Source organism: Caloenas nicobarica, chromosome 2 (assembly GCF_036013445.1).
Source record: "Caloenas nicobarica isolate bCalNic1 chromosome 2, bCalNic1.hap1, whole genome shotgun sequence".
NCBI lineage: Eukaryota > Metazoa > Chordata > Aves > Columbiformes > Columbidae > Caloenas > Caloenas nicobarica.
Window position 1 is genome coordinate 96,098,053 of NC_088246.1, and position 72,089 is coordinate 96,170,141.

Below are 72,089 nucleotides of genomic sequence, written 5' to 3' on the forward strand. Positions count from 1 at the left end.
GCGGTTTAAGAACTTGGAGTCTCTCAGCCCTGTGTGAAAAGGAACATTTCTCCCCACCCCTCCACTCCAGTAGTGATTTTGCCACCTCTTGAGCCCCAGCTGAAAGACCAGCAACATGCCATGTTTTGTGTTTCTCTACCTTAATCCTGCCAGTGTTTTTCCAGCTCTGATATTCAGCAAAGCATGCCCCAGCTAGTGACCCAACAGATGACTGGCAATCTGTAACAGTGGTCTGTAACTTTAAGCTGGAGAAAACCCTCTGGCCTTTTTTGAAGAAATTAAATGGTTTTTCTTTAGTTGTTTTTTTTTTTTTATGAGGTGGATTCACTTTATTAGCAACCAAATGTGTCCTTTAATTGGCATACTGCCCCATGCCTCCTAAATGACTGATGTGACTACAAATTGCTCAGACTCTGTGATTTATTTTTCATCTTATTTATTGCAGGCATGAATACAGGAACAGGTAAACAGCTGAGCCGTAAAAGTTTCTCTCTCGGCATGTTTTCAACAAAATGCCGTCATACACTGTCTGATGATACACGCTGCTACTCAGATGAAACAAAATGGTGTGAGCAATCTTCCTTTAAAGCTGCTACCCACCAATCAAAGCTGCAGCTGCCAAAGAAGCCTTCTCCTCCACTTACTCTCTCCCTTCCCTCCTTCTCCATGTCATCTACAGGTTCTTTTACGGCACTTAACTTTACAAAACACAGTTGTGAGACTGACCTTACATGCAATTACAGATCAGCCTCAGTATATTTATTGCAAACTCCTTGAACATCAGAACATCAAAAAAATTAAAAAAAAAAAAAGAAAGAAACAATATCCCATTGCATAATTACCAGTAGGTTTTTGTAGCCAATGAACCAAAAATGTATTCGAGGGAAAAAGAAAAAAAAAAGGATATTTGTAAACGGTTCAAACAAAACATGATGCTGCCTCCAATGAAACATTTCACTGCATTGCCAGCTGTTTCAAATGGGCACGTAGGCATCCTGTTGCAACAGAGTTGTGAAGCCATGAACTGAAACTTTGGAGGAGGAGTTAATTTTCAAACATTGCACTTTCAGGGTCTAAGTATGTTTGAAACATGAAAAAACTGCACACACTGTGGGATCTGATAGAGAAGTGGGATCTCAAACAACACTTCTAAAGAAAAACCGGTTAGTCCTTTTAAAACAGTGAAAACAGCTGAATCACACAAAAACAACACAGAATTGGTTGGCTTCCATAAGAGACTGCAATATGAGAAAATATTTAACTCCTTGCATAGCTATTTAAATGGCCAATAAGTTTTGCTGGAATCACCCAAACATGACAACATTGCATTCTGCCACTTAGAGACTTCACGCTGAAAAGCTGGGATCTCCTGACCAGGTCAGAGCATCACCTGGGGCACTGCTAAAAGCTGGGGTTTCACCAACCAGCTACTCCCAGACTGGGCACAACTCCAATGATGCTTCTGTGCTTATGCCACTGTAAGTTACTCCAGCTCTCTGTACTCCCCATGAGGGATAAAAGCTTTTCCTACAACAGGGTGTTTCTGGTAGTGTATTTACACCTAACGTGCAAGGCTTTTGCTGGCAGAGCTGCATCAATCACAAATCATACCTCAAAGCACCCCTGGATGGTGTAGCCATGTCGGCAAGGGTTTGCAAGGTAGACCTGACCAGAGGGATGGACAGCAGGATTCATCTCACTTAAATTTAAGCAATATAAAGGTAGACATTTAAGTCAGAGGCACCTCCAGAAGGCAGTTCCTTTGATCTCTCATCAAGTGAGAGTTGAGCATATTAACATTAGTTGAGATGAACTCTCTCTCAGGAGAGCCGAAGAGATGAACTCCTTTCAGCCCCCCTTTTCTGTCACCAGCTCTGGAGACCATGCTTTAGAAGGCTGCTGTTCAAATGCATTATCTTTACACGTGTCAATGTACATGATAATGATAGCCTGCGCTGGGCTTCATGCTGCCACAACTACATATGCAAGCTCATTAAAGCTAGCTCAGATACTTCTGCGCTATTATATAGACATACCCTTGGGCAGAGTATCCTGTAACACCTGTAAAGTTGAAGTCTAGAGGCAAATCTAGACTGTCTGCCCCTCAGCATATGTTCCTGTTGACATTGTCTTGGTTATAGTAGCTTTGGGCGACAGGTGTCCTAACACTGTAATTCCGAACCAGAGGTGAGGCAGGAGTGTTTATTCAGAGGATGTGAAAACTGAGACGCTTAAGCACGGCTGAAGGAAGTACATAGTAAGAAAGAACAAGGTGATGACATTCCACAGCTGAAAGTTTAGCTTGATATCAGTAAAACAGTTTTAATAAAGCTCCATTAGACTGCAGAATAGCGAATGGTGGCAGCCAGTGGAGAAGACACTAAAACAAGACAAGGCAACATACTTGGAGTTGTTCTGTGGAAAACGTCCCACGAGAACTAAGCAGCCACGTGAGCCTTTCCCTCTTCTCCTGGTGGGATCCAAGGAGGGAGGAGTCCCTGCTCTTTCTCAGCTATGCCAGAGCACGCCTCAGCTGTAGAGACCTGACCACTGTGAAGTAACCTTTGTTCCCATTTCTCGTTTTCCAGTTCTGAATATTTCAGCTGAAGAATTTTTATACAACAGGAGCAAAACTTTGTATTTAAAATAATGAACTAATAGCTTGTTTACGAGCCAGAACATCTGATGGGCTGGTCTGAGTCAGGCATTCTGTTTTGCTAAAGGCTTTTGCATATGTGACCAGACTGCCCTAACGAGGGGAATTGGATTTGTTTGTCCCCAAACCTGAAAGTATATTGCAGGGTTCTCAAAGTCCACTCCATGGCAATCAGTACGACTGAGGTGTATGTTCAGATCTGATTTTTCTGGTTTTCCTTGGCAATGACTTGGTGAAACTGCCGCCAGTCCGCACACAACTGAGGGTTCCCTAACAGCAGGCAGACCAGATTCAACTAGTCATTGCTGCACTGTTCCCAGCCTAACTTAGCTTTCATCTACCAAAATAGCACCTCTAATTACAATTTTCTTTTATTCGCTCTTCAGAATGCTCACTTTTATTTGAGTGCAGACGAAATGTGCTGCCACTGCTCCCTTCCCCAGAACCTTCTGGGAAGTGATGAGGAAAGAGTAACAGGACATGAAAGATGCAGCCTTTTGCGTCTGTTGCATTTTCCCCTCCTTTCTGATTTCTTCAGAGGGATTTAATGTTCCTAATCCATTTTTAATAACCTTGGATTGATGGAGTGGCCTGTTAAACTGTAAGGAACACAAGTGTCCTGGCACTGTAAGTAGAAGGTGGACAGTGTACAAGTAGTATCTGATTACCCAGCAAAGTCACCTGAGTGCTCTGAAATCTGCAATCTAGGTGTGTTTCTGTGGCTCTTTGTGCCCATTGCTCATGTCGATCTACTTCACTGCATTTTGTATTGTGAGTTTCTAACAAATGTGCTATTTATTTTGCCCCATTTTATGGCAACCAGAAAGGTTTGGGTTTGGTGGATTTAACTGGGGACCTTAATGCTGATTTGTCCCAGTAAATATAAAACAGAGAAGTCATTTTATATGTCCATATTACAACCCCCAGTCCTACAACGCTCTCAAAACTTCCCATTTCAGGAAAGAGCACAAGCTAACTCTGAAGGAAACCCAGCCTCACAGCAATCACTTCCTAGCCTCCACACAAACTGCTTAAGCTGAGATAAAGCCATCGTAATCAGTATCAAATTAAGGGCAATATTTTATCTTAATACAAACAAGAGAACATAGTGTACAGAGTAACAGCAAAATATACATCTTCAGCCATACAAAACGCACAAAAGCTTTCCTGTTGGAAGAGTACCTTGTAGCTGACAGTCAGTTGTTATTGGTAGCTTTCTAGATGACCCTGCACTACTGAACAGGGGGAAAAGGAGAACTTCTTTCTTCTTTTTTTTTTTTTTTTTCCTAGGAAATAGTTGGTAGCGTTACCTGTATACCATAAACACCCTCCCTGGGGCTGCGATTCTTCTAGCGCTGGACCACCCACGCCACCTGATGCCTGAGATAGTTCCACTGAATGTAGAAGCTGCTCCTGTGCTGGAGGTGAACGGGATGTATGGCCAGCTGGACCCTCCACAGGTTTGCCATTACACACGTGCTGATTAGTAGAGTGAAAAAATTGGTATAGACACAGCTATGCCATAAACTATCCTTGTTATTATTCTTTAAAGTGATCAATCAATTCACATCAGTCAGGATGGTGGTTTATCTACCCAGGAAGGAAAAGATTCTCCCAACGTAAGCTACGTCCACATTGCAACCTTCAATGCTGGGGCAGAAGCTGTCCGAGCGTGGGCGAGCGCTACTGCCTAGGCAACCCGGAGAAGGTAAAACTTCTCACTGAGATAAAAAAGTCAGTATCAAGCTAGAAAGTCAGTAGCAAATTACTTTAAACAACTGATTTTTTTCATTAATGGAATACAGTAAGATTTAGCTGAAGGTTTAGGTCAAGATGACAAACTATAGGGAGCGTTGAGTGCGTATACCTGTATCATGGGGTGTCTTTCCCCCTTGCAGCTATTTATATCTCTGAGTAAAGGTTAAGGTTAGGAATTTAATAAGACAGCCGTTTATTTTTCTGTGGAGACTAACAGTCCTGGGGTTAGAATGTAATAATCATTCTTCTGCTTTAAAAATTGTTCTTTAACAAATAGCAGTAGCTCATTGCAATTTTCAGTTGTACAAAATGACTTATTTTCTATGTTACTATCAAAATATTCTGCATAACATTAATTTCTGTGCACTTATTAACATATGTACAGAACAGTGTTTCCCCATAGAAATCAGTATGCTCCTTGCTGATCCTTTTTGCCCTAGATTTACCAAATCCAAACCTGAAATTAATTGTGTTAATAGTATAAAATCCCAGGAGAGAGAAAGGATTGAAGGTTTATTTCCCAGCAGCAAATGAATAAAGGAACTCCTTCAAGATAAAGTCTAGCCCAGACTTCATTTTAACCAACCGTGGTGAATCCAGGCGAGCCAGGAATATCACACATTTTCCCGATGCATTATGTTGAGTACACAGAAGCAGAGGAATGTAAACAGACAGAAGGCACATGAGAGGCCCCAATCCATTCTCCATCTGACGGAAGTGCGGATTTCATAATTCTGTCATCAAGAGTCTTTTCATCATTTTCTCTCTCTCAAGTTCACGCCTCAGAGTCTCCGCACTGTGTAATTAATGCACAAACAGCCAATTATGGGAACAACAACAAGTCTCAGATTTCAATTTAAAATAATTAACATTTTCAAAATACCAAAGGAGAGGGAAAAAGGTCAGGCTCAATTCAATGAAAAGGCTGATAACTGATGGCTGATTCAAAAACAAGTACCACTTGATATTTCTGAAGAGCAAACAGAAGCGAGAAAAAAGACATAAAAAGACCCACATGGCAAAACAGTTTATGACTTAATCTTACACCCATTAAAGGCTACTGATTCCAAAGGAATCATAGAATTGGATGGGAAGCTGGACTAAGACTCTAAAAATGAAACAGTTACAGTAAATGCCATTGCAAAAGACTGGTATTAAAGCCTTTTGCTCCTCAGCATGGTTTGATATTGGGGGCCATCTATACTCTGAATTTACTACAGCGCTACTTCATGAGCACACATCAGGGTGTGGGAAGTGGAGCCTGAAGTCCTTGCTCTCACACACTGAATCACTCCAGAATCCATGGGTTCTGCAGCACTGGGAATGACTTAGCTTAGTGATCCCATTTCTTAATGAATAGTGTAGGGGGAAAAAAAAAATCAGAACTATTTACTGTGTTGTTCTGAGAGTTAGGTATCTGATGCTTGTAAAGCAGTTTGGAGATTTAAACTGCAGTGCAGAAACTTTGTAGCCCATTCATGGACAAGGAGGGGTGGAATCACCCCCTTGTGCTCGAGACATCCTACAGAAGCTGAGTTCAGCACTACAGCTTCAGAATTACATTTTCACTGGAATGATAATTTTTTAGATGAGTTAGCAATGTTGAACAAGTGTGCAGGTGCAATTAAACCAACATCTGCAAAAAATAATTAACAAATGAAATTGGGAATTCACTGTGAATCCCAAAGTAAAAAAGGCTAATTTATTATGATGCCAAATAAATACTTTTCTCTTCAGCATAAGCCTAGGACTTTTTATGCTCCAGAAGTATTGAGTATATCCACTCCTACATTTGTATTCAGTAAATTATCAGCTTGGGAAATTCAGCTTTGATTAAATTTTAGAACAAGGAGCCAGCATGCAAAACTAGTAGGATGGAAGAATAGAAAATTGAAAGCAGGCTGCCTGTGGAAAGATAGTGGGGTTTGTTGTTTCTTTGAGAAACTACAAGAAAGACCACTGTAGCTTGACATTACTCCAAAAAAAAAAAAAAAAAGGAAAAAGAAAGAAAACTACTGCCTGTTTTTCATTTAGAAGAGCAGACATTTCTCAACCTCAGCTTTCCCCCATGGACATTTAATTTCAAAAAACAAATTGCAACAGCAATTATTAAAAGAAAACCTTTGTGGTTCAGACAAAATGAGTTGCCTGAGGAAAATCTTCACAACCCTTTCTCTCCAGGCCATTGGCCATAGAAATTGTAGGCTGCTGGCTGCAGCAGTTAATTAAGCTAGTTTGTTTTGTTTTGTTTCATTTTTTTTCTCAAAGCAGATATGAGTTATAGATATTTCTTTACATAACCCCTCTATTCAGAAGGAGCTGTCAAGCAGCAACAGGAAATCTTCTGGTATCAGGGGAAACAACACTTTACGGTAATTACGACAGAAAAAGAGAAATCAAGCTGATTAATGCAGAGAGCACCATAGTATTTCTGTGAAAGAACTGCACAGTACCTGTCTGCCAGAGAAATCGGTTTATGCGACGTGTATATTGTCTGAACTGTTGGAGTTGGTATAGTCTCTGCCAAAGATCTCAGAACGGGTGATGGAGTTAGTGGCGTTATCTTAGGAGATGACTGCACCCCACAGCACTGTAATTTGCTGTCTGTAAATTCTGCCTACAAAAAAATGTATACAGACACAGAAAGGAAAAAAAAAGTGTAGATTAGCTTCTACTGCTCTTGCTAACTTTCACCACCCAATTCATTGCCAAACAACAACTAATAACAAGCACAAATGGGAGGCTGTAGCTATAGCTGCTCAGTGCAACCTCTGTAGGTGCTGCCCAGCCACTTCTGATGGCTCTTTCGGGCCTGAGGAACAAGCCCGATGGCCACATGCACTATGTGACATGAAACTCCATGTACAGGACTGGCAGTGTTTGGACAAAAGAAACAATCAGGTTGGAGAATAACACTAATTATTATTGCATTTTCCCTTAAGAAAATGCAGAACGCTGACCACATGACATTTCTGGAGTATTCTTCAGGATTCCCATACAGTTTGCTGGTGGGTCCTCTGACTACTCTGTGTTTTGTCACAGCCAGCATCTGGGCTTCTAGCAGTTTGGGTTTCAAAGTCTCCACCCCTTTCCTACATTGGCTAGCCGGAACATGCCTCAAGAGAAATATTCTGCACTATCCAGTGACAGACGATATTGGAAGCACTGATTTAAAACAAAACAGCAAGCAACCATCTACCGTCTTTCAGGTGAGGTATATTAGTGCTGCAGTCTTACAGCAAAGACTGTGCCATCCTATACAACTAGAGGGGGAGGATCCCTAAAAATAAAACAACCCATCTTGCTTTTTGGCATGGACTATTTCTCATGCCAAATCACAGTGACTAGTGCCTGTGGTGCAGGTATGACCCTGACCTGGGAAGAGCATAGAGCAACTGCAGTTTGTCAGTGCATCAGGACCATTGGGATGTGCTCCTGCTGGTATCAGCTGCATTTCTTTCTTGACTTTTTCTTCTGAATTTGGTTCAGACTTTGGAGCGGGGAGTAAGAAAAGTCACCATCATAAGGGAGCATATAATACTTACTGGAATAGCAACTTTTTTTCCTTGTCTAAATTATTTTTCAAATTCTGCAAACCACATAGGATTAATGTTAAGCACAAACTAATCAGTTTAATCAGTGGGACAATTATTTGAGCCCAGGAAAGAATGGCTGCATTAAGTTTGCTTGCTTATTGCAAGTTTTTAATGTCTCCGTTCATGTTTCGGCTAAAAGCATCTCATATTCTCCAAAACAACAGAGGGAATTCCATTAATTCCACACAATTAGTAAAATGGAAAATGTAAAACCAACTAAAGAAACTCTCTCTCCAACCTTGGCCAATTATGTGTGTAAATACAGACTAATACAACCTCTTCAAACTTCCCTGTCATTCAGCTTTTAAAACTCAACCTTAGCCTACAGGGATATGGAACTTGATGTTGTTCCTCATGCAGGCTCCCTGTCCTCTGAGGGCTGCCAGACCTTACTTCACGGCATGAGAAGGAGGCACCTCTCTGTGAAGATGACGTAAATTCTCCCAGCCTTACTGAAATCAGCACAGCAGTGGCAAATTACACTTGCTGAAGATTAGTCCTGAGTCCTAAAGTGTGCTTGCTCTGGATAATGGTTTTATGGTATATACTCAAAGATCTTTTATATATCTGCTCGAACAGTATGTTTGAGCCAAATATTTAACTGGTCTAAACAGATGTAATTTAATTAACTTAAGTCTATGTGATTCATACCAGCCTGAGAATATGGTGGTGAAGCCTGTCATTTATCTATGGAAATCTCTAAAATTCAGAGGGGTTCCTGGCATGAACCTTGATTTTCAACATTCCAGGCAACAATGTTTTCAAATTTTTCCTCTGACAAAATCAACATAATTGCATATACACCACCAAATTGGGAGCCCTACACAAAAGGTAAAATCTTCCAAAAGTCGTCGTTCATAACCTTTTTCCCCTCAGTAACATTTCAAGGAAAAAAAAAAAAAAGTGAAGGGGAAGCAAGGAAGAGAAAAAAAAAAAGTAACCATTGTTACCATCTGGGACTGTGTATGACCTGAAAACATGCACAGTTAGAACTGCCTGCAAGTCCTAGCACTGATCTGGACCTTTCCCTTACAGCTCCAGCCTGTGTTGCAGCTCCTCTCCAGCCCTCGCAGGGCCTGGGCAACAGGATGCACTGAAACACTGCCGGGGAGAAGCTCGTCTCTTTGGGCTGACACGGTGGACCATGAAACACAAGACCAAAGTGCAATTAACCTTTCTAATTGTTTTCCCATCCTTATGCAGTCCTCTAGGTACCTGCTGGTTTACAAAAGGTGTTTGTACATGATTCACTTGAAGGAATGTATGATGGATCACACAGTATTTGATTTTTATTGTAACGGTGTTTTAAATATTTGTGACCTGGATTCTGGCCTCCACCCTGCCCAGGGAAATGGGACTCTATAGGAAGAGGAAGGAATGTCAGAAAGATCAGTTTGATCTTTGCTGCTTCTCTCCTGACAGAGCATAATAACAATCTCAACATTTGAATTTGTCACGAAACAAAGATTTTCTGCAAGATGGAAATTTCTGTGGGGAAGTATATCAGGGTAGCTTCTCTTTATATTTTAAAGTTGTATCACTCCAATGATGAAAAAATATTTTCTATAGCCTTCCTAAATTTTGCTTTCATCGTAACTGTCATAGGCAGAAAAATAATTTCCTGACTATTTTTACTAACTAGTGGGAAAGCTATTCTGTGCATATCTTTTTGCTCATATAAAGCAGTACTATGAAAGACAGACGCACCATAAGTTTAACTTTTACTCATACTACCCAGACTTGGCTGACCTAGTGAAAAGGTGCTGTGACATATTCCTGTGTATTCTCAGATACCTTTAATTAGAGCTCAACAGTGGCACTGACACAGCATGGGGAGCCTAACTAGTTCTAGCTTTAAAATACCTATTTGGAGACAAACAACATTTAGATGAAATCTCATGATCAGGTTTATTGTGAAAGAGAAGTGACTTTCTTTAAATCATTAAATGCAGACAGTTACTGCCCATGGCCCAACAGTGACTGAAGTTACTTATCTCTGATTATATACCAGATATAAATTGCTGCTACCAGTAAAAATTAAGGTTAAATTCTGAAATGCTTAATTTTGTGAATTTAATTTTTTAAATATAAATCAGTTATTGCGGTTTGTAATTCTAATCAGAGAGTGTTTCTTATAGATCAGAATCACTTCTCACACTGGAAAGGACAGAAAGGGTTATAATCAGGCCCACGTAACATATTCATTTATACCAAATCCTCTAAAAATCTTTTAAAATGCTCTGAATTGTCTGAGTATATATTTTTGTCATTCTTATTATATAATGCCTCTATCCTTAGAGTAGAACTTAGATTAGACTTGTTTTTTAAATTGTCAAATTATTGTTTCCTGTTTGTATGTAGTTTACCTTGCCAAAGCCCTAAATTCCAACTTCTATGAAAGTTTAACTAGAATTAAGTTCAATACTTGATCCAGGTTACTAAGTAAACATGGGAGTTCATACAAGGATATCATTGTAGTCATCAGCACACTATCTATAATTCTTCCTTAAAATTCGACATAAATTCAATGAAAATCAGTCCCTTTCTTGTGATGGCACAGCAGGCAATTTCAGGCGGGATGCCATGCAACTGCTAGACAGAGGACTAAGTCTTCCCACTCCCTTATTGCTCCTTAGGAATATGCTCTGGAGCTTCGCAAGTGTCCTCTACAGTCCTGAACTGAACATTTTGGAATTCGCTCCATTAGCTGTGAGCCTTTACCTTTAACTCTTAGTCCTCTGTCTAGTAAGCAGCAATGTCTGTATGCAGGCAAGTTATTTTTTGAATAATGGGAATATTTGACCAATTTGCACTCTAATTTCTACTTTGAATTTATCTTTTTTTTAATTATTATTTTTAATGACTGCTTAGCGCATCAGTTTCTGACACTTAAAAAATCAGTTGGAATTGTGTTAAATACACAGTTTTTTAGTTGCACGTTCTACTTACAGAAAACTGTGGTACTGTTGTAAAAGGATCGAAAAAAGGATTAGATGTATCAGCAGGGAATGTCTTTATCTTTAAAAAAGATAAAGAAAAAGATGTTACTTTCAGAGCATAAAAATGCAAAAGGAAAAAAAAAAGCAGCAAAGCATTGCAACTACAGTGACATATCCAACAAATTAGAGCAGTTCAGCAGTGCTTGGACCAGACCAGAGAAGACCCCTCCAAAAACGCATACAGAAACCTGATGATGGTCAAAGCATAAATATGAAAACTTGATAGATTCATTTTACCATGTAATTGAATCTGTTGTACAAATAGAGAGCCGATTGCATACAATTTATCTTCCAACTCTGTCAACAGCCCTTGGATCATTACCTGCTTCCTTCAGCCAGTACTACATTTCATTAATAAAATATGTAACAGGAGTTACAGGAGTGCAGGAGTAAATTCTGCAGTGCAGGAACTTAAGCCAAAGAACTTGTGCTTTACTTATTTTGGACTTCTGAATTTTTAGTTACACAGTTGCTGCCAAAGACAAACAGTCAATAAAGAAAACCATATTCAAAAAAACAAAGCATCAGGGACAACTGCTTGTTTCACGTCCTGTGTCAAGAGGAGGGCTGTGGATAAAGGATGACCTTAGGAGGGATTTTTGAAAGGTGCCTGGATATGGAGAGGTGAGACACTGACACGTCCATGTGCCAAGAAGCCTGAGAGCTCCCAAGGCTCAGTCCATGAGCATATGGTCCCTGGTGTGACCAAGCCCTGCTGGAAGTCATTTCTGCCCTTAAAATAATTTCAAATGTTAAATGAAATTAAAGAAATATTAAAAGCAGCAACAACACCTGTCCCACTTCATTGTGAATGCTATTTCCCATGATTTCCCTCTCTACAATGCAGACTTAGTCATTCTATCAAAGAGAGGAACAAATATCAAATAAAAGTAGCAATTTTGAACTGCACGTCATGCTTTCCATTCGGAAAACGGCATTTTTTCACTGTAAAGGTGTGTTTTTCACTCTGTTACAGAAACTGCTCTGCATTTGTTTGTTATGCATGTCTTCAAGCATAATTCACTAACTACAGCTATATAACTGTCGTATAATAAAGGGAAAGCTACCCCAAGGGCCCTGAGCCCTTGTAGGCCAAAACAAAAGCTGAAATTATGACGTCAAATATAAGTAAGTGAATGCGTACTGTTTATTTTGTAAATAAAATAACAGAAACATATTGGTTTATAAGGATGCTAAGGGAAATCACCAGCCATCTGTGGGCCTACTTCTGCAAACATGTGGAATTAATCTTGGCATTAATTGTTAGGCTTCTTACACATGAGGAGTATGGATGGCAAAGACACAATTCAGCATGTAAATACCTTTTTAACAGAACAGAAGTGTTTATAAGTCAATTAAACAGATGCAAATGAATAAACAACTGTGCAAGGGACAAATTATTTTAAATCACAATTTTCTATGCTAACAGGTTAAGGAAAATGTCACACTCCTTTTATAGTCCTATATTCATGTCTGTTAGTAAAGTGCATGTATGCTACATTGCTGATTGAACCTATTCATTGGATCGAAGCAATAGCTCCTTGCAAGTTTGTGGTGTTATGTCATACCCAGAACCAAGTCTGTCAATGCAAAACATGGGCAGCTGTAGCATCTCTCACTCTTCTGAGGGACAGCAAACACCCATGAGCCCAAGCTGTCATTTTCAGGTTATGAAGGGTGTACATTATGTTACAGTACAAAATACAAGTGCATTCCTTTACAAACACAATCTTTGAGCCACTGGCAAGCTGGAATGAGAAGCTGGTTGTTCATATTCAGTATGAGTTTGATATGCTACAGCCAAAAATGCTCTAATTTTGCAGTTCGGTCTCATTAAGGAAATGAAGCACAGTTACTGAATATAGAAAAGAAAAATTATGCAGAACAATATTCAAGAGGCCACTGGGATTTGGGACCAGAGGTGCATAAAAGGAGTCAGCCCTGATTGCACACTGCAGCACACAGCCGTGCAAAACACGCTTTTGCAAAATAAGTACTGCAATCTGTAGGTGTGCCCAAGGCTAGTCTACATACCAAACATGGCAAAAAAATGGTTATTCTGTCTTAGTGATCAGTGTGAGTTCCTCTCTTGAGGAGCTGTGCTTATTTAATCTCAGGAATAAAATAATCTCAACAAATGAAAGGTTCTCTAGGTTCTAAACCCGCCAATTTCTGGCACTTTAAAGAAACTGAAAACAGAAATTAAGGAGCAGAGGGGCAAAAAACATACTTGTGTTCAGTTTAAGAGCGACAAACCGAAATCATCCTGCTCAATCCTTAGGATTTACTCTTTCTCTCATCCTTTTTCCTTTTGAGAAGAGCCCACTGTTACTCAAATGGCACAACAGAGTACATTGGTTTGGCTCGGGACCTTGACATGAGTTAGCTGCTGCCAGCTCCCACAGGCAAAGCAGAGACAACATTGTTGTTGGCTCCTCAGCACTGGCGAGAGGTTCTTATCTATTCATGACTTGGCTCTTTTGAGTAAGAAGTAGGTACAACATCTTCATCCACACTACAGCAGAAAAAATCTATATTATTTGAGAACACTTTTCAGACTGAGGATATGCAGGTTGGGATGACAGTAGCGTTGAAAGTATCAGTTAAGCAACTGGTTTACATGAAACTGCATTTGGAAATTTGAAAGGTGTTTTCACCCGGGAATGTACTTGGGCCTGCCTGTCCTGGGTATCTGCCATGGCCAGCAGTGTGCTGCTGAGAGCAGCAGTTGCCAGCACCTGGGAGGAGGAAGAAAACCCTGTGATTCTCACCCCACCCCACTACACAAGGAAAGCAGCATCATGCATGAGTCTCTTCCTGGCCCTTGTCTTGGCGTTGAGTTTATCGCATGGAGTCAAAACTGTCAGAGTAGCTCAGAAAACAAAACAATTCCTTGACCAGAAGAGGAGGTGAAGACCTAAATATTACGTGTTCCCCACACAACATATAGCCTTTATCCCTGCCCTAGCAGGAAGACTTATCATACCTTTAAACATCTCCTGACTCACATGGCAGAAGCAGTCCCTAAACTTTTCCTGGGTGCGCCTTCTCCCTGCTGTGGTGGCATCTGTTGAAAGATATCACCTGGGGACTGAGAAAGGAAGAAAAGCAGAGCCATCTCCATCACCTACTGCAAACCTGCAATTCCTCCAGCCTCTGGAGACCTTCAGGAGCTCCCAGGCTTCACCTGGGCTTGCAAACACAAGAGGAAAAGGGAGAGGGAAGAGGAGGGGGGCAGTTCTGTGTGCAGGACAGTTTCATGAAGCTGAATTGTAGCTGCTCAGGCTAGTAAAACGCAGTAGTTGCTAGTGTGTGGCTTGCCTACAGACAAGGTGCTGAGGCGTTCTGTCTAGTTTGGTATAAGACAAAACAAGATAAATAACAGCTTTAAAGTTTACAACTGAGCACAAAAATCCCTGAAGTGGCAGGTGGAGCAGCAATCCTGTCCATGGTGCAGAGATGCTCAGATGAGCACCTTCTGGCACAGTCAGGCTCTTCCATAGGAGCAAAAAGGATTAACTGGTGTCACAGGGGCTACAGAAATATCATGAGCAACAACAGAGCAGAGCAGTGCTCTAAGTAACAGCACAGACAGACTTTTAAATATAAAACTGGATTTCAAGCACACCTGCTCTCTCTGCAGGAGTGAAAACAGTCTTGCAGCCAAAGTCACAACCATAAAACGACCTTTAAAGCAGGTCCCATAAGTAACTGTCATGTTACAGGGGCGTGCCGTGAAAGGGGAGTGAAGGTGTTCCGTGTTCTAGTGGCGTCTCCCATGATGAGGGCTTGTTTCACAACCTCAAATGCCTCTTTCTTCAAAGGTCAAGTTGCACTACCATAGCAGAACTACTTTGGACAAATATCTCCTTGCCTAGAATAATCAGCTTGGCAAGTTGAGAATTTTCTAAGCTTAAAAGAACAGTTGGCTCTGAATGGAAGGAAGGAAGGAAGGAAGGAAGGAAGGAAGGAAGGAAGGAGGGTATACTACAAAAAGGATCAACACAGTCTCAGGAAAAGTCCAGTGGCTGAGTAATCTATAAGGAGAAAAATCGGAAAACCACTCCATTTAACAGTCACATGGGTTTTGTGGAAAATGAGTGAAATTTTATTCCTCCTTGGGTGATTTTCTGCTAGTACTCAAAGATTCTTGTTGCATTATTAGCTGTCCATTGGGGTGGCATATTTTGGAGGTATCTTTGCCACAACCAGAAAGAATTAACAGCACTAATTTTCCTTGATATACTGGAAGGAAAGGATACTGCAAGAAAGAATGAAAGAAGGTGAAGGAAAAAAAGAAACAACAGGACAAGAACCTTCCCATTTTCTTTGCATGTGTGCAAAGAGTTCTTCTGGGCAGAATTTAAAATCTCAGTAAAAACAACTGTACTTTCCCGAAGCACTTTTTGAGATGGGTTAGGAGAGAAAAAACAAACAAACAAAACAAAACAAAAAAACCTCAAACCTGTAACGCTCTCATAAAAGCAAACAGGAGTGGATGGAGACAAAGAAAGAATATTCCCATCTGATATGAAAACAGCAAGAGACTTGTGGAAAATTACTCAGCAGTTGGAACATGTTAATTGATATAAAATCAGCTATTTTGGGTATTTCCATCAGAGGGGAATATTATAAATGTCCTTGCTGTGACAAAAAAAAAAAAAATCACTTTTGGGAGAAGTGGGCTTAATTTGAATATGTTCTCTTACATTTAGGGCAGTCAGTATATTCACTGCCCTGCCACAACTTCTACAAAGATCCAGTAACATTTTCTGCTGTTGACACTTTGCTTCACTCCCATCCCCTGCACCTTGACTGGAGGACTTTGCGATAGGCTGGAGAAAATATGTGATCTCAGTGGGTTTGCACCATCACTTTGTATACTGGTCAGGTGGAAGACAAACTTAAGACCAAACATTTCACTAGATTCCTGTCCATGGCAGCAGAAGCAGAGCTGCTAACACCTGAAGCAGTGTCATAAACATGGCTCTCATTATACACATATAGCCAGAGGAATATTCTGTGGTGCTTTATTTGAAAATACATGCTATATGTTGAATATCATCACATTTAAACAGCAGAGAGATTTGTTTCTACTCATCAAATTAGAAAAGATCATCAGACAAAACTACTGGAGTACATTGTGATAGCATTTGCCAGTCCTGATGTGTGATCTGACTTAAAAAACACCAGTTATCCATTAGACCCAGTTTGCACAATCGGTTATATGATTTTAGACTCTGACATTGTTCAGTAAAGCTCCTTGTCTGCTGTCATACCATTTCAGTGGCTGAAATTAATAATGAGGTCAAAAAAGTAAAGAGTTTCTTGTATTATTCACTGTGCAATACCCCCATGGCCAAACAAATTCTTCTGAGTGGGAGTCATTCCTGGCTCCAGTGATCACTTGAGTAATGTCAACTCCAGTTCCTTTGCACGTGGCAACAAAACTGGCGTGATAGTTAGGCAGGCGTAATCACTTCCTGAATGCACAGGGCAAAAACCAGACAAAACTAGTGCAGTCCAATAAATTTATAGCAGGATGGAGACAAAAATCAGCAATACCATTGGGTAATCAGCCTTGGAAAAGGTCATGTAAACTAAATGCATTGATGAACCACACTTGGTGCGAATCCCACCTGTGCTGCTTCCCAGGCCACCTTCTTTTCATGGGATGCAAGATTCTTCCCACTTGTTGAAACTATATCCAGGTGTCAGTGTCAGCAGATGGATTTCATTTACACACAATAAAGAGGGGCAGTTTTGCAGAAATGTACCATTGAAAACACCCTAAGGCACGAAATTTGAAGTTTCTGAGGAGGATGGATTTCTATGCAAGCTGCCAAGCCACAGAAACACTGTGTGTTCAGAACCTCCCTTGTTACTCTTGTTCCCTCTGGGGAGATAACACTGGGAAATCTCCTTCCTAGCTCCATTCGGTCTTCAGGTCTCCCTTGTTTACTTTGCAAATAACCGGTGGAGACTGGAGTTCGAGGAAGTGCTTTAAATCACATTAATTAACACCTAAAAACCAATATAAGTGAATTCAACTGTGTAACTCCAACTGTGTGTTTCCACAGGACTTCAGGACTGCAGTACAGAGTCCCCCTCCCCACAGGTAACAACCCCTTTTGGTAAACCGAGAAAACTCCACCTTGAAAGCCATGTTCATTCCACGGTGTCCTTGTTGTGCCAAGCTGTCTTGAGGTCTCCTCAAATGGCGAGCTTGCCATTCCTCTGCTCACTGCTGTACACCAGCCTTTCTCTGGACCTTGCTGCAGGCTGAGTCCACCTGTCTTAGAATGTGCCTGGCAGCATACACCATGTTCTTGATGTCTCACTGGGTCCTTGTACAATAGGGCTAGGACTTTCCTCTCATAAGATACTTTTGCCCCTCTTAGAGTAACTGTGCAACCCTTGTTAACACAGAAGCATTTCCAGGAGGTGGCTGTGTGGTTCCTTGGCTGTGCTCCAGTGACCTCTGTCTCCCAAATGGGTGCTCGAGGGAGTTCATGGGAGTGATGTACACAGTTCAGCCTGCCTTTGCTGCAGCTATAGCATTTCACAGATGCTTAACGCACAATAGTTTGTAGCTGCAGTACAAGCTATACACTATTTACAAGTGAGTTTACCTAAAACGCAGTAGCTAAGATGCCTCAGATAAAATCCTGAATCTTCATGCCAGTTTTTGTACTAATTTGCAACAGCAGCCCTGGAAATCGTGTTGGTGCTAGTAATCCCTCGTATGCTGCCTTTAAAGATGGAGCACTCTGTTGACCTTCTCTCTAAGGACTATAACTGTGTTGCTAGCAAAGTGATTTCAGAGGTATTGGGAGGAGACAGGGGGACAATAGTAGTAATGTTATTAAGTCAGCCCAGTATCTCTACAGCACATCAGACGGGAATGCATGTCCTGGATCATTTTTTCAAGGTAGATTTGCCTTGAGACTTTGAGAAGATATTCTTCAAAAACATACAGAATAAGAACAATTCAGATGTGACAAAAGCAAGCCAGTGTCCATGATCTCACAGTCTTCAGGACTTTCAGTACTCTCTTGCTGATGCTGTGAAGGTGAGCAGGCTTAAGCAGAACATAACCTCAGCATGGCCTGTCAGCCCAGTCACCATCCCCTGAGGAAAACGTGGCAAGGCAAAATGATGTCATAGTCTTGTTGCGTTGGCTAAAATGCAAACTAAAGATTGCAGCATTTTCTTGGTCTTTGTTTAAAACACAGAATTGAAGCAAACAAAAAGCAGTAGGTATACTTGCTGAATATGGGTTCTCTCCGACATTGCTGCAGAGTAAGTTAGTTGCATTGCTAGGACAGCTAATGAGAAGTTACCTTTTTTGCCCCTTGGTCTTTACCAAAGAAATCAATGACGATCAAGTGCCAGGTGCCTAGATCGTGCGCACAGTCAACAAAATCAAGTGGCATCTTCTGCAGATGGAGGCTGTTCTCATAGAAGAAAGTCACTAAAGATGGATAACATGAAGAGGAAGAAATGAGTACTGTGATTCCTGCCAGTTGAGAGTGCCCCGGGTAAGCCATCTATTTCCTGATTTCACTGCCAGCAAGAAGACTGCACATCCATTTTGTACCAGATGGAAACTCACCACTAGCCACACCTGATTATTTCTAAGCACAGACACTGACAGCTCCTCATCCGATAACTGTTGGTTCACCATGTCTTATTAACACGGAGACTTCAAATCCAGGGACATTTCAACAAAGGCTGACTAATAACCACATAACATACGTGCATTTTTTCAAAAGCATCAGGATCACATTCCTCTACTGAAAACTTATGATAGATTGACACAAACAGTGCACTGCCTGACCCTTGTCCAACACAAACAAGTAGTTTGGCTTCCTACTGTAATCAATCTCTACTCGTGAGAGAGAAAAAGCTGGCTGAAAGTCCTTAAGAGTCCAGAAACTCAACCAATCATGGTCTCCTTGAATGTCAGGCTAGTGAGAAGTATTTTGCATTAATTTTCTGTCTTATTTTTCTGGGCCATTGAGCTCTGCCAAAATCCCCAGGAGTTTATACAGTTCATTATTCTAAAGGAAAAGAATAGCACAGGTAAAGTCAGTGGAGCTGCAGAAAAGTGTTAAAATGACAAACTGGTGCACTACTTTTATATATCTGTCCAGAAGGACACTTAGCATATTTTCAACTTCAGCATGTGACTAGTCCCAGTGAGTACTGCAGCCTTAATCTGTGCATCTGCCTACAAATTTTGGTGACCTCTTGTGGATTATGATCTTCTCAAATACACACAGTAGTGTTGACTGCTGTGCTGTGCTGCAGTTTGCCAGTCTAGCTACTCTAAAAGTCTGCTCTGAATTAAGCTTCTACGTGACAACAATCCTTTCCCATCATAACATGCCACCCTTTGCAACACGCATCATGGAAACAGGGCACTGCTGCTTTAAATGTGGCGAATACAAAACTATGTGATCCTATCAGTAAGACCAACTCGAGTAGAAGCTAAGTCTACAAGGAACAATGTTTTCCCTGGTTTAAGATTTGTGCATGAATGAATCAAATCCCATATCTACTAAATCTTTTGTGATGTTATGTATAAAAATCTATTTATTCATAACCTCATGCCCTTGGCTATGGAATCATTCATATTGCCAGCCACCAAGCATTGAAAAAACACAAAGATTCTGTCTTGACCGTAAGTAAAATCTTGTTGTGTTCAAACACAACAGCTCATTAGGCATATACATTTAGAGATTCAAACACTTGCATTGTAATACTTTGCCACTTCAGTGCCATGAAACACATCAGGTGCCTCTGTGTCTGTTGAGTCCCTCATTAAAGCAGTCCAGCATCAAAGTAAATGTATTGTTCCTTTTCACAGCTTATTTCCATCTTTTCAAGAACATATTTGGATGCTACTTTGAGAGCCAGTCTCCCAGTCTGAGACACTGTACTCAGGCACGTTCCGTAGATAAAGAGATTAGTCCCAGCCAAGGGATAATCCCAATTGATTAGGACTATTAGCACATAGCTCACTCTCGCCTATCCTTAATTAGAGTGTAAACTTCTACTTTGGACTGAGAGGAAAAGTACAGACCTCTTCTGTTTGCCTCAGGAGTGACAGCAGCTTCAATGCCAGAAGGCTCCTCTATCATTTGAGCAGAGCTCTGCTTCCCCATTTTTTCTTTATTGGGCAAAGGATCCAGGAGATCCATTATCAAAGACATCTCTGTGAAAGCAACTGAGGAAGATGATAATGCTGCAGCGAACGGGAAAAGAAAAGGGAAATGGGAGAGGAGCCAAAAAATGACAGTCCTCTCCCTAGAGGTTTGCTTGTGGCACTTATTTGGGGGAAGAAATACATTGTGAATAAATAGTCACAGGCAGATCCTGGTCCCCAGTCAGTGACTCCCTGTCCATCCCAGCAGGAATTCAGAGGGAAGCCAAACCGGGACCTGGGGATTTTCTGCAAGACACATTTCCAGCACCGCTGCCTCCAACGCCCCTTCCTAGCACCATGTGGTGATGGAGGAGGCCAAAACACACTTGTCTGGCAACATCTGCTAATGATATGGTCTCTGGGAAGATTATAATTAAGTCATTTGATTCAGAAAACCCCTGAAGTCTTTCTAAAATGTAAAAGAAGCAGAAACTGGTCCTTTCAACTTGATAACTGGGTAAAAATTAAGGAGCTTACAGTGATTACTTTTAACTTTCTCCTCAAGAGCTCTGGGATAGCTCAAGACTAAGACTCAGGATACTCTCTTTTCCTGTGGGGGGTCGTTATTTTTTTAAAATTATTATTGTTGGTTTGTTTTGGTTTTGTAATCCTATGCCTACTGTCTTTAGAGTGTGCTCTCTAATGAACTCTATTAAGAACTAACTGTTCTTGGTACGGGAATATGCCCACTTCAACCATACTGCAGATGTGAAGAAAAGCCTTTACCCACACTGCCTCAGTGCTCCCGGTCTTGGTGAGCGGGCAAGGAGAAAGCAGAGTTTCTTCAACACTTTTTCCAAACTGCTAGCAGCAAGATAAGAGAGATCTGAAGGACAAAATCGTTTTAGAGGCACATGCAAGCATGGGCTCTGCTGACCACAGATACTTTGAAGAGAGCAAACTTTGTCTGACATCTGGGCAGCTCAGCCACTAATGCAAACACACGGGCTCTATCTGGATGTGAGTGCTTGAGCTTTGTGATCATTGATTTTGACAGTTAGCTCAACTCAGATGCAGCATGAGTGCCAAATTGTGCACAAATTTAGGTGGTCAGGAGCCCACTGTACTTGGCACAGGATTTCCCATCTCCAGCGCTGCCAACAGGGTTCTCAGCAGAGCATGTGCACATGGCTTGGTGAGTGTGCCAGATGGCATGGGCAGCTCCTTCGTCAAAATCCATCTTGGCAATATCTGGCACGTTGCCCAAAGTGGTCATGTGATGTTCCACAGCATTGAAGCACTTGCAAGGCTCTACCCTTTTTTTTGGTAGAGGAACAATAAATGATATTCACTTGCTAAACGAGTTTTGTAGAGGTTCACTTTCCTAACCTCACTGGCTGATCTTCCAAGAAAGAGGGCTTGGTCTTGGGTTGCTGAACATGAGATGAACGTCATACCATAGAGCAAAGCCATAAATACTCAGTTTTTCCATAGCGATGGTTTTGTGGCCAGGTTCCAATGAATAACTCTAAGGAGTATGTGAGAATTGTTTTCTAGTCATCAGGTTTAAATTGGACATACAGGACATCTCCCTCTGTAGAAATTTTCTTCCTCAGCCCAAAACAGTTTAGCATTTTGTCTTCCAGAGGGTGATACAAGGGGTAATGAACAGGACACACTGAGTTCAGTGGGTTTTAATCCAACTACCATACTAGTTGATTAGCTGGAATTAAGCAATTCCTGTTTTCTTTCTTCCACAATTACATTACAGTTTTCATCTATAATCTACAGTATTTGGGACAAGATACAGGAACTGTGGAATTGCCACAGACATGCAGAGATTTATGCAAACTTCAATTTATCCGCTCAACTTACTGGTTATTTCGACTATTGCCACTCTTCTGAGTTATAAGACTCATCTCACAAATCTCACAAGCCAATGACTAGGTCTCTTTTTTTTTTTTTGCTAGTAGATAGACTACAACAAATTAAATAAATAATATACCTCAGTAGGGCATTTTCCCACTGTTGTGGATAACAGTAAAAAGCAGAGGACAAATCAATAGACAGGTGACAAGAGAAAGTCGATGGTCACTTAGGTACTGCTGCTGGTTCATCGGAAGAGGCTGCTATTGGAACTGCTTAGGAATTTTCATCAGAAAACGCCCATTCATTCAAATGGAATCTGCTGCAAAAGAATTTGTTTTGATTCAATTTTTCCTATACTTAAAAAAAAAAGAATAATTAAACATGTTTTAATTTCAGCATTTTGTCAGAAGAGGTTTCAGTGCCTAGCTTAGAAATAGCATTTTGGTTGGAAACATGAGTTCATTGAAATTAATTAACAAACATTATTCGAAAATGAAACACTTCACAACTGCTAAAGCGAAAACATTTCAAACTGGCCTGAACCTTCTCTCCACCCTGCTTACTACTCTCTGACATTTGTTTCATGATGTTTTACAAAATGCACGTTTTGAAAGAAAATGTAGACAAGTAGATTTTACTTTAATCGAAGAAGAAGAAGAAAATAAGCTTCCCTATCGGTTCTGATTATTCAATTGAGTGGCAAATTAAAAAAAAAATATGTTTACTTGCTTTTTTTTGCTGGTTTTACAAGTTGAGTCACCCAGCCAGTTAAAAAACAGCTTGGAAAGCAGATGTTTCCATTTTCTGTGGGAGCTTGAAGGCATTCAATTGAAATCCCACAGAACAGCCAAGCAGTTAGCATCACACTTGCTATCACATTGGAAAAATGTGAATTAGAATTACGCATATATCAATTCATTAGTGAGTTGGAAAGAAAACAAACACACAATAGTTACTCACTGGAGTCTAAATGCAATTGTCACTAATCAGAGTGAGGAAGAGAGATTACAAACTTCACAGTTGCTGAGACAAAAGGAATTATGTACTTCTCAGGTCAAAGGAAAGGTGATTAATATGCCCTTATCAAAAGACTTTGAGACATAATAGCTTCATCAATATACTTGTCTCATTGAGAGCAAACATAAAAAGATACACCTAGTTTCAAGCAGGCTTTAGCAGAGAAGGTGAACATTTTTCTGTGACACAGATTACTGCAGAGCGGAAAAGGAAACTCTGCCAGTACATCCAAAAGTTGATGTTCCATGTCTGAAAAGCCCTGTCCGTCTATTGTTCACTATTATTTTTCTCAGGCAGATGTTGCACCTACTTATTGCTGCTAAGAGCGTGAAACACATCCACTTAAAAAGCGAAGCAATAATCTGAAATAAAAAATATATATTGAGCAAAAGTATGATTGAACATATCAGATCTGATTTACTAAAGTATGCAGGTTCTAGAAGATATGCTAAAGATTTGCCTTCTCAGCTTGCAGCAGGAGGTAGATATCAGCCAGTTTAAAATCTGTTTGCTTGCATTTACTTGATCCCCTTCACTTATTCTGATGTTGATTTCAAGCAAAAGAGAAAGCTGTTGCTGTCATGGAATAATTGCATTTTTGATGGGGAGGCGGGAGAGAGGGATTGCATGTAGTGGGGGTTTTTGTCTGTGGTTTTTCTTTTTTTGTTTTGTTGGGTTTTTTTTTCAAGCTACAATAACATTTATGATCATCAAGTTTTCTGACTTTCTTAACCACTGCTGAAGTGGTGACAATCTATATAATCTCAGAGGCACTTAGAAAAGCTTTGGACTACAATAAAAATGGTTATTACACTAATTACAGAAAAAGAGAAGTACACAGACAATCTTGCAGTGCCCTAGATATGGTTATTTGGCAGTTTCAGATGCTCTGCATCGTTAGGGAGCAGCCTCCTAGGATCTTGCCTGTTAATTGGCCTCGAGTCACTGTTATTGCAGCCGAGCACATCCTAGACTCCTTCTCATAAATTGGTGAAACTTCATTTTAAAGTTACTGCAACAGCCACACCAGTCCCATTTGGAGTACTGCTCCAGAAACTACACTCCTTGCAAATGTACTTTATCACTCCCAGGGTCCTCAGGAGAAGCATGTGTGAAACAGATGACTTGACCTAACACTAAATCATTTTGTTTGTGGGGTTAGAGTTCAGCTGGATCAGCTCTTGTCACAGCCCCACCAAAGAAGCTGGGATGGATGAAACCATCCAGCACCCATCTACAGGAAGACCTGCGGGTACAGGTACAGCTGTGACACCACAACCTCAATCCTCCAGCTTCACAGACAAGTCTGTAAATGACCATCAAACCACCCACCATATAGGCACAGCAAATATCCCGCTGCAGGACAGCAATGTCACAGACTTTATTTACAGAGTGTTAGTGGTTCTCTATGCTCCTTTCCTGAACCTGTCTCCCTGCAGGCACACGGGTGGTAGAAGACCCACCAGTCTTCTGGTGTAATTGTCTTCTCAAATGAGCTCCCATCATGTGGCAGGCCTGCTATGGAGTCCAGCCAAAGTTTTAAGTTCCAGGAACAGCTTTGCTTCATGATCTGGCAGAATATGGATAAGCCTTTGCTATTTTATAATATCTACAGACATGGGACAGGCACATAGAATGCCAGAGGACAGTTAAGACAGTTCTTAAAATGTACAGAGATGACTAAAAGTAATTGTATGTGGCAGATTTTGTCACTTCTCCAGGTAAATGCTTATACCCTCTTGATCCAAACTACCTTCTGACATTCCACCCTTACCTTCATCTCAAGTTTTATAAAAAGTTAGCCAGTGAGTCATTCAGTGTTTCAAAACAGTGAAGTAGAAGATACAACATAGGCACAGCGCAGCATCATGCCTGCACTTTTTTCCACTTAACACCTTTCCTTCTTTTTGGTAGCTTTTCTTGCTCATGTACACTTTGTATCAAATTTATCACAGTGTCCACTGGTGCAAAGTTGGCAATAAATTTCACCTTGTGGTTCCTTTTATTTCTTGCAGAATTCACTTCCAATTAGTCAAAGAAACAGGGAAGAGTTGAATCACCTGTCATACATATACAGAGCGCACCGAGTTGTTCTTCTGCTCAGCATACACATAATGGGGAAAAAGATTCATTGAACAAATGAATTCAAATAATTAAAGTAGAGGTGAAATAAAAAGTAAATCTAGATGCTTACAGTTCATTGTTTAGCTTTCCCTCATTTTGTTTCTTCACTGACTCTGTGTGTCCTTCTATAATGGATGAATGGGAGCAAATCCACAAATAGTTGGGTAGCGGTCAAAGAGTTTTACATTTTTAACTGAATTTTAAACTAAGATCCAACAGGCAGTCTGAGTCTGACTGCATTCCCAGACACTCAGTTATCTTGCCTATTAGTAATTCAATAGACTGCTTGTGAGACTGGCATCCACCAGAAAAGCCCCATACTTGAACATGCAGAGCTACATATTAGTTGTAAATCCTATTTATAGTGCTTTATGTGTACAGACTATAAGAATCAGCTATCAGAGTGTGCAAGTCCAATCCAAAATGTATTCAATCATTATCCTGGTTGCCCAAGTGGCATGACTGTTTTTTAAAAATGAGCTAAGTCTCCTCTCTAGTTATTAGCATGCTTTCTATAACTTAAATGATGCTCAGGTAATTTGCATTTTCTTGATTTGCTTGCCTGTGTGCTCCCAGGAGCCTTGCACTGCAGGCAGCACAGAGCACTTTCTGCCAATCCCCAGTCAAATGTCTCATACTCAATTTGACTGGGCGCCACAGTGTCCTCCTTCAACTTGCCTTCTTCTCTAGTTGACGCCCTTTTCTTGCAGTGGAAAAAAAGGTCCTTTGCAATACTACTAAGTTTAAAGTATTTCTTGAGATCCTATGGAGCTAGATTTATTGCCTGTTGCTACAAGTTGTTGGGTTTTTTTGTATTAGTTTGCCTTAGCAATTGCTGCTCTTTGCTTTTTCTTAGTTTAATAGGGAGTTAAAGGACATGAACTTGAAACTTGGAATAAATGTACCTTTAACATGTTGTTTACTGTTTTGAGTTCTTATCTGTATGTATAACTACATATAACGGACAAACTGCTTCTTTGTGTAAATTCTTTTGCTCATAATTGGCCATTGCATATAAGCTTAAATGTACAAATACTGTTAATTGAGAGGCTGGCTTAGAAAATAGACTTTTTGAATGTTCTCCTTTGAATCCAGGTCATATTTATTGCTTCCATTTCTTGTGTATTGAGAAATCTTTGTTGTTGTTATGAAAATGTAAAAGTAGAAAGCTTCTAATTCTGAAATATGTCACAAAGACTTCCTAAGTTTTTTAGAAGACCTATTTTATCTTCAGTATGTAGTTCACCATAAATAAAGCATTAATAAATTTGTGTCTCACTGAAATGTTTTAATGACCTCTGGGGTGTGCAGACATATTTGATTTATGCTTTCACCCAGTTATATGGTAGATACATGCTATCTAATGCTCTTATGAAATATTATTTTTCAATTACATTATTCCTGCTTTTGTTTAGAATTAAATGCCAAAAGGACTGTTTATGGAGCTATTAGAGTTGGATATGTTTGCCTGTCTTCCACTGAAAAATTGCTTTGCACAGTAAATGAAAAGATCTTCAAAATGAAGGCAAGAAATACTGAACTCATTTCCCACTGTTATTTGGCTTATTGCAACCTTGCAATATTGTCATAAAAATTTAGCAACTAAAAATCTAATCAACTCTTCTTTATCAATATAAAAAATATTAAATGGGAATGGAATGAGAAGATTCTTTACTCGTTCTCCTCTTTCACTACTTCTCAGTGAGACTCAGTGAAATCCCTTTCAATGAATAGGATTGCTTACACTAGTAATGCTATTACTGAAATAAAAATATTTATTTCCAACTCATCCTAAATAAAAATATCTAGCTTTACACTGAAGGCCATTTATTTTTCATTTTTAAGCTAATATATTCATAGTTTATACCCTTTAAATATTGTATCTCAAGTTCTGAAATAGTTTTCTACTTACTGTTTTCCACCAATAGATGGCAAGTGAAGCCCTAAAAATTTATTCACTGGATACAGCCTGAAATAAGAACACATAGTTTGCACTTGCCAGCTGTAAATCAGTGCTCTCTGACATCGCTTCAGATGTGATTGTGATTTAGTCCTAGCCCATCCACCTTGCACTACAAACTCAAGTCCAAGTTTAGGAATAGCTACATTTTGTGTGTAAGACTGTTAATTCTTATCTATTTTGTCCTACTCCATTTGGTCAAATTGAGGTTTGTGCACATCGTCTTTCTCTCTTGGTTGGGAAGGTATTCGTTAGCATGGCGTAGCAGCTGTAACATTCATTCAGGATCTTAGGACTGAGCTTTCTGTAATGAAACAAAAAAGCTCTGCATTCACAGCCGTGTCACAAATCACACTGTGAGCTGGAACAGAATAGCTTGAAGCTCAAGCTTTGATTTCTAGTTCCATAAAAGCTAGAAACAAGAGAGAGACTGCTGGCAGAAAGAGCCTACTATAGTGTTACAACTAATTTTAATAAACCATAATAAGGATGCTCGTAACGTGATACTATAATTTGTCATATATAATGCTCTATTTTTTTTAAAAAGCAAGGTCTCTCTGAAACATAGAAGTAGGAAGGATTGAATCTTGTTTACATACAAGCCAGGTATGGTGCTTAAACTCAAAATGAAGTGGTACAAAAAGACAGGGATTTTCTTCTGCACATGATATAATGATTTTAAGGACAGCATGTAATGCATTGTAATCAATTAATTGCAGAATTTACTTGAAAAATGAATAGACGCCTGTATAAATCACATAGTTTGAGGAGTGCAGAGCACAAAAGGATATCTTGCCTTCTAGGCAATCTGCGTTAGTAAATGTTTATTATTCTCCTGCAAAATTATTTCCTGAAATCAGTCTGCCTTGCAACTGCCCTGCTGTTACTGGCAATCTAAGTATTGATGACTAAGTGACCATCAGAGCTCAGCTGGTTCTTGTATATATCACAGTACCTCCTCCGAGTAGACAAATTTGACTGCTCTGATCCCTGCATGGCAGCCTGGATGAATTCTATTAATCCAATCCATTCACTAATCCTTTCATTTTTATAAGCTAGTTTGGTTTTGTGAGCTCCACTTCTAACTGTAACTCTCAGCATGTATTAAAGCTTCCACTGTATGGGCAACAGCAGCAAAACATGGATAAAACCCAAGGCCGTCAAGAAGCATCAATAATTAGGCACTGAACAACGAAGATCACGCAGCTGTGTCGGTGACTATTAATCACTCTGCCAGTAAGGCTATAGAAGAGAAGAGAGGATGTCTGAAGCTGCTTCAAATTAACAGCTCTCCAGTGAACTGGGGAAGTTTGGCAGCATATATCACGACCAAAATTTTTTAAAAATAATAAGAAGTTGATTTTAGGCATCCACTTTAGGTGCCTTAGTCTCTCTAGTCCAGATGACATAGAGAAGATGGCTGTTTGAATGCCTCTCTGCAGGAAACCCCCTGACCATGTAGGAACCTGACCTTCCAGCCCTGTCACCTCAGGTAAATACCCCAAACCAGGCCGTGTGAATGACACCTTCAGATATTGCACCTGTCACTGAATATGAAACAAATGGGTAAAATCAATAAGCAACTTCCCAAGGACCAGGTCATAGCATGTAAAATCAGCATACTGCCATTGACTTGACAGTAACACAAAGCTAAGCTGTACATGATCTTGACCCTTAAATGACAGCACATATTATCACAACAGAATTTCTAAATAAACAGACTGGCTCCGAGTTAAGCATTTCCCCTTAGCTTGCTTTTGTTTGGAGCCTCTCCCGCTTAAAAGTAAACTTTCCATTCAAACCTCAATTGAGAGCAGGCTGCAGCCAGTGAAACTGCAGAGAAAGATCTGTAAACAATAATTGCTCTGTACAGAACAAGCTGACCTTTATAGACATTAAACAAAACAAAAAGGGTTGATTGATGCTCTGCAGTACATGGTATCCAAAATATTAAAACCAAGAAAGTCATAGAAGGTTAGCTTATGAACATACAGCGTGATAAATTATGTCAGTGGATGGGGGGGTAGGAAAGCGGAACGCATGACTGGGTTAAATATTTAGGGAAAAACCCTGTATCCTCAGCTGGAAAAGGAAAAGTGTGTAATGCTGACTTCTGTTAAATGGAAACAAAACCCAAACCTATGTTATCTAGAGCAGGTCAGTTGCTAAAGTCTCCATGAGTCATTTTTAAAAATTCTTATTAATACAGTAAGATACAGTATAATGTTTTTAATAATAAGAAATCTATTAGTAAACTCCAAAGGATAATTGGTCACAGTTTAGCCACAAACCTGTTATTAATACAGAGAAGGACAAACTAACATATATAGAATCATAGAATCATTTTGGTTGCAAAAGACCTTTAGGATAAGGTCCAACCATTAACCTGATACTGACAAGTGCACCACTAAACCATGTTCCTAAGCACCACATATACATGTCTTTTAAACACCTCCAGGGATGGTGATTCAACCACGTCGCTGGGCAGCCTGTTTCGCTGCTTGATAAACCTTGCAGTGAAGAATTTTTTCCTAATATCCAATCTCAACCTGCCCTGGCGCAACTTCCTCTCATCCTATCGCTTGCTACTTGGGAAGAGACCAACATCTCCCTCTCTACAACCTCATTTCAGGTAGTTTCAGTTTCAGTCTGTGTCTTGTCAACTCAAACTACAGACTAAATGCTGCAGAACACTACACCTCTTTCTCTCTTCCCTTTGCTCTCTTTAAATTTTCCCTTCCCCCAGAAATGTATGGTGCTGGGGTGGGGTCGTTCACGTTAAATACATATCTTCCTATCACTTTCCGGATTGAGATAGTTTCATCATCCAGCACCTCAATGAGGTTCCATGGAAACTTTCTCATTTACGCAGACACACCTCAGGCTACAATGGTATTTTCAGGTGCAAAACTGGGTCCCTCCTATACAGTGGATAAGCAGTAAGCACTGTGCTTTAATTGCTGGTGCTGGCACTGGAACAGTTCTCCCACCAACAAGATCTAGGGACTCCAGGAATGAGAAGGCCCTTTAAATTTCAGTTTGCTGCAGTTCAGAGATTCAACATCTGCACTATAAAAATCTTGGGGTGTAAGGACTGTTCAGCAGAGCCAGGTTGAAGGGCAAAGATAAGAAGGGGCTCAGCAGGAACAGGGTGGGTGTCAATAGTACTGTGACAGAAAGTAAAGAACATTCTTATTGAACCTTACAGAGAGACCATCGAGTGCCTTTAAGGACTTTGGGAAGAAACAATCCCACAGGCTGTGTAAGAGAGAACAGCTGTGCAGACCTCTCTGTCCTTCTAGGGCTGCTGTCCATTCCCAAACTGTAGTACATCAGTGACAGCCTCAGCTGCTCTCTAGCTCCTGCCGAGTCCTCTGTATCAAATCTGTCTTCCCACCCAGAGTGGCAAGTCTCCACTTGTGCCCATGACGACCTCAATGTGCCTCTGAAGCCAAAAAGCCACAGCTGAACATTCACATCTCTTCTGCAAGCCAGGAGGAGCCTGGGATGGATAAGCCTTCACTTCACCAGACTTGCAGGGGAAGCCACGTCTCTCATCCAGTGGTAAGAGGACACAAGCAGTTATTTACAAACAGGTACCATACGGTCTCTGGCACATCACCACAGAACCTTTCCAATTCTGTAAACTAGGACCTGGTCATGTAGTGAAAGCAATGCCCAGGACAGAAGTACCTTAATATAAAAATGTTTATGCCAAAAACATAGTGCCATGCCCCTCGTGCTTTTTGTATGCTTTAAACATGGTTTCTAGAAGACAGCAAAAATGGCTTTGAGCAGCAGAGGAGCTATCTGCCATCAGAGCTATTTGCAATGCGGGATGACCCAGAAAAAGTTAAGGATCATACTGTGCTCCTTCAAGTAATCTGCTGGGAACCCGAAGTGAAAGCCTGAGATCTCTGAAGTCAAGAGGTGTTTTGACTTCAGTGGGACCAGCATGTCTCCTTGGCTTTTGAGCAAAACCTCAAATCACATACCTCTAGAAAAAATAAGTTAATAATCAACATGTTATAGACTACTTTGCGTTAAAGTGAAACAAAGCACTCTGCTAATGAAACATGAAAGTGCAGGTACACATTTTCGGATTGGCTATTGGGTAAGGTCTGAACAAAACTTGTGGGGAGAAGGGACTTTTCAGACAACTCCCAAAAGCAAATCTATGATCACGTTAGGAATTTACCTTAAAGTGACAAGCTAATGAAACCAGTGTAGCAAGTTGTAAAGATACCCAGGTAGGAGAGACACATGAGAAGTCATCTAACAATAAAAAGTTGCATTCAGAAGATCAGTATAATATTTGTTGATGTGGACTGATTTTCAGAGATGCTGAGGTGAGTTTCATGCTCAGGATCACTGAATATCAAGGAAATTTACTTTATTCCTGTGCACTATCCAATACACTGTATAGCATCCCATTGATTTTAGCTGCAGACAAATTATTGAAAATCCTTACATTTTCCTGGTTGCAAACTGAAACTATTTACCATAGGTGTGGCCTCTGTGAAATCCATCAGGAGGTCACCTGGCTCCAAAGCAAAGGTACTTCCAGCATCTGTGGAACTCTAAAGGCAAAGAAGAAACCCAGCACTGAAAAAAAAATCATTCCTGTAATTCTGATTTGTTTGTTTGTTTGTTGTTTTGTTTTGTTTTAATTCCTTAAAGCGTAGATTGTCAAACGGATTTCAAATTTCACACCATGTTTTTTAAGTATGGCTACTCACGAAAGACAGATTACAAAATTATGCACCTTTGAAGTCAAGGTAAATATTAATTTAATCCTGATCCACAGCTCCCTAATGTTGATGAAAAACTATTATTGATTTTAGTTGGGTCTTGGAGCAGGCTTTAAACATGTCCTTACACAACAGGTTAAAATTATTACTACAACTATGTGTTTAAAAATACTCCTCGATGTCAAATTACTCCATTTAAGGAAAACCTGTCATCTGCAACTCCCTACCACCCTTCCTGCTTACTCTCGCAGCTGACATAATCTCATCTCTTTCCACATTACCTTGCCACCAGGCGAAACCTGTGTTTGTCCTTCTGATGTCTGTGGTGCACATGTTTTCTGTGATCCGGGAGATGCTGAAGACACAGGTGTTGATGCTGCTGCTGCTGCTGCCAGTGCTGGAGGAAGATCATCTTCATCACTGCAGTTGATAAAAGCAGACAGACCTTCTCATTAGAAAATGTCACCGGACTGTGACTGTACTTGTGCTGGAGGAGGCACTGGTAACCTGTATGTCAGCTGCAGTGCTTTGGAGTGAAGTTCCGTTTACTCTTCCATCTATAATGCAGCTGACTTTTCAAGTAAATTCGATTTTTTAAGCTTTAAAGTATCCTCAAAAGTGGATTGGCTAGACAACTCTCATCTGCAAATAGAAATCTTACGGGTATGATGTGCAAGTAGTGTTTCTATGGAGAACGTATATATGAATAAATGAACTTATTTAATATTATCCTGCTTTAATGTTAACTCTTTTCTGTGGAGGCTGGCAATATTGATAAGAACAGATCTGGTTAGATCTATCCATGGGACCATGCGCTTCATTGGCTTTAGACCAACGGAAGATTCGACGGCCATTATGCTGTTAGTCTGTGCTATTGTTTTCGAACCATTTTTAATGCACTTTGATTGACTCCAAAAAGGAGCTCTTTAGAAACATTCTTGTGAGGGCATCTTTTTCCTGTCCCATTTATTCCATCTACAGAGAAAACATTTTATTTAAAACCAAGTTGTACGTTTCCCCTGGGCTCTAGGCCATCAAGCTGAGCTCTTTCCTTCTCACCCACTGTCACCACTAAATGAAAGCCGGTAGAGAATATTATACCTTCATTCACTTTTGTAGAACTCCATTGACTACAAATCATCGGGATCAGTCAGCCCTGAGTCAAGATGTTTCCAACTGCTAACTGCAATTGCATGGAGGTAAACAGTCACAATTTGGCCTACAAAACCTTTATTATTGGGAATAATGTGTAAAAAGGAAAGACTACAGCTTAACAGTCGGGGAAAACAATGAGAAAACTTATTTCTGCTCATAAAATGGCACCAATTTTAACTACCAGTTAGGTAGTCACAGTGCACAGACACCCGCCATGCCAGTGTGACAGGCACTTTCAGAACAGAACTATATTTGATTTAGTGCTACTTGAAGGCAACATGCCTGGGCAACACAGTACCTCAAAACTACATGACATACAGAGTACACAGCCTTATGGTGGGTTGTTTGGGCGACAGCAGTGGTTTTTTGTTAGGCTATAAAGCTATGGTGATTAATGTTATCTTTTCCATGCTTTTCCATTTTTTATTTCTTCTGGGAAAGGATAGAATTCAGCACCAGAGCCTGTACAATACACTGGTTTTATGCCGGAAATATAACGCAAAATCTTTTGGACCTGTTCAATAGATGTTTTATTTAATGCAACAAGCCAGAGTTGGGCTGTTGACCTAGTTAATCTCTCTTTCAGAAACATGTAGCTGACATTTTCTCTGTCCTTGCTCACCACTCTCAGCAGGAATACACTGGCACCCTCCCCATCCTTGCTGGGTAAAGCTGCTCTGTTGCATACAAGGAAGTGGAAAATCATCGAGAACTTGCCAGTTCTGAAAGGCTTCTTAGTGTCTGCAAACCTGGGTTAAGGTCCAGTCTTATCAGTTGTCAAGCTATTAGCATACTAGCTACAAGACTGAGAACTGGTCTTCTTCACTGTATTCCTTTCACAGTACTTCTTCACTATTTCTTTGAATTTCTCATATTTGCATTCCAGACACAAGATAATTAAAATCAAATAGAATGTGGGTCTCCCAAAAAAAAAAAAAAAAAAATCACAGTCCGTCTTTTTAACTAGGGAGTCTTTGGCCCTACACATAGCCGTAGCATAGGTGGCACCTGTGGTTAGATGTGTTTATGTGCTGTTCCTCATGACTAACACTGGACAACTAGAAATCCACATGGGGCAAGACATGCTCAAAACTGGTTCCTCAAAAACTCACCAATCAAAAATTGAGAATTCACTATTGAATACATACATATTTTTTTAATATACTGTTTAAATGTTGCTTCTCTCTATGTCTGTAATAACACCATTGCCTCTTCCAGCACCTGACCCTGCCTTGAGTCTTCTTTCCATCTCACTTGCCTCCCACTGCATTATTCATCACTTCAGCTCTTGCCTTCCCCAAATTCTGCTCTTCCCAGACACTGCTGAATTCTCTGTGGTACTGGTACTCCCACTGGCCCCTGGAAGCCTTTCCCTTCTTTCTAGGAGAACCTCACACTCATTTTCATTTAGCCTCTCCTCCTTTCCTCATTGCCATTCTCAGGTGTGGGGCCATGTGTTCTGCAGGTGCTCAACAGCTCTGGGGGACTAGCAGACTGTTCACGTACAGAAAAGGGAGGTGACCAGTCTCTGACCCAAAGATTTTCTCTTTGCCCTTTGAGAACAGGTTGGCTAAACACTTTCTCAGACAAGAATGATTGAGGAATAGCTCATTCTGCTTCAGGGATGACTGCTTGAGGTACCTATTTTCATTGTTCTATGTCCTTACCTATACCTCTCCTTTGGTTGTCACCTTCTATTTATTGGCAAACACACCCTCTTCAGCCCTAACCTATCCTAGAGCAATATTTTTCACCCTGATTCTTAAAAACTGATTTCTCACTAGCCTTGCTATCTTCAACACCAACTTATCCTACTACCTTACTTCAATGTTCATATGGGAAATTTTCTGCTTCTGCATACATAACATTGCCCTTTCCATCAAAACTGTCTACATGGTATAACTCTCTTCTCTTAGTTTGCCATGTAGCAGTATTTGAGGATCAAGTTTGATGACATGTTTAGGTTAAAACCTAAATCAAAAACTTTTCCAAGTGTGTGTACAAAACCTGTGACTATACCTGAAACAGGACATTAATTTCTTGCCTGTCCTTACATATCAGTGTGCTCAAACAATAGGATCAGCCATTATATCCTGTTCATTACCTGTCACATGAACAGTATCAAATAATTGGTCCTCTCAGTGTCACTTTGATCCTTTGCTGACTGCTCCCTACATTATACAAAAAGCTGAAAAATCAGATGCATCTTGAAATATGTAGGAGATTCCCTTCCCCTGGCTTGTAAAAAAAGAGGTAGTAGAAGTGGTATCTTGTTCAAGAAAAGCACGCTGCTGTCTGAGCTATGCTGGGCAGAGTGAGTGAGCAGGCTTCATTCAGGTCTTGGGAAACTGCTCCTATGAAATGCTGCCAAGTTCCTTGTCACACATTACCTTCAGGACTAGCAAGCACTAAGGGACCCTGGGTTCTCTTCCCAGCTTGAGTTGTCAATTCCCATCTCCCATCTCATTTTCAAACCATACTGGTTGATGTTACCATAGTAAAACAGAGTATGTTATGTGGCCTGCTCACCAGGCTGTGGCTGTGTGCTCCTATATGTCAGCCTTGGTCTCCTGGACAAATAACAATTTGGCTAATTGCTCATTTTCCTCCTAGTTACAACTTGATTCATTCTTCTGTTCCTTTTCCTAAATAATTTTTCGGTTTTGGTGATGTAGACTGGTCCTTTTTTTTTTTTTTTTCATAGCAAAAGTTAGTGTTTTTAATACTGAGACAGAAAATAACTACATCTTGATATTAGAATCCTTTTGGAGAGAAGGAAAACTTTTGCCAATGTTGCTATATATTTAGTGACACTAGGATGTTAAATTGCTGGAGGGACTAACAGTCACCATTCCACATAGAAAACATACATATTTTTTTCTTCATTATGGCATTAGTGTTCTTGTACTAATAAGTTTATGCTGACATTGTCTCTTTTTTTCTCTAGTTTCTGGTGGCCTTATCTGTCCTTTCACACAAGGGACAAATTAACAAACTGATTTCTACATCTCTTCAGTACTTCACATCTCTACAGACTCTCAGATTGAATAAATTGTGTGTAAAGGGGATGCCAAAGCCCTATAGGCAAAGATCACTCATGTCAGGACTAAGAGACCAAAATTTGCTGGCTGTACCTGTACTGGGCTCAGTGATTTCTGCATGTGACAAAATCAGGGAGAAAGGGAGAGAAAGAGAGAGAGAGGGTGCACTTTCTGAGAGGGAACAGCTGACAGCAGGGCTTGATCACCCAACAACTGAGGACTGTTTTCCTCATTCTGCAAATGGGCTTCTAACAAAGCAGACAGAGCAGCTTGCTCCAGCTCACACTAGGTCTTCGACATTTCATGTGAAAAAGAGGTCTTTAATTCCTAACCTATAAGCTCAGAAGAAGGCAGAGGGCCTACAATTCTGATGATTAGCAGCTGCATAGGGATAACAAATTCATTTCGTATTAAAAGCTTAAAGATTCTCAGTGATGAAAGGAACTGTATCAATATAAGATCATTATCATGCAATTGCACTCATGTCTTTCAGAAGGCATAGCTAGAGCAGTAATTAGCTTCCTCCTTCGTTTTCAGCTGTAGTAGGCAAAAAAATAAAGATAGTGCTATATGTTACTCACAAACTGTACTGCCTCGTTAACTTCCTCACACGAGAAACTTTAATCTCCTGCTTTTCTGTCGGGCCAGTTGATGGCGTCGTTTCAGGTCGTATCGGAGCTGGACTTCTAAATATAACAAGAAAAATATATGTGGCACAGTCTTTATTTAAACTACTTCAGGCATATCAACAAAGTCCTAACTCATCAACACGTATTTATCTTGCAAAGTGGCAAGTGCCCATTGAAGTTCACCCTTTTGTTCCATTTATAGTTCACAGGCCAGTGTGCATGAACAGAAAAGGATGTGCAAACTCAAGCTCCTGTGCATTGCGTACCATTTATAAAAGCAGCAACTGATTACAAATACAGAGACTATGTAATACACCATGTGGAAATGTCACCGTTTTCAAAATACAACATTTTAATAACAGCCCAGCAAGTGAGTCATGTCAGAAATATTTTTACAAAAAATACCTTTAACAAAAACTATTTCATTAATTGTGAAACCTGTTCTGCTTAAAATAGTTTTTACCTGAAATCAAACATTATCTTTCTGCATTTGAAAGAGCAGCTCAAGAGAAATGAACTAATGGATTTGATCCAAGAAAAGGATACTTGCTAGAAAAAGGCAAAACTCAGACGTGTTTCAGATGCTCATAAATGTGAAATACATCTGCAGAGCTCCAGCAAAGGATAGAAATGGCAATGAGGATACCCACAGAGAAGGATCTTCTCTTTAACCATTTATCAATAGAGTTAACTAAGACTTGAATACAAATAGCATAAATACTAAATATAAGATTCTTGATGACCTTAGGAGGAAACCATATCAACTGCGAGCCTGAGTGGCATGAAGATGCATGAATCATCTTAAATACTACTTATATTTGAAGCAACACATTATGATTAAATACACCATATGTGTATTACAGATGCTATAAACATAATAAATATGCCAAACAGTAAAAGAGTAATTTGACAGTCTTGATTAATAATTTTTGAAATGGTATTCTGCCATCTAATCTGAAGTCAGATACTAAGTTAGTGCTCAAGCAGCCTTACTGATTGCTGGTGGGACTGCTCATGCACTGAGGTACATTCCAGAATTGGCAGAACTGGCATAATATTGTCTCTAATCTTTTAAATTTGGGCTGAATTTTTTGAGTCTACTTGCATAGTATTAGCCTTCTAAAGCCATAACGAGATAAGAATACTTAATTTTCACAATTGTGGTTCCCTCCGATGCCTCTGTGGGTTTTAAACTTCAGTAACTCCCCCTGATCACTTCTGAACTTGCTGTCCAGCTACAGCCTTCAGATTATATCTTTGGTTTTGCTATGTATTTTTTAGTCTTTGGCGAGGTCACAGAGCATAAGATGGAACAATGGGAAGTATGAGTACAAAGGACATACATAAATCATAAACCAAACTTCACAACTTTTGTTGACTTTTCTTCTGCTTTTTGATTGCCTTAATTTCAAGAAGTCAGTGCAGATAGTAGCAGGATTCACATCTTTTCCCCTCCCGAATTCCAGTTTCAAGGTCAATCATTTGTATCTCAGATTCGCAATTAGATTACTGCAGAACAACCTAGCCAGATTTTCAGACCTTTTGCTGAGTTTGTTAGGCTGGCAAATAAAAGGAGGATAAGCAACGAAAAAGCCCAAACCATCTTGTTTATCTTGAAGTCAGCATGTCTGATCTGGAAATCTGTGAATCAACATTATGATGGAAGCCCTCAATATCATTTTCATCAAGTCAGGCTTCAGAGTGGGTGACTGCTCTGGCTATTCTTTTCTTAGAAAAAACTTTGTTTGCTCAACCAAAGGTAGCTTTTTGACAACTTAAAAGAATTACTAGTTCAATTTACCCGAAGTGATTTTCGGTTCAAGTTCTGGCATAAGCAAGATAAATATGTTAAGACCCATTTAACAACTGGATTTGATGGTCACATCCCCAAGGGTTGCAAATGTGTGTAATGTCATCACTTTCAGCTCAGGTCTTCTGAAATACATTAGCTGCAATTCTTGCTCTGAATGAGTAGTCCTCACAATTCTCCAACACCTTTATAAGAGCGTACTTACAAGTTTTAAACCTTTGAATCAACCCACTGAAAGCAGGAACAAAAATAGTGGCATAAACTACACATGAGTTGAAAAACATTTCCTCAAAATGGTAACAAGTGACACACTAATACTGTCAGGGAGCTCAGAAAACAGCAGAGTGTGGAACAGCAAAGCTGGGAACAGATCTATTTCCAGTTCATGGCTACTTCAAATTTCTGAAGAAAACTTTCTAATCTGTAATGAAAGTAAATCAGATACTTTCACACAAAAGAAAATTTGAAATTGTAATTTCAGTTCCTTTAAAAAGTTTCGTTTTACAAAGCCTATATATCTCTTTTTGATTCCCATGGTTTGCAATTTTTTTTTAAAAAAGGGGAGGAGGTGAGACTTTCTCAGCAGTTATTTCAATTGCCAAAATCAGATTTTTGTTTGAAAAGATATTGTGCAATTTTGTAACTAAATGAGTTTATAATGATTTAAAAGCAAGTTATGAAATTGATTTGTATATATGAAACATTTTAAAGTTCTAAGTCTAGATTCATGCTGAAAAAAGTTTCACATAAAATTTCACTCAACTGTGATTAAAAGTGTTTGAGAACAAAATAGGACCAACTTTCTAATCCAACAAATAGATGAAAAACTTACGATCTTCCTTTGAATGCTGCAAATTTTCAAATGAACAATAAAAAAAAATCCAAGATAGAGCAATACTACACACACGTATTCCTATTTCAGTGATTGTAACCACTCAGATAAACTTTACTTGTGTTCTATTTCATGCTAGTAAAGTATCCCACTGTCCTGGTTTTGTTAAAAACAGGTTTCTCTTTAGTGATTTTCCCTGTCAGCTAAAGTCTTCTTACAAACTGCAGTTTTCCTGAAAGTTAGGTACATGCTTTGGTAGACATAGCAATGGAATGCGAGGTCATTGATAATGATGCATCCCGCGAGATGTGTGAGCAGGAGGTGAACTGAAAAATTGACCAACTAAAGTATTCCATCCCATTCACATCATACTTCATATAAAAGTGGGAGATCACGAGGATCTTGTCCCTTTTCCTTATGGCCGACATTGGGAGAGGACCTTGCGAATTGTCCCTGCGAACTGAAGCCTAGTGACAGACTGAATCCAGTTCCGGTTGGCTGCGGAGTCCAGTCCAGGACTTCAGGTGCCGGCCCCACATCTGCCGGAGCAGCTGCCGGGACTTTCAAGATTGGTTTTGTATATTTTGTATTATTTTCTCTATTTTTATTAGTAGCATTAGTAAAACATTTTTTAATTTTTCCAACTCTCTTCTCTCAGTCCTTCTTTCCCTCCCAATCGCCTGTCCTTAGTGGGAAGGGGGGAGAGGGAGGGGCTAAGGGGGGAAGAGTGGGGAGAGGGGGTTAACAATACATCTGCCACGGTTTTATTGTCACCTCGCAATCAAACCATGACACCCACTCACTTATTTTGCAAAAGCAATGCAATTTTAAGAGCAGAAACTTCTTCCCCTTTATTATAAAAACTTGCCATCATTTTTGTTAGAGGCTGGATGCAGCGACTACCTCCTGATATTTATCAGGCATCTGGGCGAGACACAAGCACTGTCTAAGCCCACATTTTGAGAAGCTGCAGGCTACCTAGGGTGTAAACTGCAGCTGCCTCTGAATGAGGAGGAGCAGCGGCAACGTCACCACACAAAGCAGCTGACTGAATCCAGTCTACCGTAATCAAGAGATGAAATATTAGACTAGTTCTACCAACTGCATGGTTGGATTGTTGCCCTCATTAAAACCTTGCGAGGTTAGCTCTTTCCACTCTAGCCTAAAACATCTGTGACAGCTCCTGTTTCATGTCCAAACACTCTTTCTCAGTGTGAACATGCTCAAAACGGTTGCTGCTCTCACTTCACCAACCAGATGCAAGAAAAGCTCAGCTTGATCAACTCAGAGCCTGATCTGTGTTCGAAAAACAGCAGGCTTTTAATATCACCCAAACTCTTACAAAAGATCTCGTTGATATTCCTGAAAAAGCAGCAACTATAAAGCAGAATAATTTCTATTGTCATTTTTTGAATTGTACAGGCAGAGTATATTATCTTATATAGAAAGACATGATTCTTGAAGGGAAGCCTTGTAACCATTTTGGCTGTTTGAATAGAGTCATTATGTGCAAATATAACCATTTGTAAAGTTCGATACGTAGTAACTTATATGAGCTGAAGTATTGGAGGATTGGCAGTACTCACACTTGAGAAAGAAAAAGAAAATGAAAATGAAAAAGAAAAAGAAGAAAAAGAAAAAGAAAGAAAAAGAAAAAGAAAAAGAAAAAGAAAAAGAAAAAGAAAAAGAAGAAGAAGAAGAAAAAGAAAAAGAAGAAGAAGAAGAAAAAGAAAAAGAAAAGAAGAAAAAGAAAAAGAAAAGGAAAAAGAAAAAGAAAAAGAAAAAGAAAAGGAAAAAGAAAAAGAAAAAGAAAAAGAAAAAGAAAAAGAAAAAGAAAAGAGAAAAGAAAAGAAAAGGAAAAGGAAAAGGAAAAGGAAAAGGAAAAGGAAAAGGAAAAGGAAAAAGTGCAGTGTATTGCAGTTCCTTTATAAGGTTCTATTTCAATGTCATTAATTCATGAGAAACATTTGTTCTGTATCAGTATCTAACCACTACAGCACAAAAATGAAGGTATTGAACCAAGAAAGAGTTACTTAATGACCTGGCACCTTACATAAAAATCTGTCACTTCCTGGTGAGAATGACAATAACAACCGCGAGTGTCAGCGAGCAGCGGCAGATCATCAGAAACTGCCGGTGCATGGAGAGCCCCAGCACACTCCTGGGCAGCAGCCAGCAGGCTCTGCTGAACTAGCTTCAGCCCCTTTCACAAACCTGCACAGAAACATCGACAAATCCTAGAGAGAGATCCCCACAAAACCAAGAAATTCGTTTTGTTCTCAGAGTAGCAGTCAACAGGGCAACTGAAACCAAAACTGCTCACAAAATGATATGCACACTGGAACATTTCAAGTGACCACAGATATTCACTTTTTCAGCTTGAAACTTCCCCAGGGATGTGACGTAGGTGCTCGTGATGAGGGACTCAGGAGTCCCACCCTGGCTCCGCTGTAATGGGGAGACTCGTTTGCAGGGCTGGGGTGATGCTGCTCCCTGCACCATCCCTTTGCCCACCGTGGCTTCCACAGACCAACGTGCCTTCCCCGTCCCCTGCTGAGCTGGCTCCGGGCAGACCTCCCTAGTTCTTCGAAACATGGCAGGTGGGCTATGTGGGAGCAAACGATTGTGTAAGCTGAAAGGCATAAAGCAACTTGTCTTTCCCTGGAAGGTATAGCTCAAAATTTTAAACCCACCAAAGTCTGCTGGGGAAACCCGCTTTCTGCGTTTGTCTTTAACAGGTTTTATCCTCTTTGCTTTTGTCTGTGCCTTTTTTTGCCATCTGGAACAATCTCTCTCTCTCTCTACGCTCCCAGTCTAAGGCCAAGAGGTGGAGGCTAAAAGCTCCATGATTTACAAGGATACAGCCATCTGCCTGAAGGTTGACCTGCCTTCAGGTACTGGCTCAGGGAAAAAAAAAACCACTGGATGATTTTGGGCTTCAGAACACCCTTTGAGTGGGAATATGGTAGTGAAATATTGGGGAGAAAAAGCAAGGAAAAGAGGAAAAATATTCGATAGGTGCATTCTCTTGTGTATCAAAGACATAGCCTAATAAGCTAAGCAAAGGCACACAAATCTTTTCTCAGTCTGTGTTCTAAGGGTTTCACACTTTAATTTCTTTTTCAAAGTTATAGCCCTCTGAAGCTAAGAAACAATAATCTATTTATTTATTAACTGAGATTGTATATACATTGCAAATGTACAACTAAGCTACTTCCTACAGAGCAGAGCAGCCTGATTCAAAATCAGCTTTCCTTATCCTCCTCACTTGCGTTTTGTTTCTTTTAAAGGAAAAAATAACTCCCCCTCTCTTGTCCTTGTAATGAAAATGCATCTGCCATCTAGAAGAAAATGTGATGCTCCTGTGGTCCAACAGACAGATAATGATGATACAGTAACTGTTCTTTTCCCCCAGCTCTGAGTAATGTTGCAGGTCAACATTCAGTATCTAAGGTCAAACTAAGCTACAAATCCTACCTCTCCACAAAGCACCCAGGACAGCCATTATAAATGCTGTGGTTTCTACAGAGCCTAGGTGCAGCTTCAGGGACATGGCCAAAGAAATGCACCTCGAGTGGGGTATTTCGTCTACTTAACCTCACCTGAAAGGTCTGAGTGCTGCTCCTTTCTCTGTAGTGCAGAGATTAAGAATACAATTGCAAACAATTAATCAGCATCTGACTTCAGGCAATAGGGCAAAGGGGACTCTAATACTTGGAATGAAGTCAAAGAACATACCTAGGTGTTCTATCTGCAATCTTTAACGCAGACTGGCATGCGAAGGGTATGCAAGAGTTCAGCTTTAAGTTATGACTTTGATGCAGAAATTACTGGGTGAGGTTCCTGTAAAAAGCCATACTAGCAGATCCATTAACCTGTTCACTGGATTGAGGATAGGCTTTGTTTTTGGAAACACTAGTTGAAATTTTTCAGTTGGAAAATGAATGTTTTCATTTTTGAGGATGAAGGCTGAATGAAAAATCAGCTTGTTAAAATCAACTAATATTTGTTAGGAAGAAGTTAACATACATAATGTTTGTAGATTTCTAGAATATTTCACAGTACGTTTAGGAGGAGATATTCAAGTTTCAGACTCTGCCTCATAGAGTTGAGACCATTATGACTCTAAGAAAACACAACCTGCTTGGATTCACTGAAGCTCATGTCAGGTAAAACCAAGCACATAATATTTGATCAGCTTCAATTCTGACCTGCCTAAAAGTTCTTTTGTATGTGTCTATTTTCTAGAGAACAAAAGTCTTTGACTTGAGGAAACAAGCTGTCCATAATCATCCAGGTGACATATTCTTAGCCTCCAAATGTTAATGTGGACATCTGCTGCAGCTCTCACTGGATGGCTGGTCCAAAACTTCAGCTCTGTGATGCTCAGAAACTACCAACCTGGAAACTGGCCATGGTAAGGCCTCAGACATAAAGACCTGGTGTCAGTTTGCAGTCTTTGTAAGAATTGCTGTTAGATACAGTGTCCAAGAGAGCTTTGTGGGCTACAGCCATCTCTACCAGTTGAAATTTCTAAATAAAAATCAGTTCATGTGCCTTGAAGTCTTGAGCAGCTGATAAGCAGCTGTACAATAAATTCCACATCTCTGAGAATACTACTACCACCCCAGAAGGAAAGTTTGGTGTTTTGTTTTGTTTTGTTTTTTCTTTTCTTTAAAAAGTGTTGTCTTATAATTCCAAAGAGCCTAAAGTCAGTGTCACTGATAGGAGAAGTCAGTGTGCAGAGTACATATTGTTGGACAAGGTAGAACAAACTCCCTATGCACATGCCTATATGCTGTTGGAAAGCTACCCCGACTTTCACTGGAAATGTATGTATAAAGACAGATGCTGAGGTGTTAGTTTCAGATCCAAAATGTGTACAAATTAGGCAAACAGCAGTGTGCTTTGCACCTTGGTCATATAGTCGTATCACTTGCAGAGAGCCAAAGTTCTCCGAAAAAACTGGTTGAGATTTGCACCGCACCAGGTACTTCAGCAGGATGTTAGCTCGGATACCAAGAGATGATAATTCAAATATTAATATAGCCTGTACAGGTGAAAAAGGAAAGGGAAAAGCACCAGAATGCAGACATTACTTTGAGTGACACTCTTCCTTTGATGATACACGAATTTTATACATAAGAAGTATCGTCGCTTTGATCAGAAAAGGTGTAGGACATACATAAATTGAAAGGCAGCCAAACACAAAGCCTAGTGTACATCAGATGCATGAACCACAGCAGGGGAGTCTCATTCTGACAATATGTATGAGAAAAGCTTACCCTGCATCAGGCATTCAGAAGAGTACCTATGATTACTTCTCCTGATGCATCTGTACCCTGTATAACTTGATATAATTTAATATTTTCCACCCTTCTTTTCTGGTGTGCAGCATCATTAAGCTCTGTGAGATAACATTTAATTTTATGTTACGTGTTGAGCAGCTCCTAATGTAATTAGTCTTAATGTAATAGCATAATTTGGTTTTGGATGGGAAGATTTACAAAGAAAATTAGAATAAATGAATGCACAAAGCACCAGCTGGTGCTTATACCTACTCCCACATAAGAAGAATATTTCTATTTGCAATCTTATGAAAGATGAGATAATTTGGATAACAAGGATCAACAAAGGGTGATGCAGCAGTTGGTCTAAACAGAAAGAAATCTGCAGACAAATCCTAAACCATGTGGGATGTGAAGCATGCCAAAGCTGGTAGCAATACAAAAGCATGTTATAGGGGAAAATAAATATTGCAGTCCATAAATGTACCACATGCTGCACAACAGCAAGTGGCAACAGCCAACTTGAGGGCTTTGGTTGAGGAGGGCTCTTCACTGACAACACTCGGGCAGCTGCCTCAGAAATGCAGGAACTTGTGTTTACATGTTTGGTTAATGTTTTGCGTAAGAGGCTGTATGATCTCCATCCTTGGAGGTTTTTAAAATCCAGCTTGACGAAGCCATGTATGACCTGATCTAGTGCTGGTGACAATCCTGCTTTGAGCAGGAGGCTGGACTAGATGACCAGACATCCCTTCTAATCCTACATCCCTTCTATAATTCTACAATAAATGAAATTTCTCAGAAACAATGTCAATTACTATTTCAATTTTTCAAAACATAACCTCAAAAGACTGTATCTATTTTAACATCTGGATAGTCTTGTGTGTGTAACAGTAAACAGCTACTGACAAAATGAAGACTAACATTTAGCCAATGATGAAGAAGGTGCTAGTGTTCACATGTACCAGCCCTTAAAGGACCTTTAGCCAGATCACCCGAATCATATCTAAACTTTCCTGAGCTCTAAGTGACCATGAAGTAAAGAGTAAATTATCAGCAAATCTGATAAATGCCAGATAACTCCTGTCTTACAAATTTTATTTCAGTTGCTTACCAAAATTTCTTTAACTTCAGACATTTTTGCTAAAATTTCCACTGTCTGACTTGTCCCAAGAGGAAAGTTTGCCTTGGCTATACATGAGAACAACAGTATTTTTTCTTGTTCCAAAGTATTAGCAATTCCCTACATCTGTACTAATTTGGTCTAATTTTTCACAAACTAGAATTCCTGAAGCAGGTGCAGCAGAGTTATACCAGGGATTACAATCAGCCATATTTGAAGAAGAGAGCAAAATAAGAAATGTGTTAAATACAGCCAAACTCTGTGTATGAGAATCTGTGTGCACATGCACACACATATATACACACTACAGGCTCATCCGGGTGGTCATAGCCAGAGAGAAAACAGAAGAGTTTTCAGGAGATGTTCATATATAGGCATTGTGGAAGTTGTACAGATGGTGCTTCTGTCTGGCAAAGCTTTGAATAAGGAGAGGAATAATGGAAGGTATTATCTTGATGGGGTTCTGAGGTTAGCCATACATTTATTACATTTAACAAATGAAGCAGGCTGGCAATTAGGTGGGGAATTTCTGGAAAGTTCAAGAGGTTATCTTTGTAGCAGCCCATTCACTCATTAAGAAATGGGTGAGGTTTATAAAAAGGTGCAGAGGTGACCTGTGATCTGCATTCATTTGATATGCTGCAGGAGAGAAACCTCTGAATCCCTGATCACTAGATGGGTAGGGACTCTGATCAAGAGGAGAGTGGGACCAGAGGTGATAACAAACTGGGTGACTACATCTTCATTTTTATGTTTCCTACAATAAACCATAATACTTCATTATATACATTCTAGCAGACATCCTGGACCCTGACCTCTCAAGGCTACAAGAAACAAATAAAAAATTCCAGTTGGAGACAGGTGATGAGAGCCTTACCAAAACCATACATAAGAACATGCAGCGATCTCAAACCTGAATTACATCAGAGATCTAATCAGTGAATTCTCCCTAAACACGTCTCCCTAGACACTTTGATCTGGACACTGAGTTAGATACGGTGCAAGGACATTTCCAACAGACAGGGAAATACTTCTGTTACTTCCTCATAATCCTTCTGGTGCATTCAGCACCATGACAGGTCCTCCTCTTACAATACGAAACAAGAAAATGTTCTGTTAGAAATGCTTTTCTAGCTCTAGTGGAAAATTAATTCCTCTCGTTGGTCATAAAAGGGACTGACACGATCACTTCCACCCTTGCAGACTTGGAACCTACATCCCAAAGAAGTGCCACTAAAAATCATTGCAAAATGATTTGCATTGCAAATTCCAAACTAGACTGATGTTCACACAAACATATTTTTACTACATGCCTTAACAAAGCATGCCTCACTATGCAAGGCAGTAATTGCAAACTAACACTTCTCTTCTTCATTCAATACAGGTAGAATAAAAAGCAAAATAACGCAAATACATAAATAACACAAATTTCTAGGTATTTTTTCTTCTGTAAATCAACGTTATGTTCTGCCTTGTCCAAAATGCTTATGCCTCAACTATATAGCTAGGCTGTACTTCTCTGTATGTATTACTTGGGTGTTGACGAAAATGTGTGTGTTTTCAAGTCTGTTACAACAGAGCTGTAATAAAGACACATCAAACTCTTCTTGGTAAGAATCCTGTGTCTTATCAAGATAAGTCGTGGCTCTCCTATTTAACCTGCTTTTGAAATTCCCGACTGGTTAGTTGCCCTCATTTGACTTTGTTCAGCTGAGAGCTCTGTCATGTGCAGCCCGGGCGGATCCAGCTGAAGTAACCATACAACCTTCCTGGCTGCCCCTATCCAGATCTGCTGCTCTGCCAGGGGTTATCGGCAGAGCCACAGGGTCAGCAAGGGGAATGTACGACTGTGTCCCAATTCATAGTGCACCATATCAGTCTTAAGTGCGGAATAAGGAGAGTGTAAGTAGGACACTGCAGCACGTATTGGGGTGCTGAGTCACCAGCTTTTTCCTCATGGAATGTGGGAACCAGCACTTGAAACAGTCTGGGAGGAAAAAAAAAATCCTGTCCAGAGGAGGGAAAGCTATAGAGACACACAGCACTGCTCTCCAAAAGCAGAGAGAAGATCCTAGTCTTCTGTGGTCCTACATCCTCCTGCAGCTCAGTTGGTTGTGTACGGGTTAGCTATTAACAAGGAGGATCAGGAGACAGACCTTGCACTTCCAGCCTGTGCACCAAATGACAGAACAAATTTCACGAGCTTTTGCCTCCTGAAAGCTGACAAAATAGTGCAATTTCAGCTTCAGCTGAGGGTTTTTTCCCTATATTTAAAACGACTTATGTATAGAAGGACCCACAGTTTGCTAACAGACACAGAACAGAGGTGAATAAATTGAGTAATACATGATGACTTTGCATAAACACAACATTATACACCATTCTGAGGCCATGCCCAACAAAATGACTGGAGACCTGCTTGTAGCAAAAGTGCCTATACCACACATACATATGAGTAATTACTAGTTGAACTAGAACTAATTCTACAAAGAGCTATATCAATTGTTAGCCAAATTAAGTCTGCTGTGGCAGATGCTAAAATAATTGCTCAGGGGGATAACAGGCCATAACCAAGCAGTTAATTCATTAGAATGTAATCTTCGGAGTGGCAATGGACGGGGAAGACAAAATGGTAGCAAAGAGAATACAGTTCTTTAAGCAAACAAGCATTACTGTCCTCCTTCCTCACCTTCTATTTCCCTATTTGTATGAACAATTCATGCTTCAGTTAATGATCAAACCTGCATATGTTTGCTTACTAGCTAGCCTGAGCAAATTTCCCAATGTCTTGGGTTTGGAAAAAATAGAGCATTTTGCTAGTGCATTGTGTAGTCATCAGTAATCAAATACATGTAGTCACTGTCCCTGCTATAAATCTCTTGCATGAAAAGAGTGGACTATTGTTAAATAGCTGAGAAAGATACTGGTTTCAACTTCCAAGATACTTTAGCAAACAAACATTCCTCAAACGTTCACACAGGTGTTGTCTATAGGAATGTCTGCATGGTTACTTGCAATTATATTCCATTGGGCTGGCTTTTTCACAAAGGATACTTGTGTATTTCTCAATGAAAGAAAAGCAAAACTCCCAGGTGACTTGTCTCACCAGTATGAAATAACCCTTGACTATACTCAGATGCAATTCATAGCAGAGCAAAGGCTCATTTATGTCCATCCAAGCCCAAAAAATAGAGATTATAGAGGATGTTATTGGCAAATACGTCACATGCTGGCTGTCTGCAAGGGTGCATATGTTCCTTGAGAAAGTCAAGCCACTTGAAGGAGAAAAAGAATTGGTTAGACACTGATTTTATTTTACATTATTCCCTGAGTTCTGAATGCAGGCTGTTAAAACTGGTCTATCCCTGAGCATTGATTACTTGTATATTTGCACCTCCAGGACACAGACACAAAGCAATAAAACAATACCACTTCATTTGGCACAACTGACTGTAGAGGAAACAATGCTTGACATAAACCAGATAAAAATAAATATTAGACAAATATACACCAAACTGATGCATACTGAGAACTCCAAAGTGGCTTTTATGAGTTTATAAGCTTGGATGTGTGAAAAAGAAAACAGTAAAATTAGTTTTGCAGCCAGGTTGCCATCCTTACTCATGCTGAATAGTACAACTCATTTACAGCTCAGCATGATGAAGAAGGAAAGAATCTATTACAAAACGTGAAACAGAAAGGTTTTTCTACAGGTGTTATGCAGAAGATCAGCAAAGGTGAGTAAGGAAAGCAATCCAAATCACATAAGACTTTACAAACCAGGTCCTTCTGAACTGCTTCTGGAAGTGACAGCAACCCAACACAAAATGTTGTGGCAAAGACAATACATCAAACCCATTTCTATTAAGCAAAGAAATAGGTCACTGTGTAACATATGTGAGGAATGGTCGTAAGAAAGTTTTGTGAAGGTCCAAAAAGGGCAATGGCACAGGAGAAAAGTGGGTGATTCTAAATATCAAGTAGACTTTGCAGCCCCTTGGACAAACAAATAGAAAAATCACAGCCTGCCAGGGCTAGAAGTTACAGCTCTTGAGGGTGTCACGGGATGGGAGATGTGTGGGGAACTGGGAATCGCAGCTATGCTGTAGGCAAGCCAGGGACTGCCACAGAAAGCAACAGAATCGCCTCTCATGTCTCCTCCTGCCCCCCCCCCACCAACCATCCTCACCATACTTCTCTAGGTAGCTGCTTTCACTAAGCAAACGTAGCGGCTCTGCTAGTCCAATCTGATCAGAAAGGAATTTTTGAATGAAATGTTTTTGAAGACTATTGCTGATTTACCACCTTATAGAAAACGTACACATTTGAAAGAAAGGTTGATATATTTTCACAAATATAACTGTTTCTTTTTGAGTTCAGAACATATGTCAAGCATAATTCATTACCCCCCTCACCCAGCCTTTCCTATAAGATGCTTAAATGTCCACTTTCAGTCACAAGAGTCACCACCAGAAAGTTATAAAATAAAGTCATGAGATGACTACAGCTCCTGGTACATGTATCTATTACATACACATAAATATATAAAGCATATACACTAGCATAATTAGCTGATTAACAGCCAGTGTGATCACCATGCTTTAAATCCATAATTTTCTTTTCACCGAACTCTCCTCTTAGAAGAGACACTAAAGATCAAAAGAATAAAAGTACAATCCAAATCAGTCACTACTGCCTGCAATTGAGCCATTTTTTCTGAAGGCTGTATACCAAATGTATTTTCTTCTGGAAACAAACAAACAAGTAAACAAAAATCAACCACCAAACCACAAACCAAACCAAACAAAAACCCCACAAACAAAAAAACCCAAACAAACACACAAACAAACAAAAACAACCAAAAAACCACCCAAACCAGCCAAAACCAATCAACCAAAAACTTTTACAAATCAGAAAAACATAAAGACAAGGATATTCCAGTTTGGACACCTAGCACATTTCTGATTAAAAAGTTATGAAAAGTGATTAATTTTTATATAAGCTTTTCTAAGTTTGTCACTAGACCTGATTTTTTACCTTGAGCTTTTGTTAATTGTTTAAGTATATACACTTCGTCTGACTTTTAGAGTTGAGCTTTTGTTAGTTCTTCAGCTATACCTGATACATGTGTATAAAATCAGCACCCTTCTGACAGACACCTCACATCATTGCTTGGTGAAGTTGAGGATGAACAAATTGACTTGTAATACCTGTTTGAGGTAATGTTTGGAAAATGCCTCACTATATCATGCATTTATTTGATGTTTTCCCTACAGACAAGAAGCAACAGACCTTACATTAGGGTCCTGCAGGCTGGAGGTCTTACTGGTGTTTACAAAAGAGGTCTCTTCTTTCACAGCCTGTTAAAAGAAGGAGCCAAAGTTTAGTACAACAACCATACACTTATGATAATACATCTGTTCATTAAAAAAAAATCCTATAAGCACCCTAGTTTAAAAGGCAGAGTAATTTTTTTTCTGTCTTCTACAGCTGAGATTCAGTGTGCTGAGCTACAATGTACAATGTGCAAAGCAATAGTGTTAGCAAGAGAAAGGGTTAAAGGAGGAGAAAGAAAGGAACACTGATATTTACAGTTCCTCCCAAAACCATTTCAGAAGAAATTATATTAAAAAAAACAGGAAAAACCACTGTTGTTGAGTTGTTCTTTTAATTGGAGTATAATAAATATTTATGTAGCCTAATCAAAATAATGATGCCAACTTTTCATTCAGTCTTTGAAAAAACAATTGAAAAATGAGATCCCCTGCATATAATCAGACTGTACATGCAATTCACAGAAAATCTCAACCCCTACTACTTTCTGCTAAATTACAGAATCCTGCCTCTCACATAACTTTTTTCTATAGAGTTGAAAATACCAGTATTGCAAAATGACTCACACGAAAATTGCTTGATTACTGAGGAAACGCCCAATTTGGGCAGGTGCTGGTAGATTACACTCTTCAACTGAGATGCAGGGTTCCACAATTCATGTGTAAATGCCAGTGTCAGTGCAACACTGCACCCCTCTACAGAAAATACCAGCTGAAGACACAAGGGTATCTCCAAATCAGTAACGGACTTGACAGGCTCTGACATTTCCACTCTCTAAATGGATAGAAGGGAACTGATTTGGCCTATGATAGAGGGATTTTTCAGTCCTCAATATCTGAACCATAATAATTTGAAGCCAATGGTCCAGATCAAATGGAATTAAACCTGTCAGCCTCATCCTCTTCAAAAAGGAAGAGACAGGTTCCTTCAAATCCATCAAATCCAAATGAAAGGATTTTACAGGCATGTAAAAATACTGTAAATTTGACGTGAGACCATTCATTCAACACAAACTGATACATTCCATTTCAGGGTGCTCTTAAAGAAAAAGAAACAAAATGAAAGCCAAGTTTCTTCTATACCTTAGCAATGAACTACAAAATATCAGTAGGGATGCTTAGTGCTTGGGGAAATTGCCCGAGTTGTGATAGTTTTAGGTTCATTTCCTCCTTGTGTGGGAACAGGCTGTTCCAGCTTGTACACACAATTAACTGTATGGGTAATTAAATTGGAACCACTGGGAGCCTGGCAGAAAGTGAACTCTGTTCTGGGCCTAATCCAGCCCAGGCGAGTACCGGAGGTGATGGGTTAGGGAGTGTTCTGAGACAAGTCCCTCTGTAACCCTTCCTGTTAGAGTTGTGGCACCTTGTACATTGATACCAAAACCAGCAGCAGAGAACCTGAACCCCATCAGCAGGTTTGACCCTCTGCTAGGGGGTTAGTTTACACAGAGCAAGCTAGTTTACAGCTAGTTTACTCAGAGGAGAACAGGATCAGCAGTAGGTACTGGAGAAGCTCCACCCCAACATAGTTCTCTTAGGTATTTGGGTTTAATCTTCCTCAGCCAGAGATTTCCTCAGTCCTGGACAAATAGTCTAAACATTACAGACTCAGATAAACATGCAACATAATAACACCATCACCACCATTATAACTCAGTCACCAAATATTTTGCGACTAAGGTTTTCAGTGAATTAGCATCACGTCATGAATAATTTGAGGACCAGGAATGGAATTTAGAAATTTTAATAAATTCATAAGCTTAAGAAATTTATCTCATCTTTAGAAAACTATTTTTTGCTAGTCTTCTCATAGCTCTGCCTAGCATAATGTTTATTGAAAATCTAGTGCCTTCTTGAAAGGAAAGAAAACGTCTTTTAAGGAATTGAGAAAAAGCATTGAAAATCATTCTTTGTTGGCATAGATGAGCACTGAAGTAATATTTCTTTGTTCTACAGAAATTATAATGCTTTTTATAAAGCTGTAGGGTTTCTGAAAGCTGTAAACATGAATCCAGCTGTCAGCAACTTAATACACAGTCTCTTCTTCCATGCTGATGTCTTAACAACATTTTGTTGTTAAGCCTGACAAGCTAGCTGCTTATTATGTGTCAAACTGGCTACTTTTAAAAAACATAAGTTTTAGTCTATTCCAATTTTCACCATATTAATTGAGCTGCATTTTAAGATGCACTTGAACACGACAATAGAAAAGAGAATATGGAGATCAAAGATGCAACTCAGGGGCTGTGACCAGGAATGAAATTATTAAAATTCCACCTACTTAAACAGTATAGGCCATGGACCTCATTAGCCAGTTGAGAGGGCTTCACTGTATCAGTCCCTAATAGCTGACCCTTGGTTTCTTCTCATCTCTGTGACTACATTATCACTCTCTTTTGCCTTCTGTGCACTGGAAGGCTAATCCTGCACCACAAGAAGTGGTATATTCCTAAATGGCATGATCGGCATCCTAAGAAACTTCTCTTGGTATTAATTTTCTCCATTATTAGTCATCCTTTGTAGAACAGAAGAGACTCCTGTAGCCACAAGTAAGTACTACAGACCAGTGAGCAAATAATGCCACTCCAAACTGGAGGGAGAGATGGAGCATATAAAGAAATGGAGAGGCCTGAACAACCTCAGGCAATGCAGGCATGCACATGGGGTGCCACGGGTGTGTGTTGGCAGGTGCATATTAACGAAGACGGGCTAATTTCCCTTGCCCGACGCCTCTGCTCCATGCCTGTGGATGAACAGACACAGGGAAATGTTATACCTGCAAACATTTCCGCAAAGGGCTTCAGCCATCAGGAACTGCACCGCCCTTGCTTTACTTGTTGGGTTTTGGTTTGCTTGTTTTCAGAAGGAAGCCAACAAGTCATCAGGTGACAGTACATTTCTTTTACTTTTCTTCCTAACTCAGCAAATCACACTCACTAACCACACAAGGACTTCCTCAGCCTTACTGAAAAGATGTGAATGCAAAACAAGGGTTACACTTGTATGCAACTGTCACGATATAATTCCCAGACGGTTTGCCTTCCTTTGGAAACTTTCCTTTGGAAAGTGCATGTGCTGGGGCCAGGATTTGGGTTTCCACTGCAGGATACTCCCTTCATCAGTGGAACCAGGGAGTTCAGCCACAACTAGCAGGAGGTACCTGGTGGGGAACATATATGGGAAGCTGGGCGGAAGCTCTATAAGCCGCAGAAAGCCCAGCACTGAGCTGTGTAAGGACAGAGGCAGCAGCATGGAGCTGCTCAGGTCTCCTTAACTAAGGCAGATTCTCCCCTCACCCAGAGGTTTCTGCTCTGAGAGGGAGCTGTTTCAGGGCAAAGCAGACACGGAAACTTCATTTATACAGAAGCAGATTCATTTAATAATTACCCAGAGAAACAAGCTGGCTTTTCTGGCTACCAGACTGCAAAACAAACAAAATTAAAGTTTGATCCATATAATCCATCCACGCCGTGCCATTCTGTTTTCTTATCTGCACTGGGCCCAGAGCAAAAGAAAAATTATTAATGTTTAAATTTCATATGCCATTAACTTTCTGGGTGGTGTTAGAAACAAAGCTAAATAACTATTTTATCATACTAGAGACAAGACATATGCCTGGACAGAAATGCCATTGTACAGGCTCTCTTCATAGATGACTGCTAAGAAAGACTAGTTTCACCAAAGGATGAAAAGAGGAGAAAAGCATCTAAGTAATATCAAATTTTGCCCACAGCTGCCTAAGCAATATCCCTATGGGCAGCTGCCTAAGCAATATACCTATTGGCTGCCAGGCTGATTGTGACGGTTTTCAGACTGCTTTTCAATTGACTCCTGAGCACCCATAACTGCTGCTGTCCTGGCAGCCAGGTCCTTTGGAGCCTTAGAGAGGAGGTGGATGCTCCAGGAACGCTATGTCAGGCCCTGCTGAGCTTTCCAGTGGGGATGGGAAAACTTTCTAGCCTGTGGGCACAACTGCACTTACGAATTCAAAAGCCCCAGTGGCTTGATTTGCCTAGTGAACAGCAGCTCCTTCTGTTTTTTTCTGAAGAGTTAGCCCCAGGATGATGGGGAACAGGACCTCAAAATGAGAACTAGCTGCGCTGGCATGTACCAAGTGGGAGAACACAGGAAAGACACAACTGTGGCTGCAGCCTTCTGTGCTTCTGCATCGATGACTAATTCTGGCTGGAACTGTGGACTGGTGAGCCTCCAGCAGTGCACTGGGCAAGGCAGGCTGTGTTTGTCAAACCTCGAGCAAGCACCTCGGGGAGCTAGTGCCCTCTGTGCCTCTCCTCCATCACCAGGGGCATCACCGTGGCTCTCATCCCATCTGATCCACAACAGCAATATCTTGAAATCAGCAGAAAAGACTGTGTGAGGAATCTGATCCCTGCAGCCAAGGTGGGGTGTCAGGTTCTCTTCTGAGAAAGACAAGGGTCTGGAAGGCTCATATGAAACATGTGATGTCTCTTATTTAGCAATTTCACGAAGTTCCCAGTTATAGAAAAGGAAGTGACAGAGCTTTCATATGTTTGGAGATCTTCAAAGGCAAGGAAGCAAAGGCTCTCTCTGCAGTGGCCTGGAAATACTTCTCTATCTTGGCTCTTTCTAGCTCTTTAATGATACTAAGGAGGGCTGAAGCATACCAGATTTTTCAGCTCTTCTTCAACATTTTTGTCATTTGTCAGCCACGTCAATTGTTGGCTGATCTCATTAGATAGTACAGGCTAAGCAACACATCATCAGGAGGAACGCCCTGCCAAAGTAAACTTACCTTGGTGATTTAATATGTCAAATGTATCCTTTCAGGCAGAAAAGCATCATGGTTATGTTTCTTGGGAACAGACTACTCTGTTTTTTCCCCTGTGAACAGGGCCTGGCACCATGTGTCTCCTGGGCTATGGCAGGGCTCCTACACATCGCTACAATTAACAGTACTTGTCTCGTCATGTACTGGAACTTACAGACGTGCCATCTAGGAGACATAGCTGACATATTCACAATGCGTTGTCACAGTCTTGTGACACCACAGCCACATTTGCCTCCAGTATCCCAGGGAATAAATTAAATATTTCCCCTTTCCCACATTCTGTTTATCTAAATCCTCCCTCCCCTTCTGCACCTCAGCAAGGCTGCTGCATCATTACCTCAGTTCCTTCCCTGATTTTGAGGTAGCATTGCTGACACACTTCTAATGAGCTGCCGTGTATCATATATTGATCATCCTGGCCCACACATATTCAAAGTCTTGTATTTTTATACCTCTGACACCTTTCATTTGCTGTAGCCTCACTTTTAAAGTCGAGCAAACCTGTTCCCCATAGCGACTGAACACAGAGGATTTGAAGCTGAGCCATTTTTAAATTCCATTGTTATGAGCAATTATAAGTGACGCGATGTTGCGCTCGCAGCTGTTCCAGTCGAGAGTCCCAGTGCAGTTGCTTCTTTCTACTTAGCCTGAAATTTACCAGTGAGTTTATTGCTCATCCAAGTGGGTGACTAACAACAACAGCTTTAGCAAGGAAGGCATCATGTACATAAGGAGCTGTGCAAGCTGCCCCCACAGCCTGAACACCTCAGCTGTGACCTGTTATACTCACAAAATTCCAGTTCTGATCTCTGTGAGAAGACTGTCAAATTGTGCAGTAGCTCTGTGCTGTGAATAGGGATGGGTGGAGAGGGAAGCAAACAGCATCTAATTCATGATGGAAAGAGGTTAAAATGTTGAAAAAGCTGATCCTTTCAAGGTACTTAAGTCAACATTTAGTGAAATCTAAGAACTCCTCTGGGGATGCAGAAGGATTTGTTTAAGTCCTATTATAAGAAAGATCGCATAAAATTATAAATCCTCAAGTGTCTCCCGCTCACCTACTCTATTTTCATTCATGACCTGATTAGGGTTTGAATCCAGATCCCCTTAAGTGAATAAATCTCCAAAGACCCAGCTCACATACAGACAGTGAATTTTTTCTAGAAATATATGGTGAAAGCACATGGACTTTGACAAGTCCTTACACTTGAATCTGTCCTTAAAGGAGAGAACACAATGAAAAAGGCAAAGAATCATCAAAAATGTAGGTAAGACAGACTAGTATTGTGAGTCACCGCACTTATGCATCCTTTCTACCATAAATAATGCATAGATCCCAGTCTCATTTACATTTGCAGCCATGGCTTGCATCTATGTAGAGAGCACAGGCTGCAGAATGACACCACTACCTGTGCATGTCCCGAGACATTTTCTGTACCACAGCCCAGTCCTTTCCTCAAGCAACTCTAGACAACACAGGCAACCTGTGCTTACTCACAAATGTGCAATACTCAAACGACATGATCATCAGTCCGTACCCGTTTCTAGGACAGGGAGGAAAAAGAGAGAGATGGCTATCAATGTGACCTAAAAATTTACAGTGTATATAAGCTAGCGAAGAAAGTTATTGTGTGAAAGGGGCTAGAGGATTGAATATCCCTTTGTTCAGCATAAATGTCCCTTTGTTTACTGGGAATCAAGGCAGGAGAATCAATTGCTCAAGAACCCAAATCTGTCTGATAGAAGTTACTTCTCCCCAGCCAAGAGTTTCCCTTGGGGTTGATAAAGCAGAAGCGAACAGGATTTTGTGTGCTTTTTTAAAATAACTCCACATCTCCAAACTACCTTTTCCCACCACCTTTTTTTGAACAAACAACCCATGATGCTCAGTGAGGAACAGCTCGGTGGTAATGTCATCTCTGTTTGTCTTCCATAAACTGCTCTGCAAAAACGTATCTTAAAAATGGGTTTGGTGTTCCCTTGCCTGCAGATAAAGATGTGAGCAATGCAAAACTCAGCTGCAGTAGGTATCTATAATAAACAAGATCTCAGTTCCTAACCTGCTAGACTTACATCAACCCGAGGATTTAGGAAAGCTTGACTAACAGGTGGAGAATTCAAACACCGCTTGTAGAAGACAAACTACTAGAACACAACACACACTGCCTGCCAAAAGAAAAAGCCCTGCTGAGATAGCTGTACATTTGCTCAGGAGCCTGTGCTTAATTCTAAGGATAATTAGGATTTGCCTGTAGCCAACGTGGATATAAATAGCAACCGAAACCTGCTACTATCTTTCCTCCATCAGTTGGGCTATGAACCGTTTGGCAAAAGGGACTCTTTGTGATACTAACAAGTCTTCTGATCAATCACAGCATATCAGCACTGACTCATGCAAGCTGCAAAAGGGTTTTAAATGCCAGGGAGAGCGCGTCTTTTGTATTCTAGCAGCTCCTCACTGCTGCTTTATACCACTCCCTCTCAAATGAAGAATCTGGAATAAATGCAAAAAAAAAGAAAAAAAGAAAATAAACTTCAGTTGCTTCACAGTGTTTAGTGCTCTCCTGGAGCTTAATTATGTGGGAACTGTGATACGCAGTCTGTTGGCTAGAAGGTGGCAGATCCCTATGGCACAGTTTGAAAGGTGTGTTGTGAAATACTGCTCCTTTGCTCTAGACCTACAGACACTGTGTGGCACGCTCTGTGCAAATCACAGGTTCCCACAGTCGTGTGTGGATTCCTCACTTTTCTCTCCTGTGGTGTCTGCAGCGGCGTGCTCCTGGATTCAGCTTCTAGCAGCCCCACGCACAGAGTAGTTTGATTCTCCAGCTAGCAGAACGGCACATAAATATTTCCATCTTCACCAAATAAACAAACTCACTCGTGTTAGTTTCCTGCTGCTCTGTAACTCTAAGCCACATGCAGGGCTCAGTGATCGGCACCATAAACTTTTTGGTCTCTAAGTCAGGACTATATACATGGGAGATGGTGTATTTCCCCCTAGGAATGCATTAAACAGCTCTTCAGCATAATTCTGAAATGAAGAAGTGCAGAGAGCATCTTCCAGAATATATTTTCAAATGTATTGCATAATTTTTCCTGTTTTTATTTTTGAAATCATATGCATTGGAATAATTCATTTTTAAGGCTCTCCTTTATGTTGGTGTCTAGCTGCCATAAAGAAAGAAAACTACAGAAACTTTCCTGTCTCAGTTTATATTTTCTACTTGCAAACATCCACTTCATTCTCAGAATTAACAACGAACAGCTTCTTGTACTACATGCAGGAGGTGACTTTGTAAACTTGACACATCCTGATGTTAGTAGCATATGGTATTGAAAATATTCGTACTGCTTAGAGAGAGAGCGAGCTGTTACGAATACTTCGAGCAACCGTTTGTTAATTTTGGATCCAATCCTACAGTGCACCAATATTTTTCTCATGCTTTTACACCTATCTGTGTAATGAAGATGCCGCATGAAGCTTCGTAAAGAATGAATTGGACCATAGATTTTTGGGGCATTTAAAAGAACATTTCGTTTCAAAGAGTGCATGCAAAAGACAGAGTCTGGTTCTTTCTCCTTCCTCTAACAAAGCAGGGAGAAGAAAATGCTCATCTTTTTTTGTGATATCATGAAATAAAGGAAGATTGATGTTGTACATGAGGAAAATCAGCCTGTCTTGCTTTACGGCTCAAGGAATATAGGCTGTGCCTTACAAAACCTAGATATACTTCTTGCTATGGCTCCCTGTAAATTGGAATATAACAGCACAGAAACAAGAGATGAGAAATTGGAGTTTTAAGAGCAAGGCCAGGAGGCAGGCCTTCTCAGGGATTTAATATGAAACTGGTGTCAAAAGATAGAATTGAGCAGAGGAAGCAGGATTAGTCCTCCAGATATACTGGGCAGCAGGATATGTCAGATGAGGTCAAAGAGGGGCAGGAACCCAGCCCTGGAGGAATACATACAGTTCAATGGTTGTCTGCCTTGAGAAAACCATTTATTATCTGATCCTCAAAATGATGAGCAGTGTGATGCCATCTGAGCTCACTTTTCCTGGAAGATGACAGAACTGGCACTGGGAAATGGCTTAGCAACTGGTGTTCTTCTAGTCGTTTGGATGGGGAGGAGTAGAAAAGATAATCATGTGGGTTTATGGCATGCAGGTACAGTGGTTTATTGGGATGTCCTGTAGCCCCTCCCTCCTCTCATTTTCTAGGTGGTAGATGGTGTGTTTCTACACATTCCTTCACCCTGGACCTTTTGCCTACCCTTCCTGGTGCTTGTCTAGCCACAGCTTCTTACTGTAACAGCTGATCATTGCCTGGTCTCTGCCTGCTTATTTTTGCAATGTATTTGGGCAGGGTAATCTTTCATACTTGACAGAATGGGGGGCTCAAGTGCAGAAGAACTCACCTCTACTTGCACAGGCAATGTTGTAGCTAAGCAGGGAGCTGAATATGATTTCCATTACTAAGGTGACATCCTAACTTACTGGCTATAAATCTTAAGCCGTATGTTGTTAGCACTGAAAGCTTCAGGGACTTCAAACTGAATTGTATGCCATTATTTTTCCACAATACATGCTCTCCTACAACAGTCTTGCTTCCCTTCCTTCTCCCTGAAATCATAAGATCTTTCTCATTGGGGTAAAACCTACAGACACCTACTTAATCCAATCTGACTGCTGAAGTCTTGTGCAAAACAGCACAGCTGAGAAGGGAAAAATGAATGCTTAGCTTGCTCTGAAACTTATTTACAACATAGCAGCAGCTAAAAAATACAGTTATGGCATGCATGAAAAAGCAACCCAGGATGTTCTCTGTTGGAAAGCCTCAGGGTGAAAAAATCAAGGCAGTGCAGGTGAATTGAGAGATGCATATGTTTAGCACATTTGTATCTCGCTTTAGTAATGCTGTACTCTGAATGCAACAGCACACACTGCTTCCAGTCTTTAACTATCCAGTCAAACATGACCATTAGGCATATTATGGAGAAAATACAAACGTGAGAAATATACTGTGACATCCTGTAGAAAAGATACACAGGAAACAAAGAGGGCAAACCCAAGGGCAATCAAACAAGAAACACGCTGCATAAAACACAGTTGATACCACACAGAATTCAGAGAGGTGAGAGAACTGCTTTAAGCAAAAACTAAAAGAAAAAAACCCAACTTCCTTCCCCCACATGCTGACAGATTTATGGTTTCTGTTCCTGAAATCTAGGGCAGTCAAAATAACCAAATTTTGATACTTCACTAGGACTAGCCAGACCAGATGTAATCTAGCTCTCAGATGAAAGATCTGCCAGGGAACAACAAACACACAAGGATGATTGTTAGCAAAATCCTTTGCAGGGTAAGTTGACCTGATGTTATTGTGAAAAGAAACAAAGTGATGGAAACATCAACATAATTTGTATTCAAAGGGAACAGTATGCACAAGGATACCATAGGGACTTGGGATAAGATTCATACTAATCTTTCTGCCTCTACTTTTATTCCTAAAGCATTCTATTTGGCTTTATTTTTGGCACAAATGGTATTACATTTTGTCCACAAATTACACTTGAAAAAGAATCACATATTGTATGTTTCATGTAGATTTACCTCTGATTGGGAAATTATTTTTTTACACTCATGCCATCTAGCAGCAGTTTTCAGTTGCTCGGCATTATTACAAGACTTGTGGTGGTTTTGGGACAAGAACTATCTGGTGCAAACATTGACCAAGCAGTGAAAATAGCAGTTTGAAATTTAATTAAAAGCACATAAACAAGCAAGAAAACAATAGACTAGCTAGCATTTCACATTCAGAAATCAAAAGTTAATCTCCTAAAATAAAGGTTGCATCTGGATGCATAGATATCATCTTTAGAACACCCTTAACTGCAGTTGCCATGAGCGGTGGGTAGCCTCAGAAAACTCCAGACGTTATTGTTTTTCAGCTAGAAAGTAAGTAAAAGCTACAGTGGCAAAATCAAACCCCTTAGATTTCCTAGGGCCTTCTCTCCTATTTTCTCAATCTCTCTTAGGTGTATTAATCATGTCAGTCAGGACAAATTTCCTACTTCCGTTGTATCAATCATTTTGAGTCACCTGAAGAAACTGTAGAGCAGTTAGAGAAAGCTAGGTCAATATGGATACTTGAGATAAAATAAGGTGGTTCCTCAGCAAAAAATGTGATTTTGGAAAATTGGTGTAAGCTATGCCCAAACTAAAAAAGTGAAATATTGAACACAGATTACCTGGGTGCCCACTCTAAAAGCAGCTTCGACTTGAGCTTTAAGGATGTTGCACTTCATGTGGTCAGGTACAGTGGAAGGTGACACAGGGGCATGAAGAGTCTTTTCAGACACTTTCTTGTCTTCACCCTAGATTTAAGATAAAAGACAGGCACAGTGACATGTTAGAAAGATAAGTTAACAAAATGGTGAAAGGTCAAATTTTGACTTGTAATAACTTGATTCATCAATACTGGATAAAACCTCCATGTTCAGACTCTGATATATCTTACAATAAAAATTTTTTGAAATATTTAGCCACTTGATACTATTTTCATAACAAAGAAGCTTCAGGGAAGCCTGAGTAATAGAAGCAAGAAACTGATGTGGGGTGAAGAAACATGGAAAAATCCCAGTCAGGCCCTGGAGTGGTTGCCCAAACCTGTGATCACACTGAGGAAGCAAAACATTGTCTCAAAATATCCCACCAGCAGGCACAAGAGGGAAAGGTTCACAATGCTCAGCTATAATGAACATTGGTCTTACACCACCCTAAGAACATAAAGGGGCTTTGCAAATTCAACCAGAGGGATTTGAAGAGATCTCTAAGTAATTGCAATCCAAGCAAAATCTTCTTCATGGGAAAGAAAAGTCCGGAGAGTTTAAACATTGCTGCTGTTTCCACTTGCTGTCAACCTTTTACCTACACAGTGATCTGGATCAGAAATCTGAAGTCTCAGGACAGTTCATTTAGTGACCTGTTCAAACATGAGCTAAAGGTTTGTGCCTTGAACAACCTACATCGATCAGAAATGCCACTAGGAATAAACTTTCCATGCAGAAAATAAAAAAAGATAGTGAGAGAAAAAAAAAAAGGGACAATATAATACTAATGTATAAATAAACAGGGTATGTATGAGATCAGGATTGTAAACGTGAACTCTTAAACAATCAAACTGTAATATCTTACATATTTTTAAAGAAGAACTGGCCAATGGAATAACAGCCATTGCAAACTTTCCTATTCTTCCTGGAAATTATACCTGAATTACAATCTAGTAATAGCTTAGATTATGCATTCATTTTCCATTCTCATTGTATACATCCAGATAGAACAGACATGTAATGCTGTCATTTGTATTTCAGCCAAAACAGGTGCAAGGCATCAGTAAACCAGGTCCAGTGCATCCCTGAGGTTCACCTCTGGCAAAGTATTTCAAGACAGAACTGGTAATTTTTTAGCCACTGAAATTACGATATGATTAGTCTTTTAACTTCAAAACCTGCCTCCTTTATCCTTCCTTCTGCCCTCCTCCATGGCATCCGACTGGCTGACAGCAGCTACAGTTTTACTGAATCTTCTCTCAGGTCTGCGAGCAATCACAGACAAAAGGGAACGCCAAGATTTGGGGGACACTTCCTGCAAGTGAAGCAAATCACAAATACAGTTATGTTGCCTGAGGACTGTTCTGCAAACACTGGGGAGGGAAAAACCCAGACCTCTGCAGAACTCCATTGAGACTGAAAGATATTGCTCATGTGTGAGCAAAGCTGGTCCAGCAGACTTCTACATCCAAAATGCCATAGCTGCCAGGTATGATTTTGAACAACTGTCTGTTAAAGGATTGCCCATCGTGAGATATTTTTTTTCTAATAATTCTTACATGTTTATTTGCCTAGCTACATTTGCTGTTTTTAATGGAAGATATTTTAAAACTTTTTATTTTCCCTACTCCTCTCCTAAGAGAAAAAAGAAAATACATAAAATAAAATAAAATAAAATAAAATAAAATAAGATAAAATAAAATAAAATAAAATGTGATAGCATCTAGCTGGATCAACTCATGGAACTGTAGTCATCTAATCAGTCTTGAATATAATGGTAGTTCTGGCAAACATTTGCCAAGGGTGGCTTTTCTGGCACACTCATGAAGCTGAGATGTAGAGATAATCAAAAGGACAAAATCGAGTGTAAAGACAGCACAACTGTTCCTTGACCAATAGTCTTGGTAGCCACAGTGCACTATTACACACTTCAAAATGGCTGCTATTATTGTCAACTTTTAAAGTGTATAGATTTCTAATAGCAGAAAGTAAAATGCACTAAACAGTGGCATTTCTAAAGGGCATGCAAAATCCCACCTGTGTTTTAACACTGGATGCTTCTTAAATATCATTTCAGTTAAGTAAGTTTAAGCAACTGTATTTTACTAGTTAAATCAAGACAACTGATGCTTGTTTAGGACACAAACTTGTTTCATAATTTGAAAAATTCCCAAGTCACATCTAACTGTCGTTCAAATGGATATGGATATTTTTCAGTCCTTATGTTCTTCCTCCTCCCGTTCCCACTTTGCACATGTGGACCAAGAGCAAGACAAAAGCCCTCAGAGCTGTCCTGTAGCCGGAAATCCTCAAACGGTCTAAACCTCCTGCTGCAGTGAGGATTAGATCAGATGACATCACGTAACGGAGACTGTCCTCAGTGCGGGATGTGGCGTGCAAGTTTCTCATTGACATTCTCATAACTTGAGAGGTCCAAATGCTGATGCTCACTGACCTGGCTAAAAAGCAAAAGCTGCTGCCTCTGCTGGAAGTTGCAACCTTCTTGGAAACCATTCCTGGGCGTTCAGATTTGCATTAGCCCTTGTTTGGCTCAGACTATGAAGGTTTCAACCTTCAAGCATGTTCAGCAGATGCTGAGTCAGCAGCTGAAGGCCACCACCTCCCCCTGCCCCACTGGCAATGCTACTGCACACAAATCCCACATGGGGCTTGGGAGTGATCCACCTGACCCAGACCTCCTCCAGCTTCTGAACACATGTGGAAGGCAAACACTTTTTTGCCAGCCAGCCTTGGCAGTGACGGACTTTTCTGCCACAGTGCAGCACATCCTGGAACATTATTGAATTCTGCTTTCCCACAGTTGATAAGCTGAGACTATTACACATAGATGTGCAATGGCACTGAAGATACAGATTAAAAGTGAACTCAAAGTACCATCTCCTTACTGCAGAGTATTCGCACTTCTAAGCATCTGTAGAAGTTCCTGTTGTTCCTTAATGCCTCTAATCTTTACATATAACCCCATTCATCCCCTAATTTAACTCCTAAAGTATAATTACCATCAAGAAGGCAAAAGAAAAAAAATATTTCAGGACTATACAAGCCCATACAGTACCTTCTATGGTTCATTACACTGGTTTATAAGAAAATCAAAGCTCTAAAACCTGCCTGCATTAGGAATCTCTATACACTATTGCTGCAAGAATAAAAGCTGTAATCTACTTTATTTTGCTGTATAATACAAAAATCTTACATTTCCAGAATCCTTATTGCTTGCACTGATGAGTAGAGCATAAAGATAGCAGCTGGGTTTTCAAATGTTGTACCAGGTTGTCAGTCATTAAAATTTTGTTTTCGTTTAGAAACTAAGAGCGTTCTATGTGGAAGTCATCAGGAAACTAAAGACAGCATAATGTTAATGAAACTTCCAATTTCATAATTTCTTATTATGTAATCCTGAAAAATCTGAGATGTCCCTTTCAATAGAATGTCTCGGAGTTAAACTTGCTTTTGAAAGAAATAATCTTCTTGCTTAAAATGGCAATCTAAGCTAATCCTAAAAGGTTTAGAAATGAGAAAAAAACCACATTAAGATAACCTGATAACACTCCAATTTTCCATCTCCAGTTCTGCTGGTGCTAAAAAATAGCCATGTGTTCACACTTTCACCACTGATGCAGAAATTTATTTTTTCAGAGAAACAGAACACTGGAGAACTGCATTTAAATGGGTTTGCTAGAAGTGGGTTTAGTAAGCTCAAATATATACACACACATAAAACTACATGCCTTTTTTTTTTTTCCTTTTTGTAATTGAGGTCTCAGGTTTGCTTTTCTCCTCCCAAATATTTACTTTATATTCAATTACATTTGCTGCTACTAGAACCAAAGGCTGATTTGTACAATGTTAGATAACAATGACACTGGCTTTGATTTGCAAAGCTAAATGAATATTATGTATACATACTGAATATAAAAATATAAAAATAGCATGAAACACAGCAAGACCACTCCTGCACTTAGCATTTCCATTATCTCTGCTTTAAAAGGTTTATGCTCTGTTCTACATCAAGTATTGCACAAAGAACAAATTCACAATCGTTTGCCTCTGTGAATGTATCAATAGTCTCTTCTTAGCCAAACAGTATGTTTAAAACATGTATTTGACTGGAGATGTCTGAAGAATATAATTAATATTTTGTTTAGGAATGCAGGTTTATTATTTGTTACTAGCCATCACTACTGCTGGGAGACAAAATTTTAATGAAAACAACACAGATATATAGGTTCTGAATGCATATTAGCTATGTAAGATCAAACCCTTCTGTTTCCTGGGAGTCAACTACATCTCCAAATGTGCATGAAAATCTACAGACTCTTTCACCCACTTTCCACCAGGAGATTTATTGATTTTTTTCCGTGTGGTAGCTAACACCAATTATGAACAGACACCATAATGATAAGACTGGTATGATTATGTGTTTTTCTTATTTGAGGCAAAGTTTGCAAGCAGAAGCTGTATCTTTTATTAGAAAAAATACATTTGGAAAAACTAATAAACAAAACCCCTCATTAAGCTGTCAGATACACAAGACCTTCTTCAGGTCAGCTATCAGTTGGTCTGATGAAAGATAAATAATAATGATAAAATGCTATTTCTCAATATTATTGGATCCTGCCTCTGTCAGTGCCAAGCTTCATGATAGCCTTCCTGAGTCACAGTAGCCACATTTCCCGGGGTATATACCTTCGGATCAATGTATCACACAGAACCATGTCAGATATATCAACAAAGAGAGTTGGTTTTGTGGGATTTTTTAAACCACAAATGATTTTTGGAACTGTAGTAGCTTTAGGCTTTGCAGTTGAGTGCAGGGCAGGTAGTTTCACTGCTTTTTTGTAGGTGGTATCGTTTACAAGCAGTCAGCAGTGTAACTGGGTAGCCCTGCAATATGGCATTGCCATGCTAGCAGTTGGCCAGAAGCTTTGGACAGAGTTTGCAAGGCCATTGAGGCTCACGAGGCTCACTTTTTCTGAACCTTTCCTGATCTGCCTGCAGCTTTGTTTGACTAGGTTTAGCTGTAACAGCAATAATTTTACACAGAAAACAGCATCACAAGCAGTTATTCTTTGCAGAATGAGAAATTTATGACTCTTAAGACAATGATGTAGTATAAGCAACACAAGGCTGGTATGATGACAGAGGCCTTGGGAAGTGGAGACACAGGAGGTGGTGTAGAGGAGCACAAGGCATGGGGTGACAGCGCCAGGGGCACCGGCTGGCCCTGGAGACCCCACCGTTACAAACCACTCATCAATGGTCAGCTAAAGAAATGCAGACCTGGAGCTGGACCAAACTAGTTTTAGTGGCAGTGAAGAGAGTGAAGACATAGTACCCTGCATATATATGTAATAGCCACCATGTATAGTAAATTTGGGTGTAACGCGAAGATGTAAACCAAGGAAGAAAGAGCAAGGTGTAAAAAGCATGTTAATAAACACACAAAAGGACCCGAAGTGGACCCTAGGGTGGAAACCATGAACATAACCATTGTAACATCCCCTCTGCCCACCATCAGGATGAAATCACCCACCTTAAGGCCCAAAAGATGAGCGGAAGGGTGAGAATAACACCAGGAAAAGGGGTAGAAACAATTTTAATTATATTAACACTCTTTCTTTTTATGTGATAATTACATCTGGACTAATAATTACTAGACTCCCAAGATTTCAGAAATGCTAACAATATATTATTTGCTTTATATTAAATACATAAATATATACACATGGAGCAAGGGAGGATGGGAGAACATATTTTTCTAAGGAAAGGTTTGCAAAAAACCAAATCAGAAATACATCCACAACTACAATGCTTAGGTTTGTCTCTCCTGGAGATGAAGGAGTCCAGTAGCACCAAAGGGCATGAAATGCATGTTGAAACTGACTTTTATCATTCAGTAAGTGGACAGACACCTCCACTGTACCAAATAGCTCTGGAAAAGAGATTGGACACATCCATTCATCATTCCCACGAGATGAAGTTTGCTATAGCAGACAATCAAATTAATTAACTGCTGAATCTAATTTACCCAATTTCTCGTTAATTCTCCTATGGGTTGATTATTAAGCCTAACAAATTCCAGCCCCAAAGCACTTTGCTTGAAAAAATAATAATTAGCAACAGGAAGAGAGGGAGTGAAAGTTGGGACTCCATAATAGATGTGGAAATCACTGCTTTATTTTCAGAAACAGAACAAATGAAGCAGCTTCATAACTGCTTCACTGGTTTTGTTTAAATATAATATTTCAGATGATGCAAAACTAGAGAATAAAAAGCACTTAGTAGAATAGAAATCAATGGAGTGGTGCAGGAGAACTGTTAACATTTCGGTTTTTGCCAGAAAATAGACACACTGACCACTCATTAAAATCTGTTCGCTGCTGGGCTGAGTATCTAGTTTCCATAACCAAAGGAGATTTAAAGGCCACACTCGTAGCAAAAAAATGCTTGCTGGGCTGTTCAATCCTGTTCAATCCTGTCTAACCTGTCCCGCTGCCTTTGTACTGGGCAACACTCCACAGCATTTCAGCCCAGGGTTAGCCCAATATTTACAGCGTGTCCCTCTCTTTCACTGGAGGAGCCATCTGCTAAGAGGACTCCAGGCTCCGCACAAAGCTCAAAGACCTGCCGTTTGTTTGTTTTAGCTTTACGAGCTCTGTGTACACATTTCACTAGGCTTGAGGTCAGAAAATGGTGCTTGAAGAAGAAACTGCAAGCAAGGGGACAAAGAATTTCAGAATGATTTGTTGGTCATAATCCACAGCCTGTAAAGTGAGGGCTTGATCGCTGAGGTGCTTTCTGGTGGTGACTCTGGGCATGTTTAAAGAGCACGTACAATTTTCAGATGGCTCAAAATGGCAACTGTAATAAATATTGCGGGACTGGCCTCCTTTGCATTCACATGTTAACTGCTGTTCATGGGATTGCTGCCCAGCTCTTAAAACCAAAGCCTCTATGACTGCCAGGAGAGGGTTTTTCATTAGACATCCCATGTCTCTAGCCTTGCCTTCTGCTGAGCTTTTGTCAGAAACCGAAGCATTTAGCAGCTTCTGGTGCTCATTGCAAGACTTTTCTACCAAGTAAACTTTGACTGATGGGAGTTTCATCACAGCAGACACAGGCTGCATTTACTCTGCAGCTGCATGTATTGTGAAGAAATGACTTGCTGTGATACTGGATTCTGTTAATTAGTCCTTAAATAAATAATCCATATGACTGTGGACAAGATTCTAGGGCTGTCAGGACAAGCCAAAGAAAACCATTAATTACAGAAGAGCTGAATTGACCCTCCATGGATTTTGAGAGAAGAAAGAAGAGAGAGAGGATTAGAGGTCAGGCTTTGTCAGGCAGAAGTCGCGTGGACTCTATTGGGAGTACTTGCACAGTGTGGTGGAATACAGGACCAAAGTCTTTAAAGCTTTCATTTAAAGAAAGAAAAAAGGCCATAAATCTACTCATTTTGAGATCACAAGGGTACCACTGAGACCATCTGCTTGAATCTTCTGCACAACACAGACCAGGCTGGTTTATCCACTTGTGCACTGTGGTCAACACTTTAGCCCATTGTATGTGTCAAACTGAGCTGTCAATACGCTCAATAATGTAGGACCATCCTTTAAAGCACATTTTGGACATTGCACCTAAGTGAATGTTCTCAGCTGGGGTTAAGACAGAGTATTAGTTTGGTGCAAAATTAGTATAACAATTACATTTGAACTACAGTGCTCCTATCACAATACCTGGCTATTCACTGGATGAATCCATGAGATGGAGAATTTTCCTTTGACCAAATATGACAATGATTAATTAGCTTTGCCTTTAAAAAAACTGCACTTATTTCCAGAGTATTTTTAGAAGAAGAACTTGACAAATGTCCATGGGGAAAAAAAAAGACAAAAAAAAAGAGACTTGTTTTCCATTTCGCTCCAGGTTGTCTACTTTACGATTTAACTTTTTATCCCCACTCAAACCAACAAGTCAGATGAAATGACAGCTTCTCACAGCTGACAACCAAATAGATTTGGGGAAAAGTCAAAAATATTCCACCTTGATATGTTAATTCAGAAGTCTCCAAAAGTCAGGACACAGGTCGTTACCTCATGATGACATTCATAAAGCATAAGGACTGCAGTCCTCAGCTGAACTGCACCACCACCCCATGACACACCCTGAACATGGCTTTTCAAGCAAATCTTCATGATAGAAAACCAGTGTATTATGGAACAACTTCAATTAACTAGAATCTTGAAAAAAATATTCCAGTATTTCATTTTTTTGGAAACATCTGACTCACTGATTTTCAGTCTTGACTTCCATTTCCCAGATTATCTCATCCAGAAAAAAAGATTATGCTATATAGATATACAGCCCTCTTCTGCCTGTATTTTTATACACTTTGCCACCCCCTCTTTGATTTTAACTTCCCTGAAATTTGTGGAAATAATATCAACAACAGAAGGCTGTCTGTGAAACCAAGGTGAAGTAATTTATTTGAGTTCTCCCTTGAACTGACAGAAAACTCTCAAAATACCATTTATCTTTTAACAGGTCTATATCGTCACTGGGCACCCAGACCCACCTTGTTTGAAGCCAGAGGCAATGCTCTCATTGACTTCACTGGGTTCAGCTCGGGATTGATGTGGTTGCAAACCAGAGCTCCAGGTCTCTGTGGCTCTATCGAGACTCAGCTCAAGGCACTCCACAGTGCAGGTAAAGTGGATTTTGCCTCACATGGATACAAGGAACTAGCAACCTGGTGGCCTCTGATGTCTGGCTGGAACAGTGGGACACAGTCGTTCTGCCACCCCCGCAAAAACTCACTCATAAAACACCCACTAACATCAGATGCCAGGGGGGGTTTAAAGCATAACACAGACTCCTCATGTAGCAAAACAAGATTTTTTTTTTTATCACTTAAAGTGTTGTTATTTTTTTACAGCTCTGGGCTGCCTAGATGACTAACTCTTCACAACTAAACTAAAACTACATCATAACATTGTTGCAGCAGCTTCTGAAATTTTAAAAGGCAAAGTTGAAGGAAATGCTAAATCTAAAAATCAAACCCCAGCCCCACAAGGAGATGGTGAGAGGTGATTAAAAAGCAAGGCAATTGCAGATGAATGTTGATTTGAATTGGAGATGAAAAAGCTGCAGCTTTTGAATATGAAGTGACAAAGGGGCTCTCTAGCATGTATATGTGAAAGTACATATGTATGTGCGGTACCTTGTTCATGCTGACATGCAGGGCTGGCCATGGTCCAACCACCTTCACACTCTCCGTGTCTATTTTCTTCAGATGAGAAGTTTCATCATAAAGAAGGGGAAGTCCTGAGTTCAGTTCTAAAAGATGCCCAAAAGAAAGAAAGAAAAAAACACAGTCTGAGGGGAGGCTAGAGAAGAACCGCAGAGCAAGACACTCGGCTGCATTTGAAGAGACAGAGGTCAGCGAAGCATCTTCCCTGTAAGACCACATAAAATGTTTCATAATTATGCCTGTCAAATCATTTTTTCCTTTTTCTATTTAGCAAACAATTTCTCCCCCTCCTCCTTCTCTCCCATCCCTACATTTCAGCAGGGCTTTTGCCAGCTTTGGGCTACATGGGTTTTTTTCCTTACACTTCCCTCCCTACCCCCTCAATATATTCTAAAACTCAATTGACACCAGAGGGATTATTTGTGCAGCCAAGGTGCCACTCTCAGAATATGTGATGTGTAAAGAGATCAGAGTATAGCTTTTGGCTTCTTTCAGATATCTTTATTTATATGCCAGCCTCCTTAAGACTGTTGTCAGGAATTTGCTGTGCTTTGTCAACAGAGATTTTGAACAAACC

At 40.1% G+C, this 72,089-nt stretch overlaps 1 protein-coding gene across 1 annotated transcript; it reads right to left on the reverse strand.

Annotated features, from left to right (window-relative positions):
* Positions 1–5,130: 5,130 nt before the first annotated feature.
* LOC135985017 (band 4.1-like protein 4B) lies at positions 5,131–32,735 on the reverse strand. The gene is made up of 6 exons (XM_065627938.1): positions 32,629–32,735; positions 32,163–32,301; positions 31,633–31,710; positions 10,960–11,028; positions 6,868–7,031; positions 5,131–5,210 (listed from the first exon to the last, which is right to left on the reverse strand). The coding sequence occupies exons 1-6, from the start codon at positions 32,733–32,735 to the stop codon at positions 5,141–5,143; spliced, it is 627 nt and encodes a 208-aa protein (XP_065484010.1). The 3' UTR covers positions 5,131–5,140.
* Positions 32,736–72,089: the final 39,354 nt, after the last annotated feature.

What these genes read in the sequence shown, in the direction of transcription:
- LOC135985017 (XM_065627938.1), bottom strand. Translation starts at nt 32,735, where the DNA reads ATGGCCGTCGAATCTTCCGTTGGTCTAAAGCCAATGAAGCGCATGGTC. An exon ending in AGGTTTCGCCTGGTGGCAAG is followed by an intron (nt 31,711 to 32,162) that starts GTAATGTGGAAA and finishes CTTTGCCTTTAG; the next exon opens with AGTTCCACAGATGCTGGAAG. An exon ending in CAACAGTACCACAGTTTTCT is followed by an intron (nt 7,032 to 10,959) that starts GTAAGTAGAACG and finishes ATTTTTTTGTAG; the next exon opens with GCAGAATTTACAGACAGCAA.